The 71,919-nt window shown below is 39.1% G+C and overlaps 4 protein-coding genes across 5 annotated transcripts; all 4 read left to right on the top strand.

Moving 5' to 3' along the window:
- Positions 1–29,271: 29,271 nt before the first annotated feature.
- LOC104234854 (xyloglucan glycosyltransferase 4) lies at positions 29,272–32,506 on the top strand. Its single transcript, XM_009788490.2, has 4 exons — positions 29,272–30,216; positions 30,578–30,886; positions 31,100–31,504; positions 31,616–32,506. The coding sequence occupies exons 1-4, from the start codon at positions 29,578–29,580 to the stop codon at positions 32,252–32,254; spliced, it is 1,992 nt and encodes a 663-aa protein (XP_009786792.1). The 5' UTR covers positions 29,272–29,577; the 3' UTR covers positions 32,255–32,506.
- Positions 32,507–39,192: 6,686 nt separating this feature from the next.
- Positions 39,193–46,040, top strand: LOC104234856 (uncharacterized). 2 transcript variants are annotated; one of them, XM_009788492.2, is made up of 10 exons: positions 39,193–39,306; positions 39,800–39,949; positions 40,896–41,054; positions 42,881–42,940; positions 43,082–43,180; positions 44,183–44,275; positions 44,356–44,499; positions 45,107–45,214; positions 45,606–45,657; positions 45,749–46,040. In XM_009788492.2, exons 2-10 carry the CDS (start codon positions 39,851–39,853, stop codon positions 45,781–45,783), a joined length of 849 nt encoding a protein of 282 aa, XP_009786794.1. In that variant the 5' UTR covers positions 39,193–39,306; positions 39,800–39,850; the 3' UTR covers positions 45,784–46,040. The 2 variants fall into 2 exon arrangements, with proteins under 2 accessions (XP_009786794.1, XP_009786793.1); XM_009788491.2 differs by having other exon boundaries at positions 44,168–44,275.
- A 1,724-nt stretch (positions 46,041–47,764) lies between these two features.
- On the top strand, positions 47,765–50,874 carry LOC104234857 (uncharacterized). The gene is made up of 4 exons (XM_009788493.2): positions 47,765–48,353; positions 49,023–49,076; positions 49,632–49,691; positions 50,501–50,874. Exons 1-4 carry the CDS (start codon positions 48,030–48,032, stop codon positions 50,624–50,626), a joined length of 564 nt encoding a protein of 187 aa, XP_009786795.1. The 5' UTR covers positions 47,765–48,029; the 3' UTR covers positions 50,627–50,874.
- Positions 50,875–57,937: 7,063 nt separating this feature from the next.
- LOC138882209 (uncharacterized) lies at positions 57,938–58,591 on the top strand. The gene is made up of 2 exons (XM_070162694.1): positions 57,938–58,300; positions 58,400–58,591. The coding sequence occupies exons 1-2, from the start codon at positions 57,938–57,940 to the stop codon at positions 58,589–58,591; spliced, it is 555 nt and encodes a 184-aa protein (XP_070018795.1).
- Positions 58,592–71,919: the final 13,328 nt, after the last annotated feature.

Here is a 71,919-nt window from a genome sequence, read left to right as displayed (position 1 = left end):
TTGTTTTTAAGATGCAAGATGCATGAGGTATTTTATGTAGAATATGCTAAACTTACTAGGGTTTTAATATGATTATTTATTAGACAGGTGGATCAAATATTGGATACATGGTCACCACATCTAATAATGGAAGGTACAAGTGAAAGGAAAACGGGTTAACGTGGGTTGTATGGACTATGGACCTACCAAAAAAAAAACATATGGTAGACACAAATCGTATAATTGAGTCGAAATTGAAGAAATCTAATAAACAACTTGTTATTCAAGATTGTCTTCTCTACGTAAGCAATCAACAGATATGAACAACATCTACACTCCTTCATGTGAAAACCCAGAATACCCTGATCAGGAAATGCTCCTTAGCTTGTCTTTCCTAGCAAGTTGCTTCATTTGGTGAGTCCCACCTTAATCTATTTATTTTTTTCCCTTGAATGGTGGATAAAATTTTATGCTAAGCACTAAGCTCTTGTTATGCGCGGGGTCCAGGGAAGGGTAGAATCACAAGGGTCCGTTGAATGCAGTCTTGCCCTACCCTACATTTCTGCAAGAGGCTGTTTCCGCGGATGAAAGTTCATACTGATTCATAATTTTGAAATTAGGGGGAAAGTTACATGGACAGAGTTATATTTAATTTTGTTGGCATAGTCTTTCAGTTAGGGACATTTTCTAGGAAGTAGGGATGTACATAGGTTGGGCTGATTCGGATTTTACAATTATCAAACCAAATCAATTGCGTCGGGTTATTAAATTTAAAGACCAAATTAACCAAACAAATAAAACTCGGGTTTTTTACTCTCGGTTTTTCTTGGGTTTTCTCGGGTTTTCGGGTTATTTGGGGTTTTTTCCCGATAAAATCTTCGTAGAACAAAACATATAAATTGTACTCAAAATATTTCTTTAGTCCTAGTAAGATACAACTATATAAAGTATTTTCCAAGAAAATAATACAAAATATGAGATATGTCATGGCATTATCCTAAAATATTCAACAATTAAGACAATAAAATTATGTAATATAAATATTGCTAATTAAAAAGTCATAATAAAAATAAACATAATCTAAAAGTACTAAGTCATGCTAAAATAAGTAGACTAATAAGGGAGTATTAATTACATGACTAAATGCTAAAGAAAAAATAAAAATAGGTTATGCATTTTTATCTAAATTATTGCAAAATAAAAAATAGATATTCAATACATTTCCGTTCATAGTATTGAATTGCATATCTTTTATTAGCATTAGTATTGATTTGATTTTGGTTTGGGCTTTTGTTAGCACTATTTAATTTACTAATGTTAATGTTATAAAACTTAATTAGAACATTCAAAAGTTCTAAGTCCAACCTTGAAATAATACCTCAAAAGATAAAATTATGAAATCTTTTAAGAAATATTTATAAATTATATTACAATAAATATATTCATATATTAAATATATCTAAAATTTCTATATATGTAATGTCGGGTTGGTTTGATTTCGGTTTGACTTTCTTTAGTTAAAACCAAACTAAACCAATTTTGGTCAATTTTTTTTCCAACACCAAACCAAATCAAACCAAACTATAGTCGGGTTTTTTTTTTTCCGGTTTGACTCGGATTATCGGGTTGGTACGGTTTGTCGATTTCTTTTGTGCACCCCTGCTAGGAAGTATCATGTTCAACAGTAAATCTCATTATGATCTTGTTTAACTAGTTTAATCTTCTATTGATTCTTTTATGTGGTGGGCAGTGGGGCTTTTGGAGGGCGCAAGAGAGATGAGCTCTTTTTGTTTCGTATAAATGATTTCAATTAAATAGACGATCGATGTAAGGTTCTTTACACAATAATTGTAATATAATATATTACTAACAATTTATTATAGGTTACTAATGAACGTTTATTAAATATAGTTATTGCCAAATCTATTTTAAGTGATCTTATTATGTAAGTTTGTTTTTATCCCACTAGTGCTTACAATTAAAAAGTGCAAAGGTTGCTAATCATAAGTTAATTGTTGCGTTGACTAACTTAATTGCAAATTGTTCGATTTTGTACTTAGTGGGAATCTGGGATTAACTTTCAACCTATTAATGCGGGTAAAAGGTGAGCCATGTTAATCTTACAGTAAATTATTCTTCAATCATTTATGAATTGTACGGAATAGAAAGACGAGAGGATAAAAAGCAAATAGTTTCATAACGCTTGTCAGAAATGGTTTTACATGGGAAACCTGACACATACTTTATATTTTACATTAAATAAAGTATCATTTTAAGGGCTTCATTGAATTTGGAGAAGTAATAGTAATAAATTCTCCACTATATATTAATCCTAGTACTAAGTAGAAAAAGTACTACAGTAAAAAGGATAGTCAACCACCGCGTTTTGTTATGAGTTACCGTGTTCCTGGCTCTTAGCAAAATCCAACCTGATGATTATGACCTTCGTCCCTTTTTTTATAGAAGGCCACTTGATTTTAAGTGGGGTTTAGTTTGTATATAATATTACTTTTGGACAAACTTTTAAAACTAAATTATTTTGAGAAATATTTTTCTCAAAAATACTTTTTAAAGAAAATACCTTTTGTAAATAATAGTTTGTGTTTGACTATTTACTTTGGAAAGAATATTTTTGAACAGTATTAATATTTGACGAATCTTTTAAAAGTGTTTCTAAGTGTATTTTTTTTTCTCAAGTATGCTTTAAAAAAATATTTTTGAGGAGAAACTACTTTTTCTGTTTCTCAAAAACTGTTTTTGCTTCTACTTAAAAGTACTTTTTGTTCCTTCCAAAAGTTTGGTCAAATACCTTAACTTCAGGAGAAGAAAAAAAATACTGGCCTAAGAGAAGCTTGGTCAAATAGACTATTATTAAGAAACTATGTTAATAATTTTAATTATAAGGGAATTTGACTAAATTATCTTTTATTACTTCTTTAAACGTAGAAAGATTATTAGAGCAGGGGTAAATTTAAAATGAATAATAATGCCTTTTTAATTTTCTAAAATAATACTTATTTTGAATTAAATTTAAAAAGCTAAAAAGATACTTAAAATGGACGGGAAGGAGAAACATTTCAATAGTAAATTGTTTAGGTTTAAAGTATTCCTTATTAAAAGGTTTTTCATTGGCTTGAATTTGAAATTTTTGATTAAGAGTTGCGAATCCCAATCATTCTAACCACCCGTTTATGTTGAAAATATCATAGCAAAATTTATGGAAGTTATTAAATTAATACAATAAGTGGGATATTGTTATGTTAATTAAAAAAAGTGTCGTGTAAAGCTTGACTAGAGAGCGAAATACACCGAACACGTTTGACTTCAGAAGGGAAATGAGATTAGTTCATAACAACTACTGGAAATAGGAACACCGGCAAACGCCGTTTCTTTTTTGTTGCTCCTTATAACAAACAACCAAAAAGAAGAAAAAATGAAAAAGACCAAAAAATGCATGTTTAACGATCCTAATCTGCGGAAAAAGACGCGGTATTTTACAGATCATCAGACGTGGAAATGTTTCCTTTTCAGTACTACTATTGTTTTCCATGAAAAGAAACGGAACGGCTGCGGAGGGGCGAAAATGACAAAATAGTCCCTTAGGTTTGGAATATAGTCTAAAATAGTCCTTCAAATATATAGTTGAGCAGTTTTTGGTCCTTTATGTCACACCTCCTTTTTCCGCGCCCGCGGGGGCACAGAGGGAGTTTTTTCAATTAAAGGACAATCGAAACGGGATTTATTTATTTATTTCAGAGTCGCCACTTGGGAGATTTAGGGTGTCCCAAGTCACCAATTTTAATCCCGAAGCGAGGAAAATGATGACTCCATATTACAGTCTGCGTACCAGAAATCCGGATAAGGAATTCTGTTAACCCGGGAGAAGGTGTTAGGCATTCCCGAGTTCCGTGGTTCTAGCACGGTCGCTCAACTGTTATATTCGGCTTGATTATCTGATTTTATACAAGTCTGAACTTATGTGCAAAATTTAACTTTTAACCGCTTTTATCATTTACTGTTTTTATCAAGAATTGCAACGTTGTGAAAATGTATCTCGAACCGCGTTACAATCAATGTACCCGCGGTCGTCGACACACTTTGACTCCGTTGAGATTTGGATTTGGGTCACATCAATGTGCACCCGAGTTTAAGGAAATTAAATTGTTAAAGGCGCGCCTAAAGCGACTAGCGTATTTATTTTGGGTAGGACCGTGGAATTTTACTAAATGGTCCATCCCGAAGTCTAAATAATTTTTAAAGCAAATATTTACTGAGGGCCCCGCAATTGTATTTTATTTGGCGAGGCTCATCTCATTCTTATTTTTTTCAAAAAATGAATTTGCAACGTCATGGACACGCATCTCGAACCACGTCACAATCAATGTACCCGTGATTAGAAACACATTTCGAATCCGTCGAGATTTGGATTTGGGTCACATAAATGTGCACCCGAGTTTAGGAAGGTAAGGTTTATTAAAGCGTGTCCTAAAGAGACTAACGTGTTGTTATTTTAGGAGGGTTGTGAGATTTGCTAAACAACCCGTCCTGGAAACTAAATGCTTCAATAATTTACATTTAACAAGGGCCCCGCATCTGCGTGTTTTGTTTATTTTCATCGAGGCTCATCTCGTTCTTATTTTAAAAGGATATCCTATAGCAACTACGTTTCTTGTCGTGTTCGTCTCTATCAATTGAAAACGGTGGATAGTCCTAATTAATTACATGCTTGCAAGTTGTTTGTAATGGAATTCGGAAATGCTTAACAACAAGTCGGGACCGAAGCTGCGTGCACAGTCGGCCAAACAAATAATCCTGGGCCCAAATCCAGCCCACGCGCGGTTGGCCAGACCTGGGCCACTGCTCGCTCGATGCGGGCCTGCCTGATCTGTCCTCGACCTGGGCTCGACCCTTGTGAGGTTGAGGAGTGCAGGCTTGCGCCGTTTATTTTAAGGCAATGGTTTGCCAATTATAGGGGGACAATTTATCAAAAGGACACAAAATTAACTAACATGGATAGTTCTATGTATTTAAAGACATGCTAACCTTATAAAACCTAAGATACAACCTACTGCATTGGGGACCCTTTTATCTATCAGCCTACATATACAAACTAACATTCAATCACCATATATTGATATCTACTGGGCACACAGGCTACCTTCAGTATCTAAACAAGAATGTAAACTATTATACATTAAATGAGGTTCAATATAACAGTCTATGTACGAAATAAACAACTTCAGCTCTTCTCTTTTATATTCATGCTTAAACTCTCAAGTTACATTGGCACTGTTAATCGCGTACCTGGTATAGCAAAGCAGAAGAAGAAGGAGAATTGTCAGCTGAGGGGTATGCGGCAAATACAACAACAGCAGATAAACAGCAATAACACAGCAACAATCCAACAACCACAAATGTTTTCCACAGCCCACAAACAACCAGCAATATTTCCCAGAACAAAGAAAACCAGCAAATAGTCGAGCACCAAATGAGCAATCCCAGGAAAGAGTGATGAAACAACAGCAATACCAGAGTATTCAATGCAGCAACACCAACAGTTCAACAATCACAAGCAGCTCAGTCAATGCAAACCACAGAACTTGGCCGAGACAGCTTGACCAATATGAACTCTTATACAACTTTTCAGACAGTGTTTGGTTACAGTGTTTACTGGAAATTAACTTATGTTTTCAGTCTTTTTCTTTAAACTCACAAGACCTCTCCTCAGACTAAAAATTTTCCAGCCTTTTGTTTTCTCTTTTTCTGAAGACTAAAAGTCCAGCCCTGTTTAAGTTCTCAAATGGCTTATTTATAAGCCAAAAACCAGTGCAGTTAAGCTGCCTTTTTTGCTGCAACTTGCAGCCTGCCCATACTCTTTAAAGCCCATGCCTAAGCATCTTTTGGTGTCAGCCCCCTTTATTCCCACGCCTGGTTTTGTTTAATCAGGAGTTATGGGCATCATTTTTTATTCAATTTAAGTCCCATACTCTTATGTCTTGTTCCCCATTGGCATTAATTTAATCCCAAATTAGTACCCTACTTGTCAGCTCATTTAAACTAATCATTTTTGTTCTTTGCAAACCCCAGACTACCCCTGTTAAACCCTGGTTATCACTGTCTTGACCCTTTGCAGCATCAGGGCATTTTTGAACTGATGAAAGTTCAAATTCAGGACTGCCTAGACTGAACCTTTCAGTCATTTTTCAATGCAAACAAACTATTTCAAACAATGCTGGGGCCTTCAATCAGTGGCAAAGTATCAATTAGTCATGCGACATTATTAGCTCGTTTGATTCATTAGTTATAGAAACTAATCAACGACATTTATCGAGTCGACTATACTAATTATAGCAGGTAATAATCAGTCGCTCACATAAACAATATGTTCAGGGACCTAAAGGGCATCAGACAATTTTGTGTTCAATTACTGGGAACCTATATAAGTTTATTCATTTGACGACTAATCTAATCGAACATGTTCATCACAGAATACATTCAAATCATACACAGAAAACAATTGACCAAATAAAAGGTCTTTACAGAGATGAAAGAAATCCAAAAAAAAAATAACAAAATAACAACCAAACACAAAGAGATATGCTGACAACTTATTTAGAAATAAAACAAAAGAAAGGAAAACTTACCAAAATGTTTAAATCAAACAGACCCAAATCTGATTCAACTTCGAATTTTTGAGGCCGAACAAACTTTAATCAGGGTGTTCTCACATGAGAACACCTTGATTAAGGTCTATTAGACCTCAAACCCATGTCAAAACTGGCCGGGTTCCCCAGGTGCATGTGTTTCAAGTTCTGGATTTCCAGATCTGGATTTTTAGGAGTTGTGGGTAGATTCGGACCAAACCAAGCTTGGTTTGGTCACGAGGAAGGTCAGGGGAGTGTCTGGTATGAAGATGGGATGGTTTGGCATAGATCCGGGTTCGACTCAAATCTTCAAATGAAGATTCGAGACGAACGGAAGTGATTCGAGGCTCGTGGTTAGTGGATTTGTGTTCAGGACAGTGAGGTGGTCCTAGGGTGTTCAGGAGGCGGTCACCGGCGTTCGTGCCGCCGGGTTCTGGTGAAAGGGAAGCTAGGGCGGCTGCTAGGGTTTGGGGGGGGATTCAGTGTTTGGATGAAGACGATGAGTGGGGGGGGTTAGAATAGGGGGCGTGGGGTGTGATAGGAGGCTTATATACGGGGAGGCTGATTCAATCCTGGCCGTTGGATTGATTAAAATTGATGGCCAGGATTGGGGAGGCTAGACCATACGGTGCCGTTTGGTTAATCAAGGGGTCGGTCAAAAACGGGAATGGGTCGGGTCATGAGGGCTAATAAGGGCCATCGGATCAATGGAAATGAACGGCCCAGATTAACCGTCCCTGAAACGACGTCGTTTCAGGAGGTGCCTGGGCAGGCCTGGTCTGGACCGGACTTGTGCTGGTTTGGGCCCATCTTTTTGTTTTATTTCCTGGGCCTAACCCGATTTTCAATCCCTCTTTTTGTTTTCTATTTTATTTTTTTCTTTTAAAACAAAAATGAAATAACAAACCATAAAATAATGAAATTAAAACCAACAACAATGCAACATTTTAACATAATTATCACAAAAAATATTTTGGTAAGTTAACTAAAAGCCTAGAACGAACGATGCACATATATTTTTTTGAATTTTCTTTTACTGATCGAATTATGGTTTAATCACCCTGACATGCATATTTTGTATTTTGTTTGTTAATGATTAAATGCAAAATGGACAGATCCACAAATGACTAACAACACATGTCACGAAAAACTCGAACAATTGTACAGCGAAATCATTTGTCACTATTTTTATTTTCTTTTGGAGCGATTGCTCGTAAAGCAAAAATCACGTGCTTACAGCTGCCCCTCTTTGCACGAAGACACGAAGGGTTTTCGCGCAAAGATAAGCGAGCGATTTTTGCCCGTCCGAATACTCCGTGTGAAGCATTTTTTGAAAAAGATTTGACCGAACCTTTGCTTCAGAGGTTTCCTACATATCCTGGGCTGAAACAGGAATCAGGTCAATGTAGTTCGGGAAATTTTGGTAGCTGGGACTACCGTGTGACTGTAGTGCTTGTTGTTGTTGTGCGTTGTTGTATGCTGATGTAGGATGCTACTGCTCAACCGATCTCCCTGTTACATTGCTCTAAAAGGGAAAAACAAGAAGCTAAGCTAGACTGAGGATCATGAGATCTTATCCATCTTCCCCTTGTTTTTGTTGCCTTGCTTTCTTGTCGGCTAACGCTTTCCTCTTATGGCTTTATCTTGTGACTTTGGGAGAGGATGTTGGTCCTTTGCTGACATTTGAATGCCAGTTTTCACCACTTCGCCTGGTCCGCTGGGAACATGGCCTTCTTCTTTAAATCTTCCACTGGTTTCTTCAGTGGCATGGCTCTTCATCAGTATTGTCATACTGGGCATGCTACAATGTTTCCGAATTGCTTCTTCTGAGACGCGTTCTTCCTTCCTTTTGAATGTGCGCTTGCTTTGGCAGACTTCTGCTTCTTGGCGCTGGGGATTTTATTGTTTTTCCTGCTTGGGGCTTTCTGTTGTAACCTTCCGTCTTCAGGTGGGGCTACTGATTCCAAACTCTAGAGCTAAAATATATTCCCGCATTATACTGGTGGGCGACCTAGAACTTAAAATGTATTCCCGCATTATACTGGTGGGCGACCTAGAACTTAAAGGTATTCCCGCATTATACTGGTGGGCGACCTAGAACTTAAAAGTATTCCCGCATTATACTGGTGGGCGACCTAGAACTTAAATGTATTCCCGCATTATACTGGTGGGCGACCTAGAACTTAAAATGTATTCCCGCATTATACTGGTGGGCGACCTAGAACTTAAAGGTATTCCCGCATTATACTGGTGGGCGACCTAGAACTTAAAAGTATTCCCGCATTATACTGGTGGGCGACCTAGAACTTAAAAGTATTCCCGCATTATACTGGTGGGCGACCTAGAACTTAAATGTATTCCCGCATTATACTGGTGGGCGACCTAGAACTTAAATGTATTCCCGCATTATACTGGTGGGAGACCTAGAACTTAAATGTATTCCCGCATTATACTGGTGGGCGACCTAGAACTTAAATGTATTCCCGCATTATACTGGTGGGCGACCTAGAACTTAAAAGTATTCCCGCATTATACTGGTGGGCGACCTAGAACTTAAATGTATTCCCGCATTATACTGGTGGGCGACCTAGAACTTAAATGTATTCCCGCATTATACTGGTGGGCGACCTAGAACTTAAATGTATTCCCGCATTATACTGGTGGGCGACCTAGAACTTAAATGTATTCCCGCATTATACTGGTGGGCGACCTAGAACTTAAATGTATTCCCGCATTATACTGGTGGGCGACCTAGAACTTAAATGTATTCCCGCATTATACTGGTGGGCGACCTAGAACTTAAATGTATTCCCGCATTATACTGGTGGGCGACCTAGAACTTAAAAGTATTCCCGCATTATACTGGTGGGCGACCTAGAACTTAAATGTATTCCCGCATTATACTGGTGGGCGACCTAGAACTTAAATGTATTCCCGCATTATACTGGTGGGCGACCTAGAACTTAAATGTATTCCCGCATTATACTGGTGGGCGACCTAGAACTTAAAAGTATTCCCGCATTATACTGGTGGGCGACCTAGAACTTAAAAGTATTCCCGCATTATACTGGTGGGCGACCTAGAACTTAAATGTATTCCCGCATTATACTGGTGGGCGATCTAGAACTTAAATGTATTCCCGCATTATACTGGTGGGCGACCTAGAACTTAAATGTATTCCCGCATTATACTGGTGGGCGACCTAGAACTTAAATGTATTCCCGCATTATACTGGTGGGCGACCTAGAACTTAAATGGTATTGAAATTGTTTCCCCGTTCTTCCGAGAAAATTTTCGACAATCGGCAGAAAATTTTCTGCCCCGGTTTTTGGTGACTTCCATGGCATTGCATCTTGCTGCCCTCATCAATCCTCTGTTCCCCTGCAACAGACAAAAGGATTTAATTAGTTTTTATCGTGGTGGTAGAGGGTGCCTTTCTGGCGAGCAATTTTTCTCTCTTCCTCTTTTCTTGCTCTTTGTCCCCATAATTGGTTGGCGGGCAAAGTTGCCTGTTGGGGGTCTCTAGCCTGCTGGGGATTGGTTTTCAGTTTATCCCCTACTCTGCTTTCTCTTTAAACACATGATGTGGGAGTCTGCTTCTAACTCCTGAAACCACTCCCTTTCTTCCAAAATTTCCGGGCACAATCACTGCATTGCCCGGGACCGGCCTTTAAGACTGTTTGTATTATCCTGCACTGGATGAATTCCCCTTTGGTTCCTGGTAGTAAGCTTTGAAAAATCCTTTAAAGACACTTTTTTAGGAAAAGAAATAAAGATATGGAAAAGAGAAAAACTTTCTGAACCAATATTTTGTGGGAGGAGACAATCCACAGAACTTATCTGGAGGACAAAACTGGTCCCCGTGATCATGGCGTGCACCATAGATTCCGACCCAGTCTATTTGTATCGATTGATCTGCTCGATGGTTTGACTTGCTGGGGATGATAAAGGAGTGTTCACTTCGTTTCGAATGTGGTAGCTTTGCTGATCTGTCTTGTCGCCCCATAGTGCCCTTCGAGGGGTTTTCACTAATGAGACTCTCTCTTTTCTCTCATCTCCCGGCGCCTTATGGTGCCTGTGAAGGTTTTCACCAATAAGACTCTCTCATTTCATATCCCTCATCTTACATCGCCTCTCGGTGCCTGTGAAGGTTTTCACCGATAAGGCTCTCTCATTTTATTTCTTTCGAGGATCCGGGGTGTTGTAGATACGACCCTCTCTTCCGGGGATTCCTTTGACTATCAACTCATTCCTAGTCTTACGATCCTCTTCTTTGTTGGGGATCAGTGTATTACTCTTGACCTTATTTGCCGGATTTGGCATCTCTCGAACATTGATCGGGAGGTCTTTTGGATGTTGATGTTGGTTCTGGTGTGGAGTTAAAGAAAGGCTATGAAAAATGAAAATAATTTGATGGGTGATGTGCTACAACTTTTGGAATCAAACCTTTGTTGGAATTTTTAAAACATAACTTCTGCCCCAGTTTTCTTGCTTGGGGAATTTATTTATTTTTTACTCTTATGTTGTGCTACGTGCGTTACGCACGCTGTGTCTATTATGCACACTATGTACATTATGCATCCTATATTTATTATGATGCATACTATGACCGAGCCGTGAGGCGCCTACGTATCCTCTTTGAGGAATCAGGTCAAACGTAGTTCCCACGGTTTTGTATTTCTTATGATTTTATCTTCTTTTCTTTTTTTTTTCTTTTTTTTTTCATGTCCTTTCCATTAGTGATTCCAAAAGAGGGGTATGAAAGAATTACTTAAGGCTCAAAGGGGGAAGCAAGGGTTAAACAGTGTTTGGATAGAAGAAAGAATTGCCTCCGTCATCTCATTATCCAACAAATGCCAAATACAAACAAATAAACCAAAAATTGCCATAATTAAAGAAATTACGCATAATATCTCTTGACTGCATCTGAATTGATAGCCATGTCGACACATCTACCCTCGATATCTGTCAAACACAGAGCGCCGTTGGACAATACTCTGGTCACGATATAAGGCCCTTGCCAATTTGGGGCGAATTTGCCTTTTGCTTCGACCTGATGTGGGAGGATCTTCTTTAACACCTGCTGCCCTACCTCAAACTTCCTGGGGCGCACCTTCTTGTTATATGCTCTTGCCATTCTCTTCTGATACAGTTGACCATGGCACACTGCTGCCAATCTTTTCTCATCTATCAGGCTCAACTGTTCCAATCGAGCTTTTACCCATTCATCATCATCAATCCCGGCTTCAGTGACAATTCGGAGGGACGGAATTTCGACCTCCGCTGGTATCACGGCCTCAGTTCCGTATACCAACAAGTAAGGAGTTGTGCCTATGGAGGTCCGGACGGTAGTGCGGTACCCCAATAAAGCAAAGGGTAATTTCTCGTGCCACTGTCTGGACCCTTCCACCATTTTTCGCAGTATCTTCTTGATATTCTTATTGGCTGCTTCGACTGCTCCATTTGCCTTAGGACGATATGGGGTGGAATTGCGGTGTGTAATCTTGAATTGTTGGCATACCTCTCTCATCAAGCTGCTATTAAGATTCGCACCGTTATCCGTGATGATCACTTTTGGGATCCCAAATCTGCAGATGATATGGGAGTGAACAAAGTCCACCACTGCCTTCTTAGTTACTGATTTGAAGGTTTTAGCCTCAACCCATTTGGTGAAGTAATCAATGGTCACTAGAATGAACCTATGACCGTTGGACGCTGCTGGCTCGATGGGCCCAATGACATCCATGCCCCATGCTACAAACGGCCAGGGTGCTGACATCGTATGTAACTCTGTTGGCGGAGAATGAATCAAATCTCCATGTATCTGGCACTGATGGCATTTCCTTACGAAAGTGATACAGTCGTGTTCCATGGTTAGCCAATAACACCCTGTTCGAAGGATCTTTCTTGCCAATATATATCCGCTCATGTGTGGCCCACAAACTCCGGCATGTACTTCCGCCATAACCGTCGTTGCCTGCCCGGCATCTATGCATCTCAACAATCCCAAATCCGGGGTTCTTTTGTACAATACTCCTCCACTGAAGAAGAAGCCATTCGACAAACGCCTAAGGGCTCTTTTTTGGTCTCCCGAGGCATGTTCTGGATATATCCCCATTCTGAGGTATTCCTTGATATCATGAAACCAGGGTTCGCCATCTGCTTCTTCTTCTATGGTATTGCAGTAGGCGTGCTGATCACGGACTTGGATATGCAGAGGATCAACATACATTTTGTCAGGGTGGTGCAGCATTGATGCTAAGGTGGCTAAGGCATCTGCAACCTCATTGTGAACTCTCGGGATGTGTTTGAACTTCACCGATCGAAATTGCTTGCTCAGATCATGCAAGCATTGTCGGTATGGTATGAGCTTTAGATCTCGTGTTTCCCATTCACCCTGAATTTGATGTACCAAGAGGTCCGAGTCTCCCAAGACCAAGACGTCTTGGACATCCATGTCAGCAGCCAAGCGCAGACCCAGAATGCAAGCCTCATATTCGGCCATATTGTTGGTGCAATAGAAGCGCAGTTGGGCCGTAACAGGATAATGCCGTCCTGTTTCAGAAATGAGTACTGCCCCTATTCCAACCCCTTTTGCGTTTGCAGCTCCATCGAAGAAAAGCTTCCAACCCGGTTCCTCGGGTAATTCCAACTCATTCGTATGCATCACCTCTTCGTCAGGAAAATACGTTCTTAAGGGCTCGTATTTTTCATCAACGGGATTTTCTGCCAAATGGTCTGCCAGTGCCTGGGCTTTCATGGCCGTCCTTGTCACGTAGATGATATCAAATTCTGTGAGCAGAATTTGCCATTTTGCCAACCTCCCCGTGGGCATAGGTTTCTGAAAGATATACTTCAATGGGTCCAAGCGGGATATGAGATAAGTAGTATATGAAGACAGGTAGTGTTTCAACTTCTGAGCTACCCAAGTTAGGGCGCAACACGTTTTCTCGAGTTGAGTGTACTTGACCTCATGTACTGTGAATTTCTTGCTAAGATAGTAGATGGCCTGCTCCTTCCTTCCTGTGTCATCATGTTGCCCCAATACACAACCAAATGAACTTTCCAAGACCGTCAGGTAAAGAATTAGGGGTTTCCCGGGCTTAGGTGGGACCAATATGGGTGGATTAGACAGATACCCTTTGATTTGGTCGAAAGCCTCCTGACACTCTGCCGTCCAACCTACCGCAGCATCCTTTCTCAGCAGCCGAAATATGGGCTCACAAGTTGCTGTGAGTTGAGCGATGAACCTGCTGATGTAATTGAGTCTACCCAGCAAACTCATTACCTCTGTTTTGTTCCTTGGCGGTGGCAAATCTCGGATGGATTCAATTTTGGATGGGTCTAACTCAATCCCCCGTCGACTGACGATGAATCCTAGCAACTTTCCTGATGGAACCCCGAATGCGCATTTGGCCGGGTTAAGCTTGATATCATACCTCCGGAGTCTTTGGAAAAATCTCCTTAGGTCTGCTACATGGTCCTCCTGACGCCAAGATTTGATGATCACATCATCGACGTACACCTCTATTTCTTTGTGTATCATGTCATGAAACACAGCAGTCATTGCTCGCATGTACGTTGCCCCGGCGTTCTTTAATCCGAACGGCATTACCCGATAGCAGTAGGTTCCCCATGGCGTAATAAACGCTGTCTTCTCAGCATCCTCTTCGTCCATTAGGATTTGATGATAACCCGCATAGCAATCCACAAAGGATCCGATCTCGCGCCCAGCGCAATTATCGATCAGGATATGAATGTTGGGTAACGGGAAATTGTCCTTGGGACTTGCTTTGTTGAGGTTGCGGTAGTCGACGCACACCCTGATTTTTCCATCCTTCTTTGGGACTGGTACCACATTGGCCAGCCACTCGGGATATCGAGTGACCCGAATGACCTTCGATTGCAACTGCTTGATCACTTCTTCTTTGATTTTTACACTCATTTCTGTTTTAAATTTCCTTAGTTTTTGCTTGACCGGAGGGTATGCCGGGTCAGTGGGTAGTTTGTGAACCACTAAATTGGTGCTCAATCCAGGCATATCATCATATGACCATGCAAAAACATCTTTGAATTCCCTGAGAGTTTCGATCAATTCTGCTTTGACATTCGGCTCAATGTGGATGCTAATTTTGGTCTCTTGGATGTTATCAGCGTCTCCTAGGTTCACAGCCTCAGTGTCATTTAGGTTAGGCTTGGGTTTCTCTTCAAATTGGCACAGTTCTCGGTTTATTTCTTCGAAGGCTTCCCCTTCGTCACATTCGGATTCATTATCACAAACGACCTCTTGCATCATTGAGTCAGATTCAGATTGATTTATTAGACTAGGTCGAAGATCCGCTGTGCATGCCATGTCATTAGGACCAGTAAAAAGAGAACTGTTCAGAAAGAAAAAGAACAAAACAAGAAATTAAAATGGGACAAAAGAAAAGAACTTTATTAAATTTGCAGGATAAAAAGGGTTCACACTTTTACAAAACGAAAGTAAAATTGGGATTACACCCTTGAATAATCCGATCAAACAAACAAACAAACAAAACATTAATCAAAGCCTACTACCAAGACTCCCCTCGGACAGGAAGAGGAGTAACCGTCCAATTGTTGGTCTTGGCCTCAGGCCCCACAAATTGTATCTCTGCTCTGCTGGAACCCTCTCCAGCTTCCACCATACTGACATCCGCGAATAGTCTCTCAAAACTCTGATTCAGGTCTTCACTTATGCCGATCAAAGGTCCTCGAATCTTTGGGATCGCTGACCCCTTGGCACTAGCTTTAACAAAAGACCTTGAGAGGCGTGGCACTGGTTTAGGCAGAAACCAGACCTTCTTCTTCATTCTTCGCGCCTCCTTCCTGTCTGCCGCGGTTGGTTTGAACCCCAACCCGAAGGTTTCCAGATTCTTAGGAAGGGAAACAGGTTGGACTATCCCTTGAAGTTCAACTCCCAGGCCTTTTCCCGGTACAAATCCGTTACCCAGCATCTCCGAGACCATCATGACCGTTGCGGCAGCTACCCTAGGGTGCGGGATGATTTCTCCTTCAGAAATTTTGTTGGCTGACCCTGTATCGAGAATCTGGTAGACCCAGGGGCCCTTGTCATCAGTGGTCTCTATGAAAGGCACGATGGCTCCGCTCATGGTGCATGTTGTATCCTCGCCGTGCAGCACGACCTCTTGTCTTTCCCACTCGAACTTCACTGTCTGATGTAGGGTGGAAGGCACCGCTTTAGCTGCATGAATCCAGGGTCGTCCTAACAGCAAGTTGTAAGATACCGTGGCGTCCAATACCTGGAATTCCATGGTAAACAGGACCGGACCAATGGTCAGTTCAAGTACAACATCCCCCACAGTGGCTGTTCCGTTTCCGTCAAACCCCCGGACACAGATGCTATTCTCCCGGATTCTTCCACGGTCAATCTTTAACTGGTCCAGGGTGGATAATGGACAAATATTGGCGCTTGAGCCGTTATCCACCAATACTCGGGTTACCACCGAGTCTTCACATTTGACAGCTAGGTATAGAGCTTTGTTATGCTCCGTACCTTCCACCGGCAGGTCATCATCGGAGAATGTCACTCTGTTCACCTCGAAAATCTTGCTAGCAATGGTTTCCAGGTGGTTTACAGAAATCTCACTGGGTACATGGGCCTCGTTCAATATCTTTAACAGGGCCCGGCGATGTTCCTCGGAATGGAGGAGTAATGACAATAGTGAGATCTGGGCAGGTGTTTTTCTCAGCTGCTCAACCACAGAATAGTCTTGCACTTTCATCTTCCTCAGGAAGTCTTCAGCCTCTTCTTCTGACACTGGCTTCTTGGTTGCCACTGGGTTGGTTTTTCTTAACTCCACCGGAGCAAAACATCGACCTGATCGAGTCAGCCCTTGCGCTTCACAACTGACTTCTTCCACCTGTTTTCCTTGGTACGTCACCACTGCTTTTTCATATTTCCAGGGCACAGCCCTGCTGTCAAGCATAGGCAGTTGGACCACCGGCTTTATGGTCACCCGTTCTCTACATACCCCTTTCAACATGACTGCCGGTGTGGGCAGGATCCCTGGTATTACCAATTTGCTTGGCTCGGGTTTGCTTGTTATGACGGACGGGTTCTTCCCCCATATTACTACCGGCTTGACGCCTTCTCCCTGCGACTGTACCTTTGTTCCTCCACCGGTTAAGACTTCTTTTGGGGCAGCTTGGATCATCATCACTGTTTGTGAGGGTTTTCTTAATTCTCCTCCCTCACACACCAACTCAATCATGTGAGTTTCGTGGTGCGTTGGCAGTGGGTTTTGGTTGATGTTAGGAGCCTCCGGTGTCTGGACCTCGATCTTATTGGTGTCAATAAGATCCTGTATGGCATGCCTTAACTTCCAACACTTCTCGGTATCGTGCCCGAGCATCCCTGAACAGTATTCACAACTGATTGAACGATCCAAATTCTGAGGCGGGGGATTTGGTTCCCGAGTATGGACGGGACTAACCAAACCCAATTGCCGCAGCTTGTGGAACACAGCGGTGTAGGTTTCTCCCAGTTCGGTGAAGGTTCTTTGCTTCCGCAACCTGTCATTTCTGGCATCTGGATTTCCCCGGAAACCTGCCCCTGAAGGATTTCTATATGCCCTTGGTGGAGGGTAAGTGTTTTGTGGTGGTGCATATATGTTCTGGGGAGCCGGTGCGCGCCATTGTGGGCGAACCGGAGGCTGAGTGTATACCTGGGCTTGGTGTACGGAACAATGTGGTTCTCGAGGTGGATAGAAATTTTGTGGTGGGTTGTATGGGTAGTTTGACCTGTGAGGCCTGGGTTGGTTGTAGTGCGGCCTGCCAGCCCTGGACCAACTGCCTGCCTCGATCGTGGCAACCTCTTCTTTCTTTCTTCTCAGCGCACCTCCCGTGCCGCTTTGAATAGCCTGGGTTGTGGCCTTAAGTGCCGAATAGTTTAAGATCTTGTCCGACCTCAAACCTTCTTCTATCATGACCCCTATTTTGACCACCTCGTTGAAAGATTTTCCAACCGTTGTCACCAAGTGACCAAAGTAGGTTGGATCCAATGTCTGCAAAAAGTAGTCTACCATCTCTCCCTCTCTCATGGGAGGATCGACCCTAGCTGCTTGTTCTCTCCAGCGGAACCCGAATTCGCGAAAACTTTCCCCGGGTTTCTTCCCAGTTCTCAACAACGTGAGACGGTCAGGGACTATCTCCAGGTTGTACTGGAAATGACCTGTAAAAGCCTGCGCCAGATCATCCCACGTGTACCACCTGCTGAAATCTTGCCTGGTATACCATTCCAGTGCAGATCCACTCAGACTTTGGCCGAAATAAGCTATCAAAAGCTCATCCTTGCCTCCTGCCCCTCTCATTTTGCTACAGAATCCCCGCAAATGTGCCATGGGATCACCGTGCCCTTCATATAAATCAAACTTGGGCATCTTGAACCCAGCCGGGAGTTGGACATCTGGGAAAGGGCACAGATCTTTGTATGCCACGCTGACTTGATTGCCCAGCCCGTGCAAGTTCCTGAAGGATTGCTCCAGGCTTTTGAACTTTCTTAACACTTCATCCTGTTCAGGGGCCTTAACCGGCTTCTCAACCTCTGCCGGTACTTCCAAATGGGGATTGTAAGCCTGTGGTTCCGGTGCGTGGAATGTAGGCTCAGGGGGATAGTATTGTGTATCGTGAGCCTGAAACAATGGCTCACTGGTCGTTCGCTGCAAAGGGGCTGATGCAGGTCCCACAAAAATGGGAATATTGGGTGTTGGGAGAGGTTGATGGGGTGGTGGAGCTTGGGAATCATGAGGGCTTCTTTCTTGATGATAGAGGGGATTTGGGCGGCTTGTGGAAGGGCCAGAGTGAGGGTACTCCGGCACGTGTCCCAGTGTCTCAGGGCTCTTTTGCGTTTTGGCCAGGGCTAGCTGCATTGCATGCATCTCTAGTCCCATCCTTTCAATCTTTTCCATTGCCTCTTTTAGCAACTGGCTCATCGGCCTTTCTTCCTCATTACTATTCTCTGAAGTAGTCATGCTTGTTGCTACCGGTCCTTTGGATCTGGTTTGGTATGAATGTGTTGCCAGAATTCTTTAACAACTAACTGTCTGGTATCAGACAACAACAAACTTTGTTAGTGTTAGAGCTTAACAGATTTGATCATAACACATAGAGGATGCAATGCACCTAGGCAGTTAACCGTTTCTACATGCTTTGTTTCAAACCACATGCGTCATCCCGGTTTGTTCATTCGTCTTTTTTTAAAGTATTTTGTGAAACCCCGCATTTTATTTTATTTACATTTTTTCTTTATTTATTAAAAGCGGTCGAATCTTATGGGGATTGCCTACGTATCACGTCCCCGCGTGAATCAGACCAGGCGTAGTTCTGCCTTAAAGTAAAGACACATAGAAATTCTTCCGGAGTCACTTAATTTCATTATCAAAATTTGCTATTACACATTACTTCAAACAAAATAGCAACAGTACAGACTCCAGGGTTTTAAACTTGGTTTGAGGAAAAGAAAACAACATTGGGGAAACAACAAACAAAACAACCAGGACTCGATCAACAACTAATTTTCCAACTTAGGGACCCACGAGGCATCTTTCGGCCCTTTCGCGGCCCTAGGTGTAAGGTCTCTTTGCAAGCCCTTCAACTCGTTCATAATCCGATGGACGCAGCCCATGATGGAAGCAATGAGGTTTTCCCGAGGTGTCTGCTCGCATGCCAAACATTTTAGGTAGATGTAATGCCCGACTTCGTCAATTCTTTCCCGAATGTTGTCCCTTTCTGTGAACAAATGCCTTATCTGTTGGTTCTTCAATCCCAGTGTTTGCGCATGGTTGGCAAGCTGATCCTGGAACATCTCCATTTGCCTTTCCATTCTGGTCATTGCATCGTAATATTGCCTTCTGTCGGCTTGGGCATCTTGTGTTTGCTTGAAGATCCGCTCTTGCAAAGCGGAATTTGTTTCCTTTGCTGCTTTGACGCTCAGTTCACAACTCCTCATGACTTGCTGTAGACGCTTCCTCCGGGCCATTGTACCTTCTGCCCATTTGGCCCTCATCCTTGCTATGCAAGCCTTTGATTGGTCTAATTCTTCTTGGCTCTGGATGACCTGATTTCTCAAACTGGCTATCAATCTTTCGTCGGAGCAGCGCTTCTGTCGGTCGATGTTATTCTTACTGGCTTGGCGAAGGCGGGCCCTCAGGGTTTGGTTCTCTTGGGCTAACTTGTCTTTTTCAGCCTGCTCTTGGGCGACTCGCACGTTGTTTTCGAATACCATCCTTTCAATTTGTCGCTTCAACTTCCTAATTTCAACCAGGTAACCTTCCTCTTTTGCGAGCCAATCCCATTGTTCTTGCGATGACTCAACAAAACTTCGGAGGTGAGGCCGTTTGGTTGGTCGTTTCACGATGCTCTTCTTGTTCTGCCAAGTGAGATAGGCCGGCGAGACTTCACCTCTAGACACATCATTTACCCGGGTATTTGCCGTTAAGTACTGGCATTCACTCCATATGCAACGAACTGTCTTTTCAGGAAATTGGCCGTCACTGCTGACCTCGACTGCATAAGTGCTGAGATCTTCGTCCGGGTGTAGTACTTGACATCTTCCCAACTGTCTCATTACCCTGTAAGGGGCATAAGGTTGAATACCCCTGAGTCCCATCAAGAGGAAGTGAGGACCAGTGGCGGGCATGTATATGATTTCTTCCACAGAAAGCCAACCCAAAGTCCAGTTTACTTGGTCTGCGGTGATGATCCGGAGATAGGATATCCATTCTTCAAACCCTCCCGGTGATCGAAAACCTGAAACCCTTAGGCTATAACCCTCGATGCAGCCCCCATTTGTAGACATGTAGTGCATATACTGAGGATGGTGACACAAGTGTTCGATCATCCACATCTGTAACAACAAGTTGCACCCTTCGAAGAAGTCTGCTCCAGCTTTACAAGCTGTGAGGGCTCGGTATATTTCTGACATTATCATGGGAGCAAGGATGCTTTTATCGTTGGTAATCAAGATTTTGACGATTCCAGCCACCTTTAGATCGATATTTCTATCTTTTCGGGGAAACACCACAAGGCCCAAAAATGCCACCATAAAAGCGAACCGCCTATGCTCATTCCATTTTACCAGATTTCCCCTGCTACAAATACCACTTTCTGGATCATTAAATCCTCCTTTGCTCCCGTACCTCTGGTATATGAATTGTAGGGTAGAAAAACCTCTATCCAGTTCAGCGTATGGGACTCCTTTGCTTATCTTCAACAGATCCATGAATTTGTGTGAATTCACAGCCCTTGGAGCGATCAGGTATTTGTGTCTCAAACCTTCAGTGACGTCCATGTAACCCGCCATTTCTTCTAAGGTTGGGGTGAGTTCAAAATCTGAGAAACGGAACACGTTGTGGGCCGGATCCCAAAATGTAACCAAAGCCTTTATGATGTCGCACCGAGGCCTAACTTTCAACAAATCAACCAAACCTCCCAGGTGCAGTTTGATCTTGTCTTGCTCTGACCTTTCCAAATCCTCCCACCATAATCGCACTTCCAGGGGGATTTTGCTTCTAACTGTTACCGGCAAACTTGGACTCATACTCATTCTGCATGAGCATTGGGGTGATTAAGCAAAGATCCAGACTCATTAGACTCAAATACCAAATTGACACACTTCTAAAAGAAAAAAAATGAAATTTGGTTGTTTTTCGAAAAAGCATGATGTTACCTTAAGAACTTTCGTTCTTTGGATTGTACCTATATTTTGAAAAACAAGTTGAGCCCGATGGGGGTTGCCTACGTATCCCGCACCATGCGAGAATCAAACTGACGTAGTTCGGGCATAAATCGAATTTTGGGGACACCCTATTTTTCTTAAAAATGAATCAAAGACTCCTTTTTTTTTTTTTTAAAACAAATTAATAAGACACACATTTTTTTCAAAATTCTGGCAGAGCTTTGACCATTTTTGTGACTTTTCAAGAATAAATAAGTAACCCCTTAACCGTTATTCCTCTTCCTTTTCCAAACATTCCCGATATTCAGAAACCGGTCAGCATGCAAGCCTTGAAACAAGTAAATGCATAAAGCAAACAGGATGTAGCAGGATGGTCTTTATTCTCAGGTTGCCTGTCCTAGACGGACCCAGCCCCTGTGCTGAGTCCCCTAAGTCAAATGCACATGATGCAAATAAGCGTTCCTACTAGGGATCCGGCATGAAGTTATGTTATGCTAAGCTGTAAAACCTAGGTGCTTGTTCTAGACCTGGCTTACCCGAGCGGACAACTCGAGCCGAGGATGGGAGCTGTGTACCGGTAACCAAAAGGCCATCCGACTTTGCAACTCCTCCGAATCCTCGTTCTATTTTGGCATATGACACTAACAGAAAGAAGCCACGACCAGCGTGCGCTCCTCAAGAGAGAAGAGAAGGGTTTCGGCACAGTTTATATATACAGTCCAAATAATATCAAGGCGGTAAAAGCAACACTTAGCACATTAGGCTCAAAACATGTAATAAAATCAGATAATAAATAAAACCAAATAGTAACAATTATTCTAAGCTCGAATTCTTAACCCTGAACCAGTGGTTCTGGGTGCAATCCCCAGCGGAGTCGCCAGAGCTGTCACACCTCCTTTTTCCGCGCCCGCGGGGGCACAGGGGAGTTTTTTCCAATTAAAGGACAATCGAAACGGGATTTATTTATTTATTTCAGAGTCGCCACTTGGGAGATTTAGGGTGTCCCAAGTCACCAATTTTAATCCCGAAGCGAGGAAAATGATGACTCCATATTACAGTCTGCGTACCAGAAATCCGGATAAGGAATTCTGTTAACCCGGGAGAAGGTGTTAGGCATTCCCGAGTTCCGTGGTTCTAGCACGGTCGCTCAACTGTTATATTCGGCTTGATTATCTGATTTTATACAAGTCTGAACTTATGTGCAAAATTTAACTTTTAACCGCTTTTATCATTTACTGTTTTTATCAAGAATTGCAACGTTGTGAAAATGTATCTCGAACCGCGTTACAATCAATGTACCCGCGGTCGTCGACACACTTTGACTCCGTTGAGATTTGGATTTGGGTCACATCAATGTGCACCCGAGTTTAAGGAAATTAAATTGTTAAAGGCGCGCCTAAAGCGACTAGCGTATTTATTTTGGGTAGGACCGTGGAATTTTACTAAATGGTCCATCCCGAAGTCTAAATAATTTTTAAAGCAAATATTTACTGAGGGCCCCGCAATTGTATTTTATTTGGCGAGGCTCATCTCATTCTTATTTTTTTCAAAAAATGAATTTGCAACGTCATGGACACGCATCTCGAACCACGTCACAATCAATGTACCCGTGATTAGAAACACATTTCGAATCCGTCGAGATTTGGATTTGGGTCACATAAATGTGCACCCGAGTTTAGGAAGGTAAGGTTTATTAAAGCGTGTCCTAAAGAGACTAACGTGTTGTTATTTTAGGAGGGTTGTGAGATTTGCTAAACAACCCGTCCTGGAAACTAAATGCTTCAATAATTTACATTTAACAAGGGCCCCGCATCTGCGTGTTTTGTTTATTTTCATCGAGGCTCATCTCGTTCTTATTTTAAAAGGATATCCTATAGCAACTACGTTTCTTGTCGTGTTCGTCTCTATCAATTGAAAACGGTGGATAGTCCTAATTAATTACATGCTTGCAAGTTGTTTGTAATGGAATTCGGAAATGCTTAACAACAAGTCGGGACCGAAGCTGCGTGCACAGTCGGCCAAACAAATAATCCTGGGCCCAAATCCAGCCCACGCGCGGTTGGCCAGACCTGGGCCACTGCTCGCTCGATGCGGGCCTGCCTGATCTGTCCTCGACCTGGGCTCGACCCTTGTGAGGTTGAGGAGTGCAGGCTTGCGCCGTTTATTTTAAGGCAATGGTTTGCCAATTATAGGGGGGACAATTTATCAAAAGGGACACAAAATTAACTAACATGGATAGTTCTATGTATTTAAAGACATGCTAACCTTATAAAACCTAAGATACAACCTACTGCATTGGGGACCCTTTTATCTATCAGCCTACATATACAAACTAACATTCAATCACCATATATTGATATCTACTGGGCACACAGGCTACCTTCAGTATCTAAACAAGAATGTAAACTATTATACATTAAATGAGGTTCAATATAACAGTCTATGTACGAAATAAACAACTTCAGCTCTTCTCTTTTATATTCATGCTTAAACTCTCAAGTTACATTGGCACTGTTAATCGCGTACCTGGTATAGCAAAGCAGAAGAAGAAGGAGAATTGTCAGCTGAGGGGTATGCGGCAAATACAACAACAGCAGATAAACAGCAATAACACAGCAACAATCCAACAACCACAAATGTTTTCCACAGCCCACAAACAACCAGCAATATTTCCCAGAACAAAGAAAACCAGCAAATAGTCGAGCACCAAATGAGCAATCCCAGGAAAGAGTGATGAAACAACAGCAATACCAGAGTATTCAATGCAGCAACACCAACAGTTCAACAATCACAAGCAGCTCAGTCAATGCAAACCACAGAACTTGGCCGAGACAGCTTGACCAATATGAACTCTTATACAACTTTTCAGACAGTGTTTGGTTACAGTGTTTACTGGAAATTAACTTATGTTTTCAGTCTTTTTCTTTAAACTCACAAGACCTCTCCTCAGACTAAAAATTTTCCAGCCTTTTGTTTTCTCTTTTTCTGAAGACTAAAAGTCCAGCCCTGTTTAAGTTCTCAAATGGCTTATTTATAAGCCAAAAACCAGTGCAGTTAAGCTGCCTTTTTTGCTGCAACTTGCAGCCTGCCCATACTCTTTAAAGCCCATGCCTAAGCATCTTTTGGTGTCAGCCCCCTTTATTCCCACGCCTGGTTTTGTTTAATCAGGAGTTATGGGCATCATTTTTTATTCAATTTAAGTCCCATACTCTTATGTCTTGTTCCCCATTGGCATTAATTTAATCCCAAATTAGTACCCTACTTGTCAGCTCATTTAAACTAATCATTTTTGTTCTTTGCAAACCCCAGACTACCCCTGTTAAACCCTGGTTATCACTGTCTTGACCCTTTGCAGCATCAGGGCATTTTTGAACTGATGAAAGTTCAAATTCAGGACTGCCTAGACTGAACCTTTCAGTCATTTTTCAATGCAAACAAACTATTTCAAACAATGCTGGGGCCTTCAATCAGTGGCAAAGTATCAATTAGTCATGCGACATTATTAGCTCGTTTGATTCATTAGTTATAGAAACTAATCAACGACATTTATCGAGTCGACTATACTAATTATAGCAGGTAATAATCAGTCGCTCACATAAACAATATGTTCAGGGACCTAAAGGGCATCAGACAATTTTGTGTTCAATTACTGGGAACCTATATAAGTTTATTCATTTGACGACTAATCTAATCGAACATGTTCATCACAGAATACATTCAAATCATACACAGAAAACAATTGACCAAATAAAAGGTCTTTACAGAGATGAAAGAAATCCAAAAAAAAAATAACAAAATAACAACCAAACACAAAGAGATATGCTGACAACTTATTTAGAAATAAAACAAAAGAAAGGAAAACTTACCAAAATGTTTAAATCAAACAGACCCAAATCTGATTCAACTTCGAATTTTTGAGGCCGAACAAACTTTAATCAGGGTGTTCTCACATGAGAACACCTTGATTAAGGTCTATTAGACCTCAAACCCATGTCAAAACTGGCCGGATTCCCCAGGTGCATGTGTTTCAAGTTCTGGATTTCCAGATCTGGATTTTTAGGAGTTGTGGGTAGATTCGGACCAAACCAAGCTTGGTTTGGTCACGAGGAAGGTCAGGGGAGTGTCTGGTATGAAGATGGGATGGTTTGGCATAGATCCGGGTTCGACTCAAATCTTCAAATGAAGATTCGAGACGAACGGAAGTGATTCGAGGCTCGTGGTTAGTGGATTTGTGTTCAGGACAGTGAGGTGGTCCTAGGGTGTTCAGGAGGCGGTCACCGGCGTTCGTGCCGCCGGGTTCTGGTGAAAGGGAAGCTAGGGCGGCTGCTAGGGTTTGGGGGGGGCTTCAGTGTTTGGATGAAGACGATGAGTGGGGGGGGTTAGAATAGGGGGCGTGGGGTGTGATAGGAGGCTTATATACGGGGAGGCTGATTCAATCCTGGCCGTTGGATTGATTAAAATTGATGGCCAGGATTGGGGAGGCTAGACCATACGGTGCCGTTTGGTTAATCAAGGGGTCGGTCAAAAACGGGAATGGGTCGGGTCATGAGGGCTAATAAGGGCCATCGGATCAATGGAAATGAACGGCCCAGATTAACCGTCCCTGAAACGACGTCGTTTCAGGAGGTGCCTGGGCAGGCCTGGTCTGGACCGGACTTGTGCTGGTTTGGGCCCATCTTTTTGTTTTATTTCCTGGGCCTAACCCGATTTTCAATCCCTCTTTTTGTTTTCTATTTTATTTTTTTCTTTTAAAACAAAAATGAAATAACAAACCATAAAATAATGAAATTAAAACCAACAACAATGCAACATTTTAACACAATTATCACAAAAAATATTTCGGTAAGTTAACTAAAAGCCTAGAACGAACGATGCACATATATTTTTTGAATTTTCTTTTACTGATCGAATTATGGTTTAATCACCCTGACATGCATATTTTGTATTTTGTTTGTTAATGATTAAATGCAAAATGGACAGATCCACAAATGACTAACAACACATGTCACGAAAAACTCGAACAATTGTACAGCGAAATCATTTGTCACTATTTTTATTTTCTTTTGGAGCGATTGCTCGTAAAGCAAAAATCACGTGCTTACACTTTATATTTACGAAAATCGACTGGTCAATGTTATATCTAAAATACACGGCGATAGCCTTACAACAACAACAACAACAACAACGACCCAGTATAATCCCACAAGTGGGGTCTGGGGAGGGTAATATGTACGCAGACCTTACCCCTACCCCGAAGGGTAGAGAGGCTGTTTCCAGGAGACCCTCGGCTCAAAAAAAGCAACAGGAGCCGATATATTAGTACCATAAAAAGGCATAATAAAATAACAACAATATAAGACATATGAAATACATAATACGAAATACGAAATAGATGGCTGGTATAGTAAAACTAGCAGGTAAAGCCCTACATCAATAGACAACCAATTACATTCTTAGTCTAACTCCTAACTGGCTAGTCTCACTCTATTGTGTTGTAGAAATATTCACAAGTTTTTCCTAACCTACAACCTTAATGCTCGACCTCCATAATTCCCTGTCAAGGGCCATGTCCTCAGTAATCCTAAGTCGCGCTATGTCCTATCTAATCACCTCTCCCCAATACTTTTTAGGTTGTCCTCTACCTCTTCGCGTGCCCACTACAGCCAGTCGCTCACACCTCCTCACCGGTTCATCAGTGCTCCTCCTTTGAATGTGCCCGAACCATCTGAGTCTTACTTCCCGCATCTTGTCCTCCATGGGGGCCACACCCACCTTCTCTCGAATATCTTCATTCCTAATCTTATTCATCCTAGTATGCCCGCACATCCACCTCAATATCCTCATCTCTGCTACTTTCATCTTCTGGATGTGTGAGTTCTTTACCGGCCAACATTCAGTTCCATATAAGATGGCAGGCCTAACCACTGCTCTATAAAACTTACCTTTTAGTAACGGTGGCACTTTCTTGTCACACAAGACTCCCGACGCTAACCTCCACTTCATCCACCCCACCCATATACGGTGTGTGACATCCTCGTCAATCTCCCCGATCCCCTGAATAACCGATCCAAGGTACTTGAAACTACCCTCTTGGGAATGACTTGAGAGTCAAGCCTCACTTCAACTCCCTCTTCCGAAGGCTCAACTCCAAATTTGCACTCGAGGTATTCCATCTTCGTCTTGCTCAACTTGAAACCTTTAGACTCAAGAGTATGTCTCCAAATCTCTAGCCTCTCGTTGACGCCGCCTCGTGTCTCGTCAATTAGAATAATGTCATCAGCAAATAGCATGCACCATGGCACCTCCCTTGAATATGATGAGTCAGTGCATCCATCACCAGGGCAAATAGGAATGAGCTGAGCGCAGACCCTTGGTGCAACCCCGTAACAACTGGAAAGTGTTCAGAGTCGCCTTCTACTGTCCTAACCCGAGTCTTAGCTCCAGCATACATGTCTTTAATTACCCTAATATGGTTAACCGGGACCCCTTTATCCTCTAAGCATCTCCATAAGACCTCCCTAGGAACCCTATCATACGCTTTCTCCAGATCAATAAACACCATGTGTATATCCTTCTTCCTATCTCTGTACTGTTCCACCATCCTCCTAATAAGGTGGATAACTTCTGTGGTAGATCGCCCCGGCATGAACCCGAACTGGTTGTCTGAAATAGACACCGTCCTCCGCACTCTCATTTCTACCACTCTCTCCCAAACTTTCATGGTATGACTTAGTAATTTGATGTCTCTATAGTTGTTACAGCTTTGGACACGACGATAGCCTTCTTTAATAGAATTCGCTTGTGAGAAGCACATGAACTGTTTAAACTGATGAAACCATTGGGATAGGCTTCTTCGCATTCATTTCTACCAATTTGCACCTTATTAAAAATCATGTTCAAATAAACGAAATGCATGAATATGATTTATTTTACCCTCCATTATATGAAATAGCGAATGTATTAACAGGTATATCTGGTTCAAGCTTACAATATCACTACTTATTGCCAAAACCTTAAAGTTAGAAATAGGAAAATGAATTCAAAGCAGAGTCGGGTCCAGGATGAACTTCTGGATTCAACCAAAATCTATATTCTATGTAGGTTGTCACTATTAATACATCACTATTTTTTTTTCTAGAGACATATAGATGTATACATGATTTTTTGCCGAATTTTACGGGTGTCGATAACCCTTCTCAGTATAGCGTAGGTCCGTGTATGATTCAAAGACGTCTGTCCCAATAATTTCTTTAGCTTAAATAGTTCACGTGTGCTTGATCTTGAGCTAATCCCGTCAAAGATAGTTACAACAATACATTTTAAATCTAACAGAGACCAAATGCGTTCAATTTTGATAATATAGAAGACTAAAACTGCTGAGATATATACTTAAAGGACTAGTTTTGAAATCTTCATTTTCTAGCTGGGGCGGCATATGGAGAAGCCGCGGGGGTTGATGACTTGGTTTCAATATTTAGGCATTGTTCACTTTGGCTGTAATTGGCTGTCATTTGTTTGTTTGCAAACTGGTTTTGTTTTTGTTGATTGACAGCCAAGAGGAATCTGGTTTTCTCACATTACTCGCTTTTAGTTGACAATACCTTATTATTATAAATTATAAATTTATAATATAGTAGTAATTGTCTTTCTTCCTTAGACTCACCAATCTCTCTCCACGCTTTCCCTTTTTGACTGGTCCCTTTTGTATCTGATTTTTTCATTCTCTTACGCTTATACAACTACTACTACACTAGTATTATTAAGATATTAATAATTACTTACTACTAATTACTTATTTAGCAGACATTAAAGTATCTAAAGATTTTTAAATTATAGCCGAAGCTTCCATGTGCCACGCCAGTCTCCACTGACACCTGATCTTGCCCTTTTCTTCTCCTCCTTTTATTTCCTTCTGCTTTTCTCACAATTAACTACCATTTTCTCCATCTCTTTTCTTCTCTTCTCTTCTCATCTCTCTCTTAGCTTTGACTTCAAACTCTCAAAGTACAATTAACTCTCTCTCTCTCTCTCTCTAATTTCCTGTGCCATCTTTTCTGTTTCAAGATCCCGAATTTCAGATCAAATTGTACCATTCTTGTAATGGGTGTCATTGTCTCAATGTCATAATTGAGTTGTTAAGATTCATTTATTGCTTTTTTCCTCAAGTTCCTCATCTGGGGTTGTTGCCTTTTTCATCATCTATTCTTGGATTACTGAATAAGAGTAAATCCAAAAATGGCACCAAGCTCTGTAGTTGTCACTATAGAGAATCCAAAGAGCATTTCTTTAGTTGAAATCAATGATTTGAATTCACCAGCTTTTAGGGATAAAAACAAGGCTGCAAATCCGAAAAGATTTACTAAAGTTCTCCTTCTCAAAGCCCAAAGAACTCTTGGTTGTATTCCTTGGTTAGCTAATAGTTTGTGCACTACTTTTGCTTCTGTTAAAAAAAGGATTGCTTTATCAGATAAGAATGATGAAGACCCTAAATACAGGGGAAAATTGTACAGATTTATTAGAGCTTTTCTTGCTATTTCAGTGGTGGCTTTGTTTATTGAAATATTTGCTTATTTCAATCAGTGGCAGTTAAATTTGGTTAATCCTTGGGAAGTTCAAAGCCTTTGGCAATGGACTTATATGGCTTGGATTTCTTTTAGAGTTGATTATATTGCTCCTACCCTTGCTTCACTTACTACATTTTGCATTGTGCTTTTCCTCATTCAATCCGTAGATCGACTACTTCTTTGCCTTGGTTGTTTCTGGATCAAGTTAAGGAAAATCAAGCCAATTATCAGTGAAGATGCAAGTGATCCTGAGGATGGATCCAATTTCCCTATGGTTCTTGTACAGATTCCTATGTGCAATGAAAAAGAGGTAAGAGAACTGAGATATTGCATATCTTAATATTGTAGTCATTCTTGCTAAATCAGTTTAATCAGAGGTGATTTAAAAACTTGAATTTGATGTGTTCAATATCTACGTTCTCACCACTTAATCCAATGCACTTTTGCGATTATGGATTCTGAACTTAGTGTTTGTTGAAATCTTAGTAAATTTTCACACACATATATATATTTATGTTTCGTGTTAAAAATTACTGGTTCAGTTGAGCCAATTGGAACTATACTGCATCCACCTATGAGTTTAGCTTGTGTTGTTTTTCTTTAATTACCAATAGTGGTCTTCTTGAATTTGTAGATTTGATCTGACTGTCTAATTTTCTTGAATTCAAAAGGTTTTCGCGCAATCAATAGGAGCTGTTTGTCAGCTGGATTGGCCAAAAGAAAGATTCTTGGTCCAAGTATTGGATGATTCAGATGATGAAGTGCTGCAGCAAATGATCAGGAATGAATGTTTATCTTGGAAAGAGAAAGGGGTCAATATCATCTACAGACATCGATTCATTCGAACTGGTTACAAAGCTGGAAATCTTAAATCAGCTATGGCTTGTGACTATGTTCAGGACTATGAATTTGTTGCAATTTTTGATGCGGATTTCCAACCGAATCCTGATTTCCTTAAATTGACAGTACCTCATTTTAAGGTAACAAACTAGTTCAATTACTCAATCTGAATAGCCAATTGCTAATCATAAAGTTCTTTTTTGCTTCTTGAGCCCATTTGGTTTAACCGGTTAAAACTAGCTGATAAGCAGCAAATGATGACAACCATTTAAAGTGTTGAACCTGATTTTATAAATGATCAGTTACTTGTTTCAATAGAACTGTTGGAGCTGATAATAAGTATTGTTATGCAGGGAAAGCCGGATGTTGGACTAGTTCAAGCACGATGGACTTTCGTTAATAAGGACGAAAACTTACTTACTAGGCTTCAGAACATCAACTTGTGCTTTCATTTTGAGGTGGAGCAGCAAGTAAATGGTCACTATCTCAATTTCTTTGGATTCAATGGAACAGCTGGTGTTTGGAGAATTAAGGCTTTGGAGGAATCCGGAGGTTGGTTGGAACGAACAACTGTAGAGGACATGGATATCGCCGTCAGAGCACACTTGTGTGGCTGGAAATTTATCTATGTTGATGACGTAAGGGCGCTTTGTGAGTTGCCAGAATCATATGAAGCTTACAAAAAGCAGCAGCACCGTTGGCATTCTGGTCCAATGCAGCTCTTTAGACTATGTCTTCCTTCAATCTTGAAGTCCAAGGTGAGTGTTGCTTTATATTTTCACACTCTTAATTCCACTTGCCAACCATATGAATATGAAAATTTCGGACTAGTAGTAAATTATTAACAATGTCGTATATTTTTTGCACAGATCTCTGTCTGGAAGAAGGCCAACCTGATATTCCTATTCTTTCTTCTAAGGAAGCTGATATTACCTTTTTACTCATTCACACTGTTCTGTATTATACTTCCACTAACAATGTTCATACCAGAAGCCGAGTTACCCCCTTGGGTGATCTGTTATATCCCTATAGTCATGTCCATTTTGAACATCCTTCCATCGCCAAAGTCTTTCCCTTTCCTAATGCCATACCTTCTATTCGAGAACACAATGTCCGTGACAAAATTCAATGCCATGGTGTCGGGGCTATTTCAGTTAGGCAGCGCCTACGAATGGGTAGTCACCAAGAAAACAGGTAGAGCATCTGAGTCGGACTTACTAGCACTTGCTGAGAGGGAATCGAAGAATATGAACGAAGAGAAAATTTCAAGAAGGTTGTCTGAATCTGGTCTAGAACTATTCGGAAAATTAAAAGAACACGAAGAGGTGCCCAAGAAAAAGAAGGCAAACAAAATCTACAGGAAGGAATTAGCACTTGCTTTTCTTTTGCTCACTGCAGCTGCAAGAAGTCTGTTATCTGCACAGGGCATACATTTCTATTACTTGCTGTTTCAAGGTTTAACTTTTCTTATAGTTGGCTTGGATTTAATTGGAGAACAAGTCAGCTAACAAAAGCAAAGAGTTTAATACTACTTTATTTGGCACATCATCTGTTTAGAGAACCAAAATTCCAGTTGAGTAGCAACCAACATTTGGCTACAAACTGGATTTTCACCTTAAGAATAGTTTACAGGTGAATTTTAAACAAGTAGCATACTGAGATTCATTCATATATACTTTATTTTTATTTCTTTTCATTTGTGAAATTTGTAATTGCTCTTACTGTTTCAAGCATAATAATACATTGGAAATATTTGTTGACTTTACTCTGTCTGCAGCAGGAAATAGACTTCTGAGTTCACATAATGGCCTTTCTTCTTTTGGTCAAGATTATATGGTTTTTGAATGCAAATTACTGTATGCTTTGGGGTGAATAAAGTGAAAAACCAGGCAAATAGTGAACACGCACTAAGCTCCCGCTATACGCAGAGTCCGGAGAGGGTTGGACCACAAAAGTCTATTGTACGCAGTCTTACCCTGCATCTCTGCAAGAAGTTGTTTTCACGGCTCAAACCTATATAATAACTTCGTAAAATCTCTTTGTTTCTCTGAGATGAATACCGTAAAGCAAATTCATTTTTGAAGTTACAAACAATAGAGTAGCAGACTGTTATTACATATGCATTAGCAATTATTTAACCACTAACACTATTGATTACCAAATGTGAAAATAATGTTGATTCCGTTACATTTTTAAATTTATGATAATATTGCAGGGTTGTGTATATTAAACACTAACAATTTAGAGCATACTACCGAATGGGACTTTTAAGTGGGTATGGGACGAAAGTCACAAAAACTGCTAAACCATACACATTCACTAGAAAACAAACGATGTCCGTTATCAAATTAAACCAAATCATGATCCTCGAAACGAGTATCTAGTTTGTAATAATATCATAAATTGGCAAATTCTATTAATTCTCAGCAATCCAAAATGGAAAATTACAACTGAAGAGAGGTTTGATAACTGCAAACAGCATTCAAATACCAAACTATAACCGGAAATGAAATTCAAACACGAATTAATCCAGCTCCATTCAATCGATTGCATCTCACGACCCAGTTCATGGGGGTTGAGGTATTTTTTTCAGACTGATATAGGACAGCAATTAAATATCAAAGTTTGATATAGGTATCTGCTGCAAACCCAAATAACACCAAAGTATATTGTATTGATTGTTTAACCCAAAAAATAGTTTTCAAGGTCAGCAATAATTTTATATGACGGGCCATAAGCAACCGATTTAATCCGAAAGATATAAAATTTCGTTAATACAACGTGATAGAGAAGTGGGAAATAAATTCAATGACAGGTAATATAATGAAAGTAAAGCAGAGAAGAAAGAATCCTTATTGAATGATCCTTGATAGGATAATGAGCCGAACAGAGCTTGAAGGGCCGAATTATGGCTAACTTGAGAGCAATATGCTTTAAATTACAATTTATAGAATTGTAGAGAAGAAAATTAGATTCCCCTAATGGTGATAAAAGTATGTCTATTTGTAGGGCTAAATCTAAGTAACTAGTCTCCTTGAATTATGGGTCCATTATGAGCATTTACTCAATCCATCCATTACTTTTGGAAGACTTGTAGCAGCTGTGTAAATGCTGGAATTCCATAACTGATGAGTTAATTCCGTAATTAATGAGTCAATCTCGTGCCTGTTGAGTCAATCTCGTAATTGATTGCCTTGTTCTGACTGTTACAATCATTTATTGCATTTATTAATAACTGATTTGTAATTGATGGTGTAATGATGGTAAATCTCATATAATCCGGGATTAATTTATTCCTTCCTCATTTGTAATTATGAGATATTCTCCCGCGCCTGATCTGGGCTATTTCATGATGATCAGTTCTGGGCTAACAAGCACGGTACGAGTATGTTCGGTCCCGTGGGTGTTTCACATATCATCTTTATATGTCATTCTTCACTTTTCTTCAAACTTTACTAACACGTGTCGCCATTTAATAGACTCACATGACGAGTCTAATGTTTACTAATACATTAATAAATTGGCAATAATAGGAACAACTCAGCTAAAGGAAATTACAAAGAACTCAAACACCAAAAGAATGGGGATGAGAAGACACAGACAGAAGGAAGATGAGAGGCACAGAACTTTCACATAATACAAGCCTTCTGTAATTCGTATTCTACTAGGTATTTATAGGGAATGCTAAATCCTATTTCCTTGCTTCCCACTTCACACGTTCCAGCATTCTGCTGCCAAACAAAGTATGTTAATTTTGTTGGATGCTTCTTCACTCTTGTGCTGCGCCTCACATTTTCTGTTACTTGAGGAGTGCTGATCTGGCTACTAACTTGGTGAGGTGCATGTGCATTTTCAGCTATTTCGGCATTCATAACAGTATCAAATGCCAGACTGAATATAGAGACCTGTGAGAGAGAGAGAGAGGTAGTGAAGGAAGTATAAGAGTGGATTAGTAAGTTTGATAAGGGATTAGAGTAGGGAAATTTGTATAGATTAGCAGTTGGATAAAGAAGAGAGTGTTGGATTGTGAAGAGGGAACGATAAAGGGGAAACCCAAAAAGAAAGAAAACAAAAAAGAGGGAAAGGTTCCACCGAGATTTGAACTCGGGCAGTATTAGTTGTTTAAATTGCAACTAAAATAATCATAATAATAATAATTTAACTGTACCTCGTATAGAGTATATACAAGCTGCTTTAATCATATAATATAACAAATAAACTTGACAGTAAAACCCAGGCGCCTATTTGTGTAAAATCTCTTTACAAAATGGCCTATATTTGCTCTTATTTAGAAATGATTTGGTAAAGACGAAGGGCACCACTACTTCTGCAGAACATCAGGTTAATTTTCTTTTTACTACCCCTCAACTCATTCATCTGTAATTTTCTAAATTAGCAAAGTCATTTTCAAAATTTCATCTTTCATTTTTTTAGTATGAACAGCGTAATGTTCTCGAACTCTTTGTGGATATGCCTCAGTGAAAGTTGATAACTTTATGTCAAAAACTAATTTTGTTCCTTATGAGTTTGTCTGATTACAGTTAAAGGATTTGTTGGAGCAGTTGAATAGTGATGTTTCTTCGCCGAGTTGTATCAACAACAAGAAGGTTATTTTGCAGTATTGGTAGCCATGCTATTGATATATCCAAAGCAATTTCCGAGCTTAGTCAGGATAGGGGTAAGTTCAGCTTACATATTATCCTTCTCAGACTCCACTTGTGGGATTCTACTAGGTTATTGTTGTTGTTGTAATTTTCGAGCTCAATCAGGTATATATGCTATAAACAGTTCTATTTCAATCTTTGGAGGCTGGATATTATTCTGATAAACACATTTTTAAATTAAATTAGTTGATCAACATTTGGAGTAGTTCAATAGTTTTGGTACAGTATGTTAACTTGGTTGGATAAAATTTTGTGCGTCCTTGTCAATTTTCCAGGACGCGAATTTTGTCAAATTTGAGTATGTTGTGGACATGTTCATGGTTGAACCTTCTTCTGAATGGAACAATCATGTAGACAATGTCATTAAAAAAACTAAGCTCTTGAAGGAAATTCTTGAATTTGCACATATCGATCTTCGTGGAAAATTAGGATGTCCCAAGTAATTACCAAATATCAAACCTATCGCGCCACCCACATCGATGGGTTATGGGTATCTTGGTCTTCTTATATGGTCTTGGGCAATACTCACCTTATAAGCTAGTTTTTGGGGTTGAATTAGGCCCAAAGTCCATTCTTATCATGGTATCGAGCCAGGCTGGAACTCCAGTATAATATACTGGCGTATTTTTCGGGTTTTGAACAATGTTTTCGCTCAGATTTATCTTTACATAAAAAGTGGCTAAATTTCGATTACTTTTGAAACTGGGGTATTTTTGAACGACCAGTTGTAAATCTGGCTATTTTTAAATTTCTCTCCTCCAGTTGCAGTCCTGGGGGGTGTTGAGTTGTATCCCACATCAATGGGTTATGGGTATCTTGGTCTCCTTATATGATCTTGAACAATCCTCACCTCGTAAGAATTTATAATGATAAAAGAACTTATCACTTTGATATCCAAATATGGTGTTCTATTTCTTCTAGACATACGGCGAGTGAGTTGTGCAAGATATTTTAATTTCTATCATTGATTTGAGCGATGACGTTTGCCGGTCAGAGTAAGGGTGGGTATCGGTCGGTTCGGTTCAGTTTTGAACATTATCGGTTTTGCCAATCGGTTATCGATTTACAAATATCATAACCCGATAACCAAACCGATAAGATATTGGTTATCGGCTATCGGTTAATCGGTTATATATCATTATCGGTTCGGTTATCGGTTTACCCGATAAGATAAAACAACTAAAAAATTTTGCAATATATAAAACAAAGAAATCAAACTGCCAAAACATGTAAACTGCCAACTTTTGTTGTTTCTTAACAAAAGCATGCTCCCACTTCTGTGTAGTATCTACTGATGTCTGGCGGAGAACTGGTGGTGAGTCTTGCGTCTTGACTCTTGGGGGCTGTGACGGAAACAAGAATGAGAACTGAGAGACAAACGACTGAAGACTGAAGAGTGAAGAGGGAATTAGGAAAATAAATAATCCTAGTATATACTTAAGGGTAAATTAGTAAATTACATCATTCTTATTGGGTTATCGGTTTTTACCCAATAACAAAAATGCAAACCGAGCCCGAACCGATAACCCAATAAAAAAAAAATTTAACCTGTTACCGAACCGTTAACCCAATAATCCAATACCGATAACTCAATAAAGAATTAATGGTTCGGGTTATCGGTTTTACCCGATATATGCCCACCCCTAGGTCAGAGGAGCTAAACTCTCGTTAGCTTGTATACGGACAGCTATTTAGAAGAAGATACCTCATCGTTTTAGAGCTTGTATACAGATAGTTGAGTAGCAAGCAACACTTTGACCACAAAATGGATTTTCACCTTATGAATAATTTACACGTGAATTTTAAACAAGTAGCATACTGAGATTCATTCTTATATACTTTGTTTTTGTTTCTTTTCATTTGTGAAATTTGTAATTGCTCTTATTGTTTTAAGCATAATAATACATTGGAAATATTTGTTGATTTACTCTGTCTGGGTCCACAAAACTGTGAGACAAAAAAATTGTCTCATACAACTAGTGTAAGTTGTATGAAACATAAAATAAAACTTTTCTTGTTTCTCTGAGATGAATACTGTAAAGCAAATTTTCTTTTAAAGTTACAAGCAATAGAGTACCAGACTGTTAATAATTACACATGCATTAACGACTATTTAACCCCTAAAACCATTGATTACCAAATGCCATTATATTTATAAAATTTATGATATATTGCAGAGCTGCTGTATGTATTAAGCAAACAATTTAAAACATAATCCAGAATGGGACTTTTAAGTGGGTATGGGACGAACCTACGAAGTCCCAAAAACTGTTAAAACCAGACACATGCACTAAAAACAAACAATATAAGCTTATCATATGGTCCGTTATAAAATTAGACAAAATCTTGATCCTCGAAACGGAGTATACAGTTTGTAATAATATCATATGGTTCTGTTTGATACTATGCTATCCGATAATCAAACAAATTTCTATTTAACAATGATTTTTAAACATTTTCTAGTGGGATTTTATTGGGTATGTTGTTGTTGTGTATTCTAACTAATGAATTCATTTTATGAGAAATCAATATCCAATTTTATACTGGACAATTCTCATATTTTAAACTTCACTGTTCTTTGAATGAAGGGAATATTGTAAGAGTTCTTTATTTCAATAAATAATCAAGATTGCGTTTGAAGTGATATTGTTGTAAAAATTGCATGGGGCGCCCTATTTGGTCGTCCCCATTTAACATATACCCATTTTTTTTTTTAAACTTTTAACTTATACCCACTTTTTAAATAACTTCAGCCCCCTTCTCCTCCTCGTTCTCCTCCTTTCCCATTTCCCACTCCGGAGGATTATCCTTCAAAAATTTTCAGCCAATGTTTATCAACAAGTAAATATGCGAATATCCAACTAAAGAAGCCAAATTAGAAATTCAAACATTTCTTATTGTTAACTCATGCAACTGCCGTTTGACGTGATCTTTCCTTTTGCTCTCTTTCTTTAATTTGTCTTTTTTTTCTTTTAGATAAATAAGAGCAGCTACTACTTTTCTTTCCAATTCAATCTGGAGAGATGGCGCCGTCATATATATGAGATCTTGTGATTGCTCTCGCATACACTGTGAGTGATTGTAAACTAGTGTGTATTCATATCCTCAAATTGAACTAGTGAGAACTTCAGCTTGCGAGTTACAAAACATGAAGTTCGCCAGTTATAACCAAAAACTTCAGCTTTAGAGTTGAAGTTCGATAGTTACAAACAGCTGAAGTTCGACAATTCATCTCTAGAGCTAAAGTTCGCCAGTTATAAAACAAAAACTTCAGCTCTAGAGCTTAACTTCAGGCCCGGCTACTAGAATGCCGAAGTTTTGCGTGATTGCCTTTTCTACTTCAGCCCCGTATGCTGAATTTATGCGAAAAAACGGGTACACTTATAATTTTTTTTGCAAAGCGGACATAAGTTAAAAGCGTGACACAAAAAGCGGGTATAGATGCAAGTGCCCCGATATTGTTAGCCTGTTATGAAGAATTAACTTAAATAGTCGCTCATTCAACTTCTTAAACTAAAAATAGCAGGCAAATGTATATATATGTATAATCCATTTATAGTATATATATGTATAATCGTATATAATTAGTGCATAATTTAGAAATATTGGCTAGGAAAAAAACAGTGAATCTGATTGGCTATTTCTATAAAGATCCTGGTTATACATTCCTTAATGGGCTAATGGGCCGTAAATGTACGTAACTGGATAGCCCAATAGTGATAATCCCGCCAAGCAGCCCAAAAATGCAGTTTCGGGCCAAAATCAGCTCGCCCCACATGTTACACGACTTCCGAAACTGAACAGAGATCAGCTGCTGCTGACTAAAAAACTCCATTAAAAGGTTTCCTTTCTTCACCGTCCCACGAACTATTCCCTTCACTCTGCTCCTCTCCTCGGTAAGAATTCTTCCACTTTATGTTTCGAAAACCCTAATTCATTCTCAATTTGCTTAAATTAGGTTTGTTAACATATTTTTATGCCTAAATATATACTCCCTCCGTCCCAATTAATTTGACTAGGCACCGGAGTTTAAGAAAGAAAAGAATTTTGAAACTTGTGGTTCAAGACAAGTATTAGATACTTGTGTGGCTATAAATTAACTCATTAAGGTAGAAGGGGAATTTTAAGTTAAATTGTATTAAATATAAATGTTACATTGTTTTTGGGACAGACTAAAAAGGAATGAGTGCCACATAAATTGGGATATAGGGAGTAGTAATTGAGTTTCAATGGTACTAAATTAACTACACTGATCATACAGGTTGAGGTAAAATATTGACTGTATATTGTCCGTTGAGTTGTTTGAATAGAGTTTTGTCAGTGGAATTTGGACTAGTATTTATTATTATTTCTGTTTCTGCTTTTACTAAGTTATAGTGTGTTGTACAGTGGTGGAGTTACTTGCACTGTCAAGTAAAGGCGTTGGAGTTGGACAAATAAATGGGGGACGAAAAGGACGCTTTTTATGTTGTTCGTAAAGGGGATGTGATCGGTGTTTATAAGAACTTGAGCGATTTACAAGCTCTGCTCCGAACTTCTGTATGTTTCCTTTACTTTTATCGTCAATACTTTCTGCTTTTGGGCCAAAGGCGGCTTCTGGTTATCTATTAGACTACTTCTTTGGGGGAGGGGGATCGTTTAGGGGGTAAATACCGGGTGTTTACACCAAACTGTAGCAATTTACCATGGTTCAGTGATTTTATTCTGTGAAAATGTATAGTAATTACCACTGATTAAGTGATTTGCGACTCATTTTAAATACATGGCATGCACCTATTGCTTTGGTGCAAACACCTAGTGTGGGTAAGTTTTTACCTAGGTTAGGCCTCAAGTATAAGAAGAGTTGGGGGAAGTTGGAAAAAAAATGAGTATTTAAAGTCGGACAATATTTGGTTGAAGTTGAAAACATAGGGTATTTGAATTGAAGTTAAAAAAGAGTACTCCTTTAAATGTTGAATTTGTGTTTTGACATGACTTTACTGAAAAGAAAAGTTGTAGTTTTGTGAGTGAAAACCATTATTTCGCTTGAAACACTTTTCAAAGAAGTTTTTCAATATCGCCATGTGTATTTGAAATACTGAAGTTCAACATTTACAAATAATGATGACCAAATAATTATTTGAAAATACTTTACTACAAGTATTTCTAGAAGCACCCATGATAATTGTCCGGAATATATCCTTATCAAAAAAATCAATTGTCCGGAATATACATCCTTTTTTGGGACGGAGGCACACGTGCTGAAAAAATCGACTTGGGTACACAACACATCATATAAATAGAAAATGAATGATATTTATGGCCAAACATGTAATTATGAATATTTTTTGAACAATGAAGAAGAAATAAAGCAAAATGCATACAATATAGCCGACCCCACTAGTTTGGGGTGAGGCTTAGTTGATTTTTTAGAGCTCAAGCAATAATATTAACTAGGTGTTCCTTTTTTCTCTGAATATTTTGTTATTTTTTTCTGATCTTTCAGGTTGGCGAACCAGCCATGAGTGTTTTTAAAGGGTACCGCCTGGCTAAGGAATCTGAAGAGTATCTGGCCTCTCATGGACTCAAGAATGCAATGTATTCTATGGATTTCAGCGATGTCCGAGATGATCTCTTTGGGATACTTATCCCATGTCCTTTTCGGGTTAGAAAGTTGATCATTTTATATGTTACTGAATGTTTTTTGCTGTTTCACTGTGTAATTTAGGACTCATGTGCCCGCTTCTGCACTTGAGGAGTTTAACCTAGCGGTAGACTTAGTTGTCTCATCTAATTGATGATAGTTCAGTCAAATTTTGGCTAATGGGGGTGCTAAAATTGTCCTCCTTTTTAAGTTTTGTATCATTCCTTTGTTGTCATGATATAGACACATTTTAGTGCACCGTGGGCCTTCACTGACTTGCATGATTTTTCATCTTAAATTTTTTTATCAGGCTGAAGTGATGAACTGCTTCTCCTTCTGATCTTTCAACTATGTTACTGGCAACCGAATGGTAGTGATTTACATGTTGTATTCACTCCACTTGGTGGCTTTTTTTTTTTTTTTTGGCAACCTAGTGGTAGCTATTTACATGTTGTATTCACTCAAGTTGGTACTATGTTCTTTGCCTAGTCGTGATATCTTCTTTGCATCGCATTGTCTACAGTTGTATACATTGGATGCAACTGTTATTTCTCTCTTTTCAACAGTTATTTCCATCTCGTTTTCCTATTAGCTTCACTTTCATCTGATCGTCGAAGTAAGAGAAAATACTTCTTGTAGCTCTTAAGCATTCTCTATTATCTTTTTCTTCAATTCTTCTCATGACACTATTACCTGGCGCTGCAGATATAATTTTGGACTCATGAGATTAATTTTTCCTATAGGCTCCAAATAATAATGGGCCTTGTGCTGTGTATGAGGAGAGTATCACTCCATCATCTACAATCATATGCGAACGAGCATAATGGAAGAATTTATTTTATTGTTCAGCTAACATAACTGGAAGAATCCCTCGGTATATTCTTTGGACACATTTTGGTCAAAGAAATTCTGTGTATTTTTAACAAAAATATTCAGGTATTAAAATATTAAATAGTAACTAATATATGCTGGCAATGGTTTATTTGAGGTGATTATCGAAGAGGTGACAAATAAAAATGATGTGATTGAATAAACTTTTACCACAGGAGAACTTTAGGTTAAGATGCATGAGAAAGGAAGTGAATATTGAATCAGATTTATATGTATAGGTAAAAAATTGAAAGGTGAAGAACTGGGAAGAAATATGTTTCATTGCGGCGTTTGATGAGAGAGCAAACCGAGGTGATACTATGGAAAAGCTGTACGTGAATAAATTGAAGAGGATTCTTTTCTAAAGTGTTATCCAATTATGTGGCACATGGAAGCATTTCAAAGGGAAAATGTCACAGTTGCCTATTTTCTGATTTACATCTTCTTGGTGATAATGCTACTGCCATATGTTATATTGCTTCAAGACCAATTCTGGTAATTTTTTGGGGGTGGGGTGGGGTCGGGTGGGGGCGTTCTGGTTTGTGTCAGATGCAGAACTGTACTTTGTTAACCTTAAGGTCATAGAAGCTTTTGCTATTAGTTTTGAGTATGGGATTCTTGGGGTCTGAATTTGATGCCAATGATAGGTATAATCACTTGGTGGATTTGTTAGTACTCGCTCAATTGCCGTCATGTCAACTACTTCCCCCATTTTGTGTCTTTCGGCCACTGACTGGTATTGCAGAATGCGCATAATACTGCTTTTACATTTTGCAGTTAGACTAAACTTGAAAGGTTCAGATGTTTTGGCAATCAATTAGTGAAATGCCTGTCTCCTTTTCCTCTGTCAAATTCAGCAGTCTATAGATAACCTACATTTTGTGCCTTGATTTTTTTGACATTTTTTTTGTAGTTTCAGGTTTACATCAAGGACCATTTCATGCATGGTAATTTTTTTTCTTTTTATGTTTTTGCAGCAACCTGGCTCTTCCAAAGATAAAATTATTGGGAAGAATTTTCAGGAGAAGAGGATGCAGGTAATCTCTTAATGGTCAACGGGTCAATCCATATTATTCTTTCATTGATCAGATAGAGTCAGTATAGTGAAAAAGTTTTGCTATTATGAAAATGTGATCTGTGGAGCCTTTGATATTCACATGATTATTTCCTTCATTCAGACGGAGGTGGTGGCATCTCCTTCGTTTTCAGCTGCTGGTCAGCAAAAACATGCCAAATTAGACAATTTCCTTGAAGTTCCCCCAATTTCATCATATTGTGTAAGTTTCTTTAAATATTTTTTTGAATCAATATGCACAAATACTTGTTATTATCTGCTTTACCTGTTTGTTGATATTCTGAAGGGGGTGGGTAGGTGGGTGCTGTTAGCCTTGGTAAGGACTTGCTCCTATTTTTTTTTACATTATGGTGCTGATGAACAAGCAATAGCTAGGAAAGTGATGCTTATTTGAGCTTATGGAAAAAAGAGGCTTAAAAGTCAATATGTATTGAGATAAGAGAAAATTGTTTTAGTCTATTGTATATGTTGAAAAGTCCTCATTCGGCAATGCCGAACCAAGGGGGCCAAGTGACTCTTAAATCAAATTGTGAGGACAAAATGCAGCTTTCCAGGAGTACGTTCAGTAAATGTCCAAAGTTTGAGGATTTGTGGCAAAGTTTACTTTTGTGTGATAAGTCTATTTTACAATACAAATGTATTTGGAGCATACTAACCTGTTTCACGTGGAGCACTTCCATTAGGGGCCAAAAAGAATGCAAGTGCGAGAATTTCTCCATTGAAATAACATTCAAGATTACTTATCCATTATAAGGAACATACAAGATTATATGTCACTTGATTTAAAAGAGAATTTCTCCATTGAAATAACATTCAAGATTACTTATCCCTTATAAGTAACATTATAAGGAACATACAAGATTATACGTCACTTGATTTAAAAAAACATACAAGATTTTGGACTTATGTGCTTAAAAAAAAGAAGATTCTGTTTGGACTTATATTTTGACTTTTCTGCCATAGTTTAGTGTATTAATTCTGTTTGCACTTCAGTTCCTAGTCATGATATCATGTCTTCCATGACATGAAAAAGACATTGGTCACATTGGTCTTATTTCATTTTTGCAAAAAGGGTGGTCTGTGACTCGCTTGTAATATGGTGAACGTCCTGTTTTCTTTTAAGTGCTACTATCTTAATGTGATCTTTGCTTCTAGCTTGGAGGAACATCTTATAAATTGATACCTTCAGCTCCCCTATATGCAGTGTTCTTGCACTCTTGAGTTTGATGGGGCTTCAAAGGGGAATCCTGGACTAGCTGGTGCCGGGGCTGTTCTACATGCTGGTGATGGAAGTATGGTATGCTCCCTATCCGTTTAGAAGATGTGGTTTGTCACCATAAATTTATAGGTTTTCGACTTGTAATTCCTTTTCTGTAGGTTTTCCGGTTGCGTGAAGGTGTGGGTGTTGCAACTAACAATGTTGCTGAATACAGAGGCCTAATCTTAGGGCTAAAATATGCTATTGAGAAAGGTTTCAAACATATTAAAGTTCAGGGCGACTCAAAACTTGTCTGCATGCAGGTCTTCTTTTCTCGTTTTCTTACTTCTGCTTTTCTGTTTTGGTTTTTGCTTATTTTCCACTTCCCCTTTAGCAAATTAGTCAATTAGTTCTGCTTTCTCGCTTGTCCTGGGAAAACTTGCTTCTCAACATCCCAAGGTGAATGCTGGAGAACAAAGTGTAGGTTCACAATTAAGTAAGGAAATTGGTTTTATATATTTATTTTGCAGAATACCTGAGAGATTTTGCTGTGACTGGTTTAGGAGTATAGGATTTGAGACATATTCAGGCTACCTAGTTCAATAGGAATTTTGGTTCGGTATAAGCTTGCCGTCTTGATGGTACCTTACCCAATACCATCCTAGGATACACCTAAACCAGTTTAAAGTGAAGCTATTCTTTCCCTTGCAACCTATATGATCTTTCGCACTACCATTCTAAGCTACATCTAAACCAGTTTGAAAGTGAAGCGATTCTTCCCAACAAATATTAAAAATTGAAGCTACGTGATCTTTCAATGAGATCATATGCGCGCTCAAAGTGCTATTATATTACATTTAGTGTCATTTTTTTTGCTGGAACTACTTATGGGTCAATCTCTTGTTCTTTACAAATTTTGTCATGGAACAGACTCAGGGAATCTGGAAATGTAAGAACCAGAACATGGCTGAGCTATCCAAGATCGTCAAAGAGCTTAAAGATCAGTTTATATCATTCCAGATCAACCATATATTAAGAGTATGACCAACTTTCCCCTTTTGTTAATTCGGATCGTGCTCTATACTGAACTGGTCTCTCAGAATTTTGATGTGCCGAGGTTCTTATTATATCTTACATCTGCATGTTATTTATGTGATAAAATTGCAATGTGTGCATGTGTTCTTTTACAATCCCGGGACCATAAGAGGTGCAAGTGAAGTGTGTTCGAATGTCATGTTTACTTTATGTGATATACAATTTCTCTCTTCTTGCTGATGAGCTATATGAGCTCTCTTTTCCTGCGATGGAGAGTTCATAATTTATTTATTTATTCACTGTTCGCATAATCGTTCCTTTCTTGTAGTCATTGAAAGCTATCCTTTCATCCCCTTACTGAGGGTTTTGCACTTTTACTTGTTTAACATATCAGGAAGGCAATACTGAAGCTGATGCCCAGGCAAATTTAGCTGTGTATCTCAAGAGTAAGGGTCTTTCTCTTGGGCCCCTTGTTTTGTGTTTAAAAAAAATCTCCATTTTCCTATGAGAAATCTGATAAAACGTTTGTTTGTGCAGATGGTGAAATTCAAGTGGAATGTGACATGAAATAACTTATAATAATGTGAAGTTACCGACTACCTCAATTATTGGGATTTTGGGTAGGATGAATGACCCCTAAAGACGAGTAATGGGCTCTCTGTGGTCTCAAACTGCGTCTTGTTCCTTGTAGATATATGATCTGAATTATGTGCATGTAACCTAATTATGCATCTGGACTAGTGCAGCTTGTGTTTAGGGTGTACTCGAATAAACTATTCTCTGGTTTCAGGTGCAATGAAAATTAGTAGGTCTAATTGAGTTTTGAGAATGTGAAAGTCGTCTCTGTCTAGCTGAGAAAGCTTCTTACAAGTAATGATAAAACGTAATTGGTATTTCGATGACTCAACTCACATTTAAAGAAAAAGTGCGACACCACAATATGAAATATATAATGATGGACTAGATTTCAGAGAAGTCGGTAGACAAGAAAGGTGGGAAGAAAAACTATGACGAGATTTCTTGAGATCGAATGACGGAAAGAAGAAATATATACATAGACTGAAGATTTTGAAGGCTGTATACTCATACTTTCTAAATCACTTAGCCACTTCAGACAATAGTTTGAGTACTTAATTTTTCAATGTGGATTTGTTTTATATATTTTCTGAGACAATTCGTGGCTTTCTGCTCTCTTTTTTTTTTTTTTTTAAAAAAGAATTACTATTGGGTTCAGTGTTAATAAAATTTGAATTTTGAATTGATAACCCAATAGTAAAATAATACTAAACTGTTATCGAATCATTAATTCAATATCGATAACCCAATAATTTCTTCCAATTCGGGATATCGTTTTTACATATAGATTCTTGTATATACTAGTCCTTTACAGACAAAATGCCCATAAGGTTGAAATATCTAATTTTTAATAGGGAAAATTTCACATTAGAACAACTGGGCTCCCTACTTTTCAATTTTATAGTCCATAATTCAATTTACAACCAACTAGCCCAAAAATAATAGGCTAAGATTCAACATTCAACTCCAATAGGTTCTCAAAATTACTATTTAATTTTTTAAAAAGATTCCTCAAGCTTTTAAATTAATTTTTGAACCAGTAACTGTGACTCAAATATTAATTCAACAAACCAAATTCATTTGGGTGGTGAAAATTAAATTTTTAACAAGCTTAAATATGTGGGTTTAAATTCCAAATTTAATTTTGTGAGAAATTTGGAGTGGGTATTATTTAGACTTGTTAGAAATAGTATAAGGAGGTTGTATATAAAATTTGAAGTCATTTAATGGAGATTTGGACTGGTTTTGAACAAGAATTGCAACTGAAAATTGTGGAAGAAGTTCGTCTACAAACGCTTGTATAAAGGTGTATAAAAGTGTGTAATAGTGTATAAGGTGTGTTTCTATACTCATATACACTATTATACAAGATTATACATAATTATACAAAAAACTGACTTCGTCTTCTTCCTTGCGTCTTTTCTGAAATTTAACTCAAATCGCTCAAATCTACTCCAAAACACTTCAAATTTAAATTTTGAACTCCTTTTGATATTTTCAATCAATTGGAATAACGCCCAATCCAAACAACTAACAAATTAAAAAAAAAAATAATTTTCAAAAGCAAAGCTTTGAATGGTCTTCAATGGTGGACTTCTACTCTTCAATTTTCTTACATTGCAAGCAGGTGATACACGAGGAGAAGTAGAAAATACACGGTCCCTTGAAGAATATGTAGAAGATGTGAGAAGAAGAGAGAGTGAAAGCAATGGTTGTGAGAATATAGATTTAACTGCATAGCTTTTAGAAGCAATGATTGGAAGAACATAAATTTTCAATTTGCTAGTGCTTTCAAAATATGTACAATGTGGGCTAGACAGAGTAAAACTTAAAAAACATAGGCTATTTTTTATATGGTGTGAAGTCACGTGTATTTTTTTGTAATTCTTTCTTTTTAATACTATTATTAAATTTCCCTCCCCCCCCCCAAATGGTTGTAGTTGCCGCTACTTCGAGACATCAAGAAACTATATGGATAATAAAAGATAATGAGTTAGAAATTTGATTTTTTTTTTCCAATTTTATCTCTTTATTTTTTTTAGAATAAAGTAACGGAAAAATTGGCGACACTATGTCTTTTTTCCCCAACTTTTTTTGTAACTTAAAAAAAAAAAAATTATTTTGTAACTAAAATTTACTACTAACTGGCATTATTTTGTCCCAAATATCCATATAGTCCTTTCCTTTTTGTGCTTTGGCTTCTGGATAAGAAGTAAAAGAATCAGTAGTGTGGAGAAAAGAAATGGCCACCGTCTCAGCATTTTGGGTTTGCAGAGCAAAATCTCATTCTCAAATTCCCCATTCTTCATCTATTGCTCTTCCTCAATTGTTCCCAATTCAATTCGTTCAGTTCCAAAGGAACGGGAGCAATGGCGTCGGCTATTCTTACTCTCGGAGTTTGGTGAAAGCGAAGGCACCTTTGAGAAATACTAGGATATGGTCCGCTGCTGAGGAAGAAGGTGCCACTGCTGTTGTTGATGAAGCATCTGCTGCTCCGACAACTACCGTTGATCAGACTGTTTCTGTTTCCGTCTCCCCTTCCGATGTCCTCACCATGTTCTTTCAGGTTTAACCTTCTGACCTTATTTCTAGTACTTTTCATTTTCTATTTTTAGTTTGTAAAATGTTTGCCTGAGCTGAATTTAAATGGGGGACATTGGTCAGTGAGGATTCATATAGCAGATTCCAACTTGTTTGGGACTAAGGCTTAGTTGTTTAATTTTGTCAAGAACTCTACCTATGTGAGTTTACCATGTCCCGGTAAAGGAGGAAGGTTGTAGTAGGTTGATGCTCAGAGTAAGAATAGTTAATTTATGATGAGCTCTGGTAGTAATGAATTTCAGTCATTTTCATATTGGTATGACATGGTTTCGGAGAAGAATCCATATAAACGATTCATATAGGAGGAGGGTTTCAGTAGGTTGATGCTTATTGTAAGAATAGTTAGTTTATGATGAATTCTGGTTGTAATGTCTATGAATTTTTCGGTCGTGTTCATATTGGTATGAGGTGGGTCCAGAGAAGAATGCATATAAATGATTCATATAGCTCGACTCCAACTAGTTTCGGGATTGAGGTTTAATTAATTATTTGATTGATTGTCTAATACTGTCTAGAAGAATGAGAAGCATTCGATGTGTTAGTTTTGCTTCCTTTTTTTCTTTCTTTCTTTCATTCAAATTGTTAATTGTGGATTTTCTTGTGAATGATAACTCAATTTATATTATTATCACAGGCAGAAGGAACAATGAGTGAAGCAGCTGTTCCTAATGTGACTAAGGCTTTAGAGGTAATTTAGTATATAAAGTTCAGATCTTTATGTTGTACATGCCAATTTGTCCGCCCTTTCTTAAAGACTTCAGTTGTCTTTGCATTTGAAATACAATGTAGTTGAAGTTGCAGGGGATTCTGCATTTTTCTTTTTCTCTGTAATTTAATGATACTTGTAGAACACCAGAAAGAATCACAATTACATTGTAGTGGGAAATAAACAACATGAGGTCCTTAAACTTTAAGAGACAAATTAGAGAAAGCAAAATGTTCTGAGCTTTCTAGGTGTTTAAATTATTTTCTTTTGGAACTAGGCATATCTGAAATTTTATAATCTAGAATCAAAGTACAGGTATAAATACTCATTAGAAGTTGCAGTAATGAACTATTGATTTTGTGAGTGTTTGGTGAAGAGTTGTATCTGTTTCTCCATCTTTATTCCAAATTTGTAGTGAGATTGCCTGAAGGAAATTTTCCGTTAAAACAATAGATTTTAGCTTATAATAACTTAGAATTTAAGAATAGTTGTGAGTTGACCTTCATAATTTCATTGTCTGTCCATATATATATACAGGAGATAGAAGGCATTACAGATCTCAAAGTTCAAGTTGTTGAGGGCATTGCAAGCGTGGAGGTGATTTACATTTATAATGCTTCTCTTATATTTACTCGTTTATAGTAGTATATTCTGTTTGTGGGATAATACTGGGTATGTTGTTGTTGTTGAGTAGTATATTCTGTTAGAGGAAATATTGCTGTAGAAAGTTGACATCCTGAGAAACGTAATGCACCTTAGAGACATTGCATAAAATTAATAAGAAAGTGTCATTTCTTCTTCAAAAGTAACTGGAATAAAAGTGAAAAAGGCTGTTAAAGTACTTGTTACATTTTGAACTATAAAATCTTCTGTAGAACGTCTAACACAAAAAAATATCCTTTGAAGCTGCTATTTCCCCTAGCATACAAACTACAGAAAACCCTATTAGTGTAAGAATTTCGTTGACAACATAGATCAAGCGTACAAAAGTGGGAAGGTAAAGTTACCATCTATTTCCATCAGAATTCGAAGCTAAGTTCCTCATTTCAGCTTACCAACTTCAGTTTACATAAGTATCCTTGCTGGCATGAGAGTTAGGATCCCACTGCAGAGAGGAGAGCCGTAAAGGATTTGTGGGTGTCTGAGATCTTCATCGTCTAATTTTTAGCCAACAACATGTTAGTTATATATAGGTGAATTATGTAATAACTCCTGTATAATCTAAACATGGAGAAAAATCGTCTAAACTTCACTTAAAAAAGAACATAAGAAGCATTTAAATACATGTCTCTGTTTTTTATATTCAGAAGTTCAATAAGGCATTTGAAGAGCCAAGAGATGAAACATGGCATAATTAGTCATATATTCCTTGGTTCGGTGTTGATCTAAGTTGTTAATTGATGCAGTTAACAAAGCAAACGACAATACAAGCTACAGGGGTCTCTTCCAGTTTGGTTGAAACTATACAAGGTTCAGGCTTCAAGTTGCAAACATTGAATCTCAGCTTTCAGGATGAAGAAGATATTAGCTAAAGGGTGGCTACGAACACTTGTTTTGGAGTTCAGAGACGATGATGAGATGATATCTTTCAGGAACGTCTTAAGAGATTTCTATTTCCCCTACTGCGATGCAAGTAGTTCAGTAGGCCTATATCTGTAACATTTTTTGGGATTATGCATATAGAGAACTATATAATTTCCTCTTTAGCTACATTGTTATTTCAGGATCTTGCTGTTATCGCTTAAGCTTCTATCTGCAGTTTAGTTAGAATGTTGAGAAAGTACTTGTGTTCAATCTTGCACTATCAGCGTTTAAAGATAAAATGAAAAGAAAAAACAGCATCAGTTGCAGGGCGAAACTTCTGTAGAACCTCGCTCAACTGCTACCGAAAAGAGGAGAAGTACTAATGCTATTTGCTTGAGAGTTCATAGCGGGCATCCAAAGAAACATCTAGATTATGCGCTGTGTTATTATAAGTTCCTAGCATGAGTTAACTGCAACTATGATTAATTATGAACAATAAACATCCATGTGGAATCACATGTTAAAGAGTAAATGAAATGTATCTCAGTGCCATGATATCCATATATAATTAAGGAATGCGAGGTGGCTACTCTTAATTTTATTACCAACTTGCTAATCCCTGTTGTAGATGAGAAAAGATTCAACCCTGCCCTTAGCCCTCATCATAGATCTAGAAGCTCAAGTCATATTGTTTAAAATGCATGTGCCTAACTATTGGTAGGCAAAGTTATTCGATGTCTATGTGATCGAGTTCGGTTTTCGGATGATCCGGGATCAATTTGGAAGAAGGATTTTTGTTTTAGAAGCTTAAGCGGTAAAAGTTGACCAGAGTTTGATTTTTATGTAGATGACTCCGGAATGGAGTTTTGATAGTTCCAACACCTCTGTATGGTGATTTTGGCCTTAGGAGCATGTCTGAATGTTGATTTGGAGTTACGTAGGCTGTTTCAGTATGAATTGGCCAAAGTTGGAAAAATGGAAGAGTTTGGAAAGTTTGACTGGGAGTTGACTTTATTGATGTCGGGGTTGGATCCTGGTTCCGGAAGTTGGAATAGGTCCGTACTGTCATTTATGACGTGTGCAAAATTTGAAAATCTGATCGATTTCGGTCAATTTTTTTTGGACATTTTTTGACAGTTTTCTAGTAGTGTAGATAATATATCATTAAGGGTAAAAAAAACTTCAAAGTTCAAGAGTTAACAAATATAAAAAGGAGTCATATTTAATTGAAACAGACAAATAAAAAGAGTACTCTCATAAATGCCACTTATAAAAAACCGGTAATTACCACTTATAAATCACTGGGAATTGCATCTATCATATGCGATTTATAAGACGCATTTTTCAATTGCGATTTACAGGTTGCTTTTTCCAATTGCATTTATAAGTCGCATTGAAAGTTGCGACTTTTAATGTAGTTGCGTCTTGCGACTTACAAATCATATTTGCAACTACAACTTACAAATTCATAATTGTATTTAAGTCACAATATAAATTGAGAATTGTGTAAATTGCATTTACAATTGCATTTTATAAATCGCATAAGCTTTGCGATTTTAAGATCGTATTTCTAATCCAATTTGTGGCAACGGGTATCTATTTTGGAAAAAGCTCTTTCCTAGCAAGTGTCGCTCACATTACTTCACTATTCCTTTCTCTCTCTGCTTCCTTCTCCGATCAAAGTATGTGTTTCTCTCTCAATTATCGGTTTCTAAAAGGAAAATGTGGAAGTTAATACCCGAATATGGAGAATCAATGCGTGTATTGAGTCCTCTTTACCGTTGCTAATGTCACGTTGTACGATATAATGATCCGACCGGTCATTTTACTTTCTAGATCTTCGTTCCCCTAAATAAGACTCCCCGTATGTGCTTTTACTATTTTATGACTTGCGGGGATGGTTAGTTCGGGTTTAGAAGGGTTCAGATTGAATTGGAACACCTAGTTCCTTAATATTGGCTTAAAAGGGTAAAGTTTGACTTGGGTCAACATTTGTAGTAAACGACCTCAGAACCGGGATTTGACAGTCCCAATAGGTTCGTATGATGATTTTGGACTTGGGCGTATGTTCATATCAGGTTTTGGATGACCCGGGAGCGTTTCGGCGCATGAAGGTTTTAAAGTTCTTTAAATTTTGTTTGAAGTTGGTTTTGGTGTTATCGAGGTCCGTTTGGGATTTCGAGTCCTAGAATAGTTCCGGGTGATTTAAGACTTGCACGCAAAATTTGGTGTCATTTCGAGTAGTCTAAGTATGATTCGGCGTGTTCGGAGTAACTTGGAAGAACTTGAAGTTCATAAGATGATTCAATTTGGTTTGGGGTGCGATTCTTCGTTTTAATTTTTTTTTACGCATTCCGAGGGTTTGAGCGAGTCCGTTTTATGTTTAAAAACTTGTTGGTATGTTTGGGTGAGGTCCCGGCGGTCTCGGGTGCTATTCGGACGATGTGCGGATCAAGTTTGAACTTGAAAGAACTGTTGGTGCACCAGTTCTGGTGCATCCGCACCTGCGAGCTTTTGGTCGCAAAAGCTGCCTGGGACTGGCGGTCTATGGCCCGCAGAAGCGGAGGAAGTTCCGCAGAAGCGGCCTCGCTTCTGCGGTGAAAGGGCCGCATGTGCGAGAAGAGGCTGGCCAGGCCTGGATCGCAGGTGTGATGCTGCTTCCGCAGAAGCAGTAGCCCGTCCGCAGAAGCGAAGGCAGGTGGCCTGGACTAGGATCGCACCTATGATGGGTTTTGCACAGGTGCGGCGTCGTAGATGCGGCCCAGGATCTGCAGAAGCAAAAATCGTTGGGCAGTGAGGCTCATTTAATGTTGGGACATAGGCAATTTTAGCTCATTTTTTTTTCATCCCTTGGACGATTTTTAAGCTCTTTGATTTCACCTAGCACTTTGAGGTATGGATTTTTAATACCTGTATTTTTGGGTGGATTCTTAGCATAGAAAGTGTAGAAATTGTGGGTTTAGTTGAAAAACCTATGCTTTGATAAAAATAGGATTTAACCACGAAAATGATTATGGAATTGGGTGAAAATTATATATTTGAGTTCGTGAGGTTATGGATAATAGTTATCTTCGAAATTTTTCGAAATTTGGGCACGTGTGCCCGGGGATGAATTTTATGAATCTTCCAATTTGGGTTGGGTAATTATTCTAATAGCTTAATTATTAACTTTTTGAGTGTATATTGATTAATTTATATAATATTTGGCTAGCTTCAGATTGTTCGGCACCAAGTTGAGGCCTTAGAGTGAATTTGTGGGTCGGAAAGTGAGCTTTGAGACGAGGTAAGTCTCTTGCTTAACTTTGTAAGAGGAAAATTTTCCCATAAGTGATTTAAATTATTATTTGCTTCTAATTGTGAGGATTACGTACGCACGAGGTGACGAGAGTCCGTGTGTAACTACTAATTATGCTTAAGTCCGGGTAGTTTAGGGCCCAAATCATGAAATACTTGTAATGTTTGCACCATACTTGTTAATTAAAGTACCTAAATTATGTTGAAACTTGATAAATGAGTTGTAAAGATCGAATTTCACTTACTTGAATTTTGGCGGGTTGCTTGACCATTAATAAAAATTGTGCTTTTTTGTGTATTAGCCTTGTAATAGCTTTTAAATCGGATGTTCATAAAGTATTCTCTCTTCTTGTGGAGCGGGCCGAACGCCTCGACAGTATAATAGATGTATATGTGGTTCGTGTCGCTCAACCCTCGGCAGTATACACATATAGGGCCCCAATATTTTAAATAAGGATATATTGGACATTTAGCAAATAATTAAAAATAAAACAAACAAATATCAAAAAAGAAAAAAAAGGATGGAAACAAAAAGGCCGAAGCCCATTAGAAAGTAGCTTGGCAAGGTTTGAAAAGGTTTTATAAAGCAAAGAAGCTTTTGGCTTCTGAAGGAAACGAGAAACAGAAAAGAAAAAAAAAGCACAAAAAGAAAGAAAGAGAAAAAGAATAAGAAGTAGTAGTAGAAGAAGAAGAAGAAGAAGAAGAAGAAAGTTTTGATCAAAGACTTTAAGAAGAACTGGGAGTTCTTCGACTCGAGAGGTTAACCTTCTTCTTTTCATCTGTTGAATTATTTCACTACATCTATGCAATTTCATGTAGTACAAAAGAATTTAATATCAACTTTCTTTTATATAAAAAAAATATACAATTACTATGGATAATAAGGCTATAAAGGTTTGGTTTAAGCAGTGATAGGTCTATTTTTAGAGGAATAAATTATACTAAATAGTTTGAAATTGATAGAATTATGGACTAGTTCTATGATTAAATATAAATCCACAAATTAAGACTCAAACATGAACCCCGATGGTTGAGTATTTTAAATTAGCTATGAATTAGCCTAAACGTGGAAATTAACATGAGATCGATATTATGTAATTATAGATTGATTGGAGGGAGTTGTACGAATTGCTCGAGGAGAAGCATTTGGTATTTCGGCATGAGTACTGTGAGTAGTAATCTTACCACAATTTGTGTTTTCATAACTTGCATGATTTACACATAATTTTTAACATAAATACGTTACCGGTTATTTTGAGTTGCATGTGGGACAAGTTTTTTACTCGATATGATACCGAAATAGTTATTTGAGATGATTATGGTTGTTATAAATATTCTTGTTGTCACTAGATATGTTTTACCGTTACTTAAATTTACTGTTATGGAAATGAAGTTACATGATTTGATAAGAATCGATGTGCCCTATATTGTTTTAAAATATTTTCCTATGAGTATATACGGATTAAAGAGGCAAGTATAAATGGGAGTAGAATTTGAAGGATCTTGTAGCTAACGACGGGTTCGTTAGACCTGATGCACCTTGAAATTACCGATTACCGTTACAACCCTCTCTAGTGGGAAGGTAGAACTAGCATACCGTTATTGATTTTCCTCGAGTAGGGACTACCGTTATATTTGACTTCTTGCGAAGATGTCCACAGTTATATCGATTACCTGATCCGTTCATTGAAACCTCCCAAATATGAATATTGATATTATACAGTGGTTACCGAGCTTATTACTGAATTGTCAATTGTATTATACTACAAAAAAAACATGTTGAGACAGAAAATTATTTATTATTTCTGAAAGGGCATTCTTATGATATTTTCTGTTTAATATACTAGAATATTTTCTGACTTATCCCCAATAAAAATGGTTGTGGTTAAATGTTATTACTCGCTGAGCTAGAAACTCACTCCCCCCTATTTGTTTACAGAGACAACAGTTGACGCAGACGAGGATTTCGTTAATTAGAGTGCACAGGTTAATAGTTCTTTGTGAGCCCCGTATTTGTTCGCGTCGGCAAGGAGTTTTAATTAATTGTTATGGTCTTTTCTTTGAACTCTTAGAGTCTCTCCTTAGTCATTCTTTTAGTGTTATTAGTATTCTTTCGTTATTATAGACTCATGTTGAATATCGCTCTTTCTTATCAAATTTAGAGATAAATTAGTATTTCTAGTTGTTAGTGGGTGAACTATTAATAGTAGATATTTGGTTTGGTTAGAAGATAAAGTTATTGTTGTTTGGATTTATATTAGGATGTTTGGGTTGATTTTGAGACAGGAAAATTTTTGGATAGTCCAAAAACAGAGGGAACTCTGTCCGCTTTTCTGTAAAATACCAATAAGGCTTACTTGGGAGCACCTGCTCCTAAGCGCTGGTCACGATCCTAAATTGGGTCGTGACAAAATTGGTATCAGAGCTTAGGCTTTAAGTACCGAGTCATGTAGCAATGTTTAGTTGAGTCTGGTTTATGGGTATATAGGCGTCCATACTTATGATCTTGAGGCTACCAAACATCTAGGAATGTTTTCCCTTCTTTCATTCTTTGATCTTGTGTTGAGATAACTTGAAATTGACTTTGGAGTATTTCTTTCGCAGATGGCTAGGACACACACACCCTCATATGCTAGACGTGGTGCTGGATGTGGTACTACCCGAGGTGGCGGTTAAGTTAGGGTTCATCAAACTAAAAGACAGGCTGCACCTCAACCTGAAGTTGGGAACATGGGTCAACCCCAAGCTACTATGCCAGATTAAGCGCAAGAACATGGAGTTCAGGACGCTCCATAACCAGTGCCAACTGTTGTACCTACTGTTGCCTTACCTGCAAACGCAGTGGCAAAGTTATTGAATGTGTTAGAAGCATTGGTACCTACTTAGGGTGGAAGTTCAGCTCCTCAAGCTACTTTACAGACACAAGAACCTACACAGACTCAGACTTTCGGGAATAAGGAGGTATCTCTACCAGAGTTCCTGAAATTGAAATTACTAAAATTCACAGGTTCTGATAATTCAGCAGACCTTTAAAGTTTCTTGGATGAGACACTCGAGCCATTACGTGCTCTAGGATGTTCTAGTGAGAGAGTCGTGGAGCTCGCATCATACAAACTAGAGGATATGGTCACTACATGGTATGAAACTGTATTTCTAGGAAGGCCAGCAAGAGCAGCACTACTGACATGGGACGAGTTCAGTAAGTTGTTCATGGATCATTTCTTTCCAGACAGCCTGAGGCAAAATATGCTAGAGACTTTGAGGGATTGGTTCAGACTCCATATATGGATGTGTCAACATATAACACCAAGTTTTGTAATCTGGCTAGATATGCTCCTTACTTAGTGCCTACCCAAGAAGCTCGAGTTTAGAGGTTTGTTGATGGGTTAGTTGGTCGTTTATACATTGCAGTAGACCCACATATAAAGACTTTCTCCTACTCTGATGCAGTCGATCTCGCTAGAAAGATTGAAAACAAGGGACGTGACGAGCGTGCAACCAGTGATTTACGTAAGAATGCCAAGACAGGGGGATCTTTCAGTGGCGATTTTAGTGAAAATCGCAGAGTAGGAAGTTAGAGACAACATCAACAGGGTTCTCAGACAGGGACACACTTGTCTTCACAGTCCACATACATGCCACATTATAGACAGGGTATTAGGGGACCATCATCATCTGGACTTCGTAATTCTGGGCAGATATATACCGTTCCTTCAGTCTGCCAGACCTGTGGTAGATCACATTTGGGCCAGTGTCGTGTTCAGACTGGAGAGTACTTTCGGTGTGTCCAGTTGGGGCATCACTTGAGGGATTTCCCTCAGCCTCCGAGGAATTTCAGCCAAGCTTTTATTCAGTCAACTACACCTACTCAGACCACTCGTAATACTTCAGGTGCTACAGGTACAGGCAATAAAGGTCGAGGTGCTGGAGATCGTGCTACTGTGAATTAAGGACAAGGGAATGTTGGTAGAGGTTAGGCGAGAGTTTTTGCATTTACTAGATAGGATGCTCAGGCCTCGAATACTATGGTTACAGGTATTCTTTCTGTCTGTTCATTTGATGCACTTGCGTTGATTGATCCGGAATCTACTCACTCCTATGTGTCCTCGTACTTTGCTTTGAGGTTTAGTAGACATCCTGAGCTATTGAATGATCCTTTTCTAGTTGCTATTCCTGTTGGAGAGTCCATATTAGCTGAATACGTGTATCGTGGTTGTCAGATTCGGGTTGAGGGTAGAGATATTTTAGTTGACCTTATTATGATTGACTTTGACATGTTGATGGGAATGGATTGGTTATCTTCTTGCTATGATATCGTCAATTTTCATGCAAAGATAGTTAAATTTGAGATACGAAATGAACCCAGTTTTGTTCTAAAAAGGGGTCAGGTTCTAGAGATTTGCAAAGTTGTACCTTTTATAAAGGCGTAACGACTTCTGGAGAAAGGTCGCTTGGGTCTCTTAACTATTGTAAATGACACAATAAAGGAAACATTTAGTATAGAAAATGTACCAGCAGTGAGAGAATTTTCTAATGTATTTTCTGAGGATTTACCAGGATTGCCTCCAGTACAAGAAATAGATTTTGGTATTGATTTGCCACCTGACGCACAGCTTATATCAATACTTCCATATCAGATGGCACTAGCAGAGTTGAGGGATCTAAAGCAACAGTTGTAGGATTTGTTAGATAAGGGTTTTATCAGACCTAGTATATCACTATAGGGTGCACTAGTATTGTTCGTAAAGAAGAAAGACGGATCTCTGAGAATGTGCATTGACTATAGGCAGTTGAACAAGATAACAATACGCAATAAATATTACTTGCCTCATATAGATGACATGTTATCAGTTACAAGGAGCTGCCCACTTTTCAAAGATTGACCTCCGATCTGGTTATCATCAGCTTAGAATCAAAGATGAAGATATTTCTAAGACTGCTTTCAGAACTCGGTACGAGCATTATGAGTTTCTGGTGATGCCTTTCGGATTGACTAATGCTCCAGCTGTATTCATGGATTTAAAGAATAGGATGTTCAAGCCGTTTCTAGATAGATTTGTAATAGTATTTATTGATGATATCCTAATATATTCTCGTAGCCAAGGAGAATACGAGAATCATCTCAGGACTGTGTTGCAGACATTGCGAGAACATCGGCTTTATGCTAAGTGTCACACCCCTTTTTTTACACCTCACTTCAGTAACCCTCTTAAAATTAATAAAAGGATTTGTAAAGCTTGAAAAGGGTTTTCCAATTAGAACGTGACAAAAATTATTTTCAAAAGGAAATAACTGAGAGTCACCACCTGACATTGATTTTGGTGTGCCAGGTCACCATTTTTTAAAAAATAATTTTTCCTTTTAAAACACTTGGGACTCCAAAACCAAGTCTGCACCAGAGATTCGGGTAAGGGGGTTCATTTGACTTGGGGAGAAGGTGTTAGGCACTCCACAAGTGCTATCACTATTACGGTTACATACTTGATCTAGTCGGCTTTTAAAATATTCGAATTGAGGTAAAACACAAAAAAAAAATAAACAATCAAAAGAGGCTCAAGATCGTTCCCACCTAATAAAAGAAAGATAAAAATAAAAATAAAATAAGAATAAAAGTACTACGAGTTCGCTTTCGGACTCCAATTACAAAATACTACGGGCCATTCCCAGAATAAAATATATACAAATCCTTCGGGGCATTTTTCGGATAAATTTAACTAAGGGAACGACCTATCGCCTCAAAACTAACAAAAATCCTAAGGCTTGCCTACCCAAGTGTGATCGGCCTACACATAATACTAGCGGACAAAGCATGAAATAAGAAAGTAAAAATGTGACAATGGGTAAAGCAGATACAAATTACCTTTCTAATCTCAAGTTCTCAACCCCACGACCCAGTACACTACTTCTAATTCACATCATCAATGTCCTTTAATTTAATTACAATAACTAATCCAACAACCAACCATTTAAATTTCAAACAAAGCTTGATTAGAGCAATTTCATATTCGGTAAAATATTCATCATCACACAAACAAACTAAATAAACTTCCAAAACATATTGAGCAAACTAACGAGATAGAGGAAAAGAATAGACCTCAATGTATTTTGCCAAATGAAATTTAAAAGCAGGACTCGTTGATGGCGGCAGGTTTGTGCGTTAGTGGAGATTGGCGTTTTGGGGTCGATTTATTGGTTCTAAGGGTGTGTAGGGGTGAATAAGAAGATGAAGAAGCAGGACTCGTTGGTTGGTTGACGTGAGGCCTGGCGGGCGGCGATGGCTGAGTGGAGTCCTCTAGGGTTCAACTAGGGTGTGTTCAAGATTTTGTCCTAGTTCCAGAAGAAAATCTGATAGGGTCTCTTAGGGTTAAGGGTAAGGGAGGTTTGGGCTTTTTTGTTAATGGGCTAAGGAAATTAGTTTAACTAAGCTAAGAGCAAGATAAAAATTAGTCCAAAAATTAATTCTATTCCCTCACCCCTTTTTTCATATGTAAAAATAATATAGCAAACAAGATAAACTATTAAAAATACTACTTAATCTTGCTTAAGAAAAATAACTATTAAAATAACACTAACCATTTAAAACAAACCTATTTTTTGGTATTTTTCCAAGATTAAAAATGGCTACAAAACTTTAATGAAACTATTTTTTGTAATATTTGTTTTTTTGTGAGAAAATAAAGTAAAAAGGTCAAACTAATTAAAATAGCGATATTGGGCCTAAATTAAATATTTACATGCTAAAATATAATAAATCTTGGGCAGGGTCAAAAATCACATGTCTACAGTTGCCCCTCTTTGACTGAAAACACGAAGTATTTTCAGACAAAGAACGTCTGGACAGATTTTTTGACCTGACCCTTATTTAAAGAGACTTAAAATTTAAAAGAAAGGAGAATGTGACCGAGCCCTGGTATCCGAGCTGCCTACTTATCCTTGGCTATTAAGGAATCAGGCCACGTGTAGTTTAGAAGTGAATGAGGTGATGGAGTATATTGAGGTGGAGAACCGGTCGAGGTGCCGTTCTGTCGAGGTTCCGGTCCGTGGTCCTTTAATTACATCAAAATCAAAGATGAAAAAGACTAACTAAGCCTATCAACTACGAGTTACAAGATTCCTATCTATACGTCTTCTGAAGCTTGATCTTGAGTCTTGAATGGTTCTTCATGCAGACTTTAGATTTGAACCTTGATGCTCGTTAGCTGCAGGTGCTAGCTCGTTCTTCTTCAGCTTTTCGGATCAAGATCAGACATATAGTGCTTGTGACCTCAGCCATGTCTTGTTGGATTGTGACTAACTTCTGTTGATCATCTCGTACGTTGACTCGCATTCTTGCCGCGAACTTCTGCTACTTCTAACTTGAATTGAATTCTGAAATGACTTCCTTCATTCTCCAAGTGGGTGCCTGCTACTGACTTGAAACTTGAAATGAACTCTGAAATGTCTTCCCTCGTTCTCCAGATGGGTGTCTGCAATCAAAATAACAAAACAAACAAAATTTTCTGCCCCAGTTTGCATTAGGAAGATTTGTGAGTTATTACTAAAACTGTAAATCACCTATGCTATTGATGCAATGATGAGAGTAACAATAAAGACTTGACTGGGATGTGCATATCCTGTGAGTAAAACCAAGAAAATTTGACTAGCAAATTCATCATACTAGGTCTTCTATATTAGGAGAAAGATTCATCAGACTAAGATTTCGATCCTAGGAGAAAATTCAAGAGACTAGGTTTTCTATCTTAGGAGAACAATTCATCAGACTAAGATTCTATCCTAGGAGAAAATTCATCCGACTAGGTATATTATCTTAGGAGAAAAAATTCATCAGACTAAGATTTCGATCCTATGAGAAAATTCATCAGACTAGATCTTTTATCTTAGGAGAAAGATTAATCAGACTAAGATTTTGATCCTGGGAGAAAATTCATCAGACTAGGTCTCTTTTTTTGTTATCTTAGGAGAAAGATTCATCAGACTAAGATTTTGATCCTAGGATAAAGTTCATAAGACTAGGTCTCTTATCTTAGGAGAAAGATTCATCAAACTAAGATTTTGATCCTAGGAGAAAATTCATCAGACTAGGTCTTCTATCTTAGGAGAAAAATTATCAGACTAAGATTTGATCCTAGGAGAAACTTCATCAGACTAGGTTTTCTATCTTAGGAGGAAAAATGTGAAGAGTGATGGCAACGTTTTATGCACACTAGCAAGACAGGTAAGGGAAAAGATTTGAGAAACTTCCCTTTGTCGACTCTTCTCTTCTTCTTTTTCCTTTTTCTTTCTTTTCTTTTCTTTCTTTTTTTCTGTCTTGTTTTTGAACCAACTTGCTTGCACTGCTTTGTAACTATTTCAAACAAAGAAAACTTGTGAGTTTAAATGTGGTGGTTAATTTGTAGCCTTGACCTTGAGGCAACTGCTTCTGCACTTGCCAAGATAACTTTGATTTCAACTTGGAAAACTTTGCCTGTTATCGACTACCCATTTTATTTCAACCCTTATCACAGAAAACACCTCTGCTCCATTCGATCCCAATATCCTCTATTTGTTGTATTTTTCTCATGAGTTAACATTTACTGAACCCTTGCATTTCACATGAATCCCAACGCATGTTGATTATTACCAACTCAATGCGCATACCACTTTTCCCTGACTCATGCCACTTTGATGTGCTAGCCAAATTTGTTTTGTATAATTGGAAAGCTGGTAGCAAATTTTGAAGTCATTTCTCACTTGTTCTGACCAAACAGACTCAAGAAGGGACTCAAACAAAACAAGAGGAACAAAATAAGGGACAAGGGAAAGAGATGATACCTAACAAAAAAATTACAAAGTAGAAACTTATCAGATGTGGATACCAACTCTAATGACCATGACATGCACCTTTGGATTAAGTGGCCTAATTTCTCAAGCAAGTCTAATATTCAACTCTTGTCGTACCTGTGAGCACGTGATTTTTGATTCACGGAAACTACTCCAAAAGAAATCGAAAATAAAGCAAGTTACCTTCGGGTACAATTTTGAGAATATGCGTGACATTTTGATAATTGTTCTGTCCGTAAACACTCGCTTTGCAATAGTTGAAAATACAAAAATACATGTTGCATGCATTTAGGAATTAATGGTACATTTTAGAAATTAATTAACCATAATTTGGTTAAAAGAAAATCAAAAATATATGCATGTGTGTTTCTTGTCATTGAGTGATTTTATTTAAATTTGTGTGTTAATTATTATAGGTGTTAAATAATATGTGTGTAATTTTATTTTTGAATTTACAATTTATTTAGGATTTTTGTTTAATTTTGGTAATCCTAAGTGGGTAAAATATCAAGGAAACCTGGTTTGGACCAGGTGGAACCAAACTTTCAGGCCCAAACCAACCACATGGATCCAGTCCAAACCCAGGCTGCCCAGGCACGGCCCCAAACGACGCCGTATCAGCATCCCCGTCTTGAGCCGTTGATTTGATTCAAATGAACGGTCCCGATCAGGCCACTCATTAAACCTCAACGACGCCGTTGCAGGCACGTTGATCTGAGTCGTCCAACCCCATTGATCCAACGGATCCAGGCCCTCCCCTAGACCCGTTAACCTGACCCGATCCATTCCCATACCCGGTCTCACCCACTACTACGCCCAAACGACGTCGTCCCCCTCCTGTGAATAGATCCTGGCCATCAATCTCACCCGATCCAACGGCCAGGATCTAAACCCCTAAGTCGTATATAAGCCTAACCCTTTTACCCCGCCCCCTATCCAAGCACCCCACCCTGCTCCTTCGTCTCTCTCAGAAAGATTCCAAACACCCCCGAAACCCTAGTAGCCGCCCTGGTTCCCTTTCAACGAAAACCCAGCGGCAAGGACGCCGGTGATTACCATAGCTACACCACTGGACCTACAAGCCATCCTGAACATAAATCCCTGGTCACTTAACTTCGAATCACTTCCAGGGTGCTCGAATCTTCGATCAAAGATTTGAGCCAAAACCCTAAGTCACCTGATGAGTCCCAAATTCACCCCAGTCACTCCCCTGACATCCCTCATACCCTAATCAACTTTGGTTTCGTTCGAATCTAGGTAGAACTCTTCGAACCACAGATCTAAGCTCAAGAACCCTAAAAATCGAACCCATGGGGGTCCGTCCAAATCAATAGCAGGTTGGGGTCTAATAGACCTTAATCGAGGTGTTCTCAGTCGAGAACACTTCGATTAAAGTCCGTTCGACCTCAAAAAGGGTCGAGTCCGGTTCGAGCACGGGTCATTTTGTTTTTAAGTTTCAGAGGTAAATTTCCCTTTCTTTCCTTCTGTTTGTGTGCTATTTGTGTTTGTTTACATGCTGGTTTAATTTGTTTGATTTTTCTGTCATTTTTCCTTTAATTCTGTTTCGCCCTCATAAGACCTTTCATTTGGTCAATTTTTATTTTGTTTGTGTTTGAATACGTTTTGTGATACACATGCTCGAGTTAATTAATGTCGTCAGTCATATAGATTCCCTATGTCGTGCAAAATGGTTGAAGGCAGTTAATGCCCCGTTCATGTCATTTGTTTGATTGACTGATTATTCTACGTCATGATTAGTATAGTCGATTAGATAAACGTCGTCGAATAGCTTTATAGGATTGAATGTTCAAATATTCTGAGTCGTATAGCTTCATAGGATGGATCGAGTCATTGTCGTTCATTGGACATTTGACATTGTTTGAAAATTGTTTGTAACTGCAATACAAATAATTAGAACTCAGTCTAGGGCAGCTTTGAATTTGAACTTTCAAAAGTTCAAAATGTCCTACTGTTGCAGTAGGATAATACAGTAATAATCAGGGTTTAACAGGGGCAATTTGGGGGTTTGAAAAGAGCAGAAATGACTAGTTTAAGTGAGCTGACGATAGGGTACTGAAACAGGATTTAAACTAATGTAATAGTGGGGAACCAAACTTGGTAGCATAGGGGTTGATTAAATATTATAGGCTGCCCATACCTTTGGGCAGAAAACACATGCTAAGGGGCTGTCAGGAGGATGGACATTGGGCATTTTGTGATTAGTTTAAAGGAGTTATGGGCAGAGTTGAAGGCTGAAGGAATCAAGGCAGCCTGGGGGCTTGCCATTTCTGCCTATAAATAGGTTTATTTAGAACAAGAAAGGGGCTGGTCTTCGAACTTTGAGAGGTCAGTTTAGTATTGAGAGCATAGGCTGGACATTTTCAAGTCTTCAGAAAAAAAAAGAAAAAAAAAACAAGGCTGGTCTTTCAACTTTAGGAGGACAGTCTACTTTCAGAGTAAGATAGAGTTAGTATTGTGCTGGAATTAGAGCATAACAATCAGAGGCTACTATTTTCTTGCATATGTTTCCTTCCCTGCTTTGCCTGTACTTGTTTTGGTGTTGTTGGGTTGCAAACTGGACTTTCTTGCTTGGGTTTTAAAGATCTGTTGCTGGGTTTTGTTGCTGTTGATTGCTGGTTTTTGTTGTTGTTGTTGTTGTTGTGTATGCTACTGCTTCCACTGATCATTCCTCTTCTTATTTTGCTTTTCTCAATACCAGGTACACCACTGATACACTGTCAATGTGAGTTGAAAGTTGAAATATGAATACAAAAGAGAAGAGTTGAAGTTGTTTATTTTCATACATAGCCTGTATATCGAACATTAGGTTGTGTATAATAGTTCACGTCTTCTATTAGGATAGTGAAGGTAGCCCTCATGTATAGCTGAACGTCATGTATGACAACTTAATATCATACTGTGTATATAGGCTGGTAGATAAAAAGGGTTGGCAGTGTAATAAGCCATATCTTGAACTTTAGCTATGTTTGTGGTTAGCATATCTTCTAACGCATGTTAAGTGTTAAACTATCCATTATTAGTTAATCTCATTTTCTTTAGTAAGCTGCCTCGTTATAACTTGCAACAACACCTTTAGAGTAGATAGCACAAGTTTACATTTCAGCCTTATGAATGTCGAGCCCAAGTCGAATGAGCTAACCAGGCCTTCATCGGAAAAGCAGTGGCCCAGGTCCAGCCAATACTGTGTGTGCTGGGCCTGGGCCCATAATATCCAAACGGCTGCCCATATACGCGTCCATGCTTCGGATTTTGCGAAAAATATTCGGAACCCAACTATAAACAACTTGTAAGCATGTAACTAAGTTGAACCATTTTTCTGCTTTCATTATTAGAGACAAACGTAACAGGAAACATAGCCCCTATAGGACGAGCTTTAAAAATAAAAAATGAGGCGTGCCTCGCCAAATAAATCACACATCGCTGGGGCCCTCAATAAATACATAACCATTGACTAGACTTTGGATTTGGCCGTTTAATGAACCTTCACGGCCTCTTCCTAAAATAACAATATGTTAGTCTCTTTAGGACGCGCCTTAATAAATCTTACCTTCTTAAACTCGGGTGCACATTTATGTGACCCAAATCCAAATCTCAACGAGAGTCGAAATGCGTCTCTAATCACGGGTACATTGATTGTGACGTGGATCGAGATGCATGTCCACGACGTTGCAAATTCCTTTAAAAATAAGAATGAGATGAGCCTCGCCGAATAAAAGTACAAAATTGCAGGGCTCTCAGTAATTATTTGCTTTAAAATTCCTTAGACTTCGGGATGGACCGTTTAGCAAAATTCCACGGCCCTACCCAAAGAAATGATACGCTAGTCGCTTTAGGCGCGCCTTTAATAATTTAATTTTCTCAAACTCGGGTGCACATTTATGTGACCCAAATCCAAATCTCAACGGAGTCAAAGTGTGTCAATGACCACGGGTACATTGATTGTGACGCGGTTTGAGATACATTTTCACAACGTTGCAATTCCTTGTAAAAATAATAATAATAATTATGAAAGCGGTAAAAAGTTAAAATTTGCACATAAGTTCATATTTGTATAAAATCAAATAATCAAGCCGAATATGACAGTTGAGCAACCGTGCTAGAACCACGGAACTCGGGAATGCCTAACACCTTCTCCCGAGTTAACAGAATTCCTTATCCGGATTTCTGGTGCGCAGACCGTTAAATAGAGTCATTCTTTTCCTCGATTTGGGATTAAAATTGGTGACTTGGGATACCCTAAATCTCCCAAGTGGCGACTCTGAAATAAACAAAAAAATTCCGTTTCAATTGTCCTTTAATTGGAAAAAACTCCTACGCCCCTCGCGGGGGCGGAAAAAGCAGGTGTGACAGCTCTGGCGACTCTGCTGGGGACGAATAACCTAGAACCACTGGTTCAGGGTTAAGAATTCGAGCTTAGAATAAATGTTATTATTTGGCTTTACCTATTATCTGATTTTATCATATGTTTTAGCCTAAATGTGCAAAATGTTGCTCTTACCGCTTTGATATTACTTGGACTGTATATATAAACTGTGTCGAAACCCCTCTATTCTCTCTCTTGAGGAGTGCACGCTGGTCGTGACTTCTTTCTGTTAGTGTCATATATCAAAATAGAACGAGGATTCGGAGGAGTTGCAAAACTGGATGGCTCTTTGGTTACCGGTACACAGCTCCCATCCTCGTCTCGAGTTGTCCGCTCGGGTAAGCCAGGTCTAGAACAAACACCTAGGTTTTAAAACCTAGTATAACAAAGCCTCATGCTGGATCCCTAGTAGGAACGCTTATTTGCATCATGTGCATTCGACTTAGGGGACTCAACACAGGGGTTGAATTCGTCTAGGACTAGCAACCTGAAATGAAAAGACCATCCTGCTACATCCTGTTTGCTTTATGCATTCATTTTCTTCAGACTTGCATGCTGACCGGTTTCGAAAATCTGGAATATTGGAAAATTGTGAAAAAAGAGTGAAGTAATAGTGTAGAGAGTTAATTGCCTATTTTAGAAAAACCAAGGCCCAAATACTGTCGAAGTTCTGCCGAAATTTTGGGAAAATGGAAAAAAAAAAAGAAAAATGTTTATTTTTTTAGTTTATTTCACTCAAAAAGCAAAAAATATATAGAAAAGAGTCTTGTATTTTTTGTTTGGTAAATAGGTTGGTCATTGTTTGTTAAAAAAAAAGAAAAAAAAAAGAAAAAAAAAAGAAAAAAAAAGAGTCTATGTTTTGTCTTATTTTCAAAATAGAAGAGGAAAAATAGTTTGTCGTGTCATGGAAAATGAAAAAAAAATATATTGTTTCCAAAATTTGGTGGTATGTTCTCTGCCCGAACTACGCAAGTTTGATTCTCGCAGGGTGTGAGATACGTAGGCAACCCCCGTCGGGTCCAACTTTCTTTTTGCAAAAAATAATCCAAAAAAGAACAAAAGTTTTTGAAATAGTTAGGGTGACGCCATTCTTTTCAGAAATAGCCGAATGTCGATTTTTAAGGAAAGAAAGGTGCGTCAATTTTGTATTCGAGCCAAATGAGTCTGGATCCTTGCTTAATCGCCCTAATAAACATGCAGAATGAGCACAAGTCCAAGTTTGCCGGTAACAGTTAGGAGCAAAATCCCTTTGGAGTTGCATTTGTGGTGGGAGGATTTGGAAAAGTCAGAGCAAGACAAGATCCAACTGCATCTGGGAGGTCTGACTAGTTTGTTGAATGTCAGGCCCAGATGCGACATCATAAAGGCTTTGGTTACATTTTGGGACCCGGCCCACAACGTATTCCGCTTCTCGAATTTTGAACTCACCCCAACCTTAGAAGAGGTAGCAGGTTACATGGACGTTACTGAAGGGTTAAGGCACAAATATCTGATCGCTCCAAGAGCTGTAAATTCGCACAAATTCATGGATCTACTGAAGATAAGCAAGGGAGTCCCATACACTGAATTGGATAGGGGTTTTTCTACCTTGCAATTCACATACCAGAGGTACGGGCATATAGGAGGGTTCAATGATCCGAAAAGTGGTGTCTGCAGCAGAGGGAATCAGGCAAAGTGGAATGAACATAGGCGGTTCGCTTTCATGGTAGCATTCTTAGGCATTGTGGTGTTTCCCCGGAAAGATAGAAATATCGATTTGAAGGTGGCAGGAATCGTCAAGGTCCTGATTACCAACGATAAAAGCATGCTTGCTCCTATGATAGTGTCCGAGATATACTGAGCCCTCACAACTTGTAAAGCCGGGGCAGATTTCTTCGAAGGGTGCAATTTGTTATTGCAGATGTGGATGATCGAGCACTTATGTCGTCATCCTCGGTGTATGTGCTATATGTCTACGAACGAAGGCTGCATCGAAGGTTATAACCTAAGGGTTTCAGGTCTCAGATTACCGGAAGGGTTTGAAGAATGGGTATCCTATCTCCGCGCCATCACCGCAAAACAAATAAATTGGACATTGGGTTGGCTTCCTGTGGAAGAGATTGTGTATATGCCCGCCACTGGTCCTCACTTCCTCTTAATGGGACTCAGAGGTATTCAGCCTTATGCTCCTTACAGGGTGATGAGACAATTGGGAAGGTGTCAGGTGGACACCCAGACGAAGATCTCAGTATTTATGAAGTCGAGGTCAGCAACGACGGCCAATTTCCTGAAAAGACAGTTCGTTACATATGGAGTGAATGCCAGTATTTGACGGTGAATACTCGAGTAGGTGACATATCTAGAGGTGAAGTCTCACTGGCCTATCTCGCTTGGCATAGAAAGAAGAGCACTACGAGAGACGAACCAGAGCGGCCAACCAAAAGGCCTCACCTCCAAGATTTTGTTGAGTCATCACAAGAACAATGGGGTTGGCTTGCAAAAGAAGAAAACTACAGGGCAGAAATAGGCAAGCTAAAGCAACAGATTAGGGACCTAGAATTTGAAAGCAATGTGTAAACTGATGCCGACAAAGGGGAAAATAATAAGTTGGCCCAAGAAAACAAGGCCCTGAGAGTCCGAATCCGCCAAGACAGAAAGTACGCTGGTGGCCAACAGAAAAGTCGATCCAATGAGAGGTTGATAGCAGAGCTAAGGAGTCAGATCAGCAAAAGCCGAGAGGACTTGGAGAGATCTGAAGCTTGCGTAGCAAGAATAAAGGTCAGATGGACAAAGGGTATAATGGCCCGGAGAAAACATCTACAACAAGTCATAAGGGATTCTGAAATGAGCATCGGGATATTAAGGAAAACGAATTCCACTCTTCAGGAGCGGATCTTCAAACAAGCACGAGATGCCCAAGCTGACAGAAGGCGCTGTTACGATGCGAAGACCAGAATGGAAAGACAAATGGAAAGGTTCCAGGATCAACTCGTCGACAATGCTCAAGCACTGGGGCTAAAAAACTGGCGCATAGAGCAACTGTTCATTGAGAGGGACAACATTCGAGGAAGGATTGAGGAAATTGGGCACTACATCTACATGAGATGCCTAGCATGCGAGCAAGAACCTCGTGATACCCTCCTTGCCTCCATCATGGGTTATGTCCACCAGATCATGAATGAGTTGAAGAGCTTGCAAAGAGGCCTTACACCAAAGTCCGCGGAAAGGCCGAACGATGCCTCGCGGGCCCCTAAGTTGGAATTTTAATCCCTTGTTCGAATCTTGTTTAATTGGCTTTGTTGTCTTCCCATATGTTGTTTTCTTTTTCTTTTCATCGATGTCGGGTTAGGAACTTTGGAATCTGTACTATTGCTGTTCTTTATTTGAAGTAATTTGTAATAGCAAATTTTGGTGATGGATTAATTGATTCCGAAAGAATTTTTGTGTGTCTTTACTTTGTGGCAGAACTACGCCCGGTCTGATTCACGCGGGGACGTGATACGTAGGCAATCCACATAAGATTCGAGCGCCATTAATAAAAAGGGAGAGAAAAGAAAGAAGAAGAAAATACAAAAATAGAATAAAATACAAGGGTTCCCAAAGTGCTTTAAAGGGACAAATAAGCAAGCCGGGATGATGCATGTTGTTCGAAGCAAAGCATGTTAGAAACGGTTAACTGCCTAGGAGCATTGCATCCCCAATGTGTTGTTATCAAATCTGTTAAACTCTAACGCTAACAAGTTTGTTGTTTTCCACAAATCTCAGACAGTTAGTTGTTAAAGCATTCTGGCAACACACCCTTACCAAACCAGATCCAAAGGACCAGTAACAACGAGCATGACTGCTTCAGAAAATAGTACCGAGGAAGAAAAGTCGTTGAGCCAGTTGTTAAAAGAAGCGATGGAGAAGATAGAAAGTATGGGACTAGAGATGAATGCAATACAGTTAGCTCTAGCCAAAGCACAAAAAAGCCCTGAGCCACTGGGGCACATACCAGAATACCATCACTCCGGCCCTTCAACAAGCCTCCCAAATCATCGTTATCATCAAGAGAGAAGCCCCCATGATTCCCAAGCTCCACCACCCCATCAACCTCTCCCAACACCAAATGTTCCCACTTTTATGGGACCCACCTCAGCCACCCTGCAAAGATCAACCAGCGAGCCGTTGTTTCAGGCTCACGATACGCAATACTATCCCCTGAGCCCACATTCCATGCGCCAGAACCCCATACTTACAATCCACACTTGGAGGTACCGGCGGAAATTGAAAAATCGGTTAAGGTCCCATAATAAGATGAGGTAATGAGGAAGTTCAAAAGCCTGGAGCAGTCCTTCAGGAACCTGCACGGATTGGGCAACCAGGTCAGCGTGACCTACAAGGATCTATGCCCTTTCCCGGACGTCCAACTCCCGGCTGGGTTCAAGATGCCTAAGTTTGATTTGTATGAAGGGAAGGGTGATCCCATGGCACATTTGCGGGGCTTTTGTAGCAAAATGAGAGGGGCAGGCGGCAAAGATGAGCTACTGATAGCTTATTTCGGCCATAGTTTGACTGGATCGGCACTGGAATGGTATACCAGGCAGGATTCCAGCAGATGGTACACTTGGGATGATCTGGCGCAGGCTTTCACGGGTCACTTTCAATACAATCTCGAGATAGTCCCTGACCGTCTCACATTGCTGAGGACCGGAAAGAAGCCTGGGGAAAGTTTTCGTGAGTTTGGTTTCCGCTGGAGAGAACAAGCGGTCAGAGTTGATCCTCCCATGAGAGAGGGAGAAATGGTGGACTACTTCTTGCAAACACTGGATCAAACTTACTTTG

This window comes from Nicotiana sylvestris, chromosome 2, assembly GCF_000393655.2.
Source record: "Nicotiana sylvestris chromosome 2, ASM39365v2, whole genome shotgun sequence".
Lineage (NCBI taxonomy): Eukaryota > Viridiplantae > Streptophyta > Magnoliopsida > Solanales > Solanaceae > Nicotiana > Nicotiana sylvestris.
The sequence above is the reverse complement of the archived record's forward strand: the minus strand, read 5'-3'. Positions and strand labels throughout refer to the sequence as shown.

Coding starts and splice junctions, on each gene's coding strand:
- LOC104234854 (XM_009788490.2), top strand. CDS start 29,578: ATGGCACCAAGCTCTGTAGTTGTCACTATAGAGAATCCAAAGAGCATT. Junction 30,217..30,577: donor CTATGTGCAATGAAAAAGAG/GTAAGAGAACTG, acceptor TGAATTCAAAAG/GTTTTCGCGCAATCAATAGG. Junction 31,505..31,615: donor CTTCAATCTTGAAGTCCAAG/GTGAGTGTTGCT, acceptor TTTTTTGCACAG/ATCTCTGTCTGGAAGAAGGC.
- LOC104234856 (XM_009788491.2), top strand. CDS start 39,851: ATGGGGGACGAAAAGGACGCTTTTTATGTTGTTCGTAAAGGGGATGTG. Junction 44,276..44,355: donor ATGCTGGTGATGGAAGTATG/GTATGCTCCCTA, acceptor CCTTTTCTGTAG/GTTTTCCGGTTGCGTGAAGG. Junction 44,500..45,106: donor CAAAACTTGTCTGCATGCAG/GTCTTCTTTTCT, acceptor GTCATGGAACAG/ACTCAGGGAATCTGGAAATG.
- LOC104234857 (XM_009788493.2), top strand. CDS start 48,030: ATGGCCACCGTCTCAGCATTTTGGGTTTGCAGAGCAAAATCTCATTCT. Junction 49,077..49,631: donor ATGTGACTAAGGCTTTAGAG/GTAATTTAGTAT, acceptor ATATATATACAG/GAGATAGAAGGCATTACAGA. Junction 49,692..50,500: donor AGGGCATTGCAAGCGTGGAG/GTGATTTACATT, acceptor TAATTGATGCAG/TTAACAAAGCAAACGACAAT.
- LOC138882209 (XM_070162694.1), top strand. CDS start 57,938: ATGGTTACAGGTATTCTTTCTGTCTGTTCATTTGATGCACTTGCGTTG. Junction 58,301..58,399: donor TTGTTCTAAAAAGGGGTCAG/GTTCTAGAGATT, acceptor GACACAATAAAG/GAAACATTTAGTATAGAAAA.